At 43.5% G+C, this 72,089-nt stretch overlaps 1 long non-coding RNA gene across 3 annotated transcripts; it reads left to right on the top strand.

The window, feature by feature from the left end:
- Window positions 1–33,830: 33,830 nt before the first annotated feature.
- On the top strand, window positions 33,831–56,682 carry LOC125464482 (uncharacterized). 3 transcript variants are annotated; one of them, XR_009447328.1, is made up of 5 exons: window positions 33,831–34,033; window positions 42,664–42,753; window positions 47,585–47,673; window positions 47,743–47,940; window positions 56,404–56,682. It is a non-coding gene; the product is annotated as an uncharacterized LOC125464482 (long non-coding RNA). The 3 variants fall into 3 exon arrangements; XR_009447327.1 differs by lacking the exon at window positions 47,743–47,940; XR_009447326.1 differs by lacking the exon at window positions 56,404–56,682 and having other exon boundaries at window positions 47,743–48,882.
- Window positions 56,683–72,089: the final 15,407 nt, after the last annotated feature.

The following is a 72,089-nucleotide window of genomic DNA, read 5'->3' as shown; positions in this document are numbered from 1 at the left end:
ACTTTCAATCCATGTTGGTCTCTTGTTGCTTAAAAATATTCAGAAAAGGACCAAAAGACTGTATGTTCCATCAAGCCTGAATATTGGTGAGAAAATTGGGAATACAGAATTGGATGGCCAGTGAGGAGCTCCTCATCGAGAGCATTTTCCAATCAAGTGTTTAATGACTCACTAGTGAGAGGTGAGAGACCTATCAGCATGCATTAACATTCTCTTTGTTACTGTATCTTTGATTTGATTTGATTTGATTTATGACTAGGACATGAACTGAGATACACTAAGAAGTTTCGTTTTGCGTGCTATCCACACAAATCACACCATGCATAAGTATATGAAGGTGAGAGAGCAGAATGCAGAATATAGTGCTACAGTTATTGAGAAGGTGCAGAGAGAGATCAGCTTTAATATTTAATAACAGATTTAATATCTTACCTCATTGATGTGCAGTTTCCCATTTTCCCAGCAGCCAGATAGAAACTAGATGTGACAATTCTCGACATAAAAGTAGCAGCAGCAACCTGATGACTTCAGTTCGCCACTTCTTCCTCCAGACATCCATCAGTCACCAACATTGCAGATGCATGCTGCGTGTAAAGTGACTGTAGGGTTCCGGTACTTGAACAGGTGCATGACTGGGCTTTAAAGCTTTTATTTTACACTTGTATGACAAGTTGCACATATTGGATTTGAAAGACTTGCCTACGAGTATCCAATTCAGAAAGACAATGGAGCCAGATTCAAGATGCAGAAATGAACCATGTTTCACTAGCTGCTTGGTCACAGCAGCAGACAGGAAGAAAGGAATATGGATTAGTAATACCAGCGAGGACTGGGTTTCTCACTTTCTGTGTTTTCTTCAGAGCATCTTGCAAATAGTACCTGGTGAAAAAGCACATTGGAAAAATGAATATTTACTGGGAACTGACAGATATCTATAGATTCCATTATTGCTGGGGATACAGATCAACCATTAAACATTAACTGTAACATATTGAAAATCTGCAGCTTAAGGATTCTGAGGACTTTTTCATTTTGTACCCTTTATTCTTTCTGTCCTTCTCCTTTTTAAACTCGTAAGGACACAATGTAGAGAATTCTGGGAAGATCTAGCAGTGGCCAACACTTTTGCTTATTGAGTGGAAGAATGCAGGGCGCCATAAGAACGTGGTACATTGGGTTTGGGGTGAGTTCGGGAAGCTAGTGTGAGAAAACACGCTCAGGCTCATGGAAAGAAAGTCTCTGTAAAACTCACCCAAATTGGCACTTGGGCGATTTTTGGTAAGACTCAGTCTGGCTAGCACAAAGACCACTTTCACAGTGAGCAAAAATAGAACCTCCATTCACCCTCGTATTTCTAAAGGCACCGAGGCTAATTGAAGCTATACACTACTAAACTGCCAAAGATCATCTCAACAGAGGTTAAACATGCTTCTTTCTCAGGGAGGGAGAGAGTTACTCGTGAGAGTTCGGTTTGTTTGGGAAATAGCTTCACTGACTGAATATTGCGCTGTGCTTCAGCCAGTTGAGAAAATAGACTTTTTTGTGCACTTTTGCAGGCTGCTGGCTCTAGTCTGAGATTTCCCAAATGGTACAAAGTTTGAAGTGTTTCTTTCAAATTGTCTTCTGTTCCTTTAATGACAAAATAGATTCACGTGGCAGCAAAAGGTTGTTTGATATTATTTAAACATATTCATTATTTTAAAACATTGGCAGTGTATTATAACTTTTGGCAACAGACTAAACCCGTGACCCATCTCAACTCTTTGACCTGGATAATATGGATGAATGTGCAAAGCAAAGAGGCAGTAGGCATCTACTCCAGACTGAGTGAATAATTAGCTTCAGCACTCTCCATATTTCGTATTTTACACAGGGATTTAACACTCTAGAGATGTAACTCATTGTGCGAAAGAAATATTTGGAATATTAGAGCATGCCTTTGGGAGAAGTGTTTTACTTCTACACAAACTTATGTTAAAGAATAATAAATCCCTCATGAAGATCATGATAGCAATAAAATATGGGCTTTAATTTTTCAATTTCCATCAACTGCTCTACACACGTGAGATATTTTCTGGACTGAAATGGTTTTAAGAAAGGATTCAGAGTAAGCTTGCCAATTGGCTTATCAGCAGGAGACAGGGTGATGGTGGAGGGCTGTTTTTCACACTGGAGGCCTGTTACCAGGGATCGGTGCTGGGTCCACCTTTTTTTTGTTATTTATATAAATAATTTAGATGAGAATATAAAAGGCATTGTTAGTAAGTTTGTGGATGTCCTCAAGATTGTTGGTATCGTGGGCAATGAAGAAGGTTACCTATGATTACAAAGAGATCTTGATTAATTGGGTCAAAAGGCTGACCAGTGGTAATTGGAATTTAATTTGGATAAATGTGAGGTATTGCATTTTGGCTAAACAAACAAGGGCAGGACTTATACAATCAGAGGTAGGGCCTTGGGTAGAGTTGTAGAACAGAGAGATCTACGTGTTCAGGTAAATAATTTTTTGAAGTTTGCATGACATATACATAGAGTGGTTAAGAAGGCATTTAGCACGCTTACCTTCATTGTTCAGACTTTTGAGTGCAGGAGTTGGGATGTTCTGGTCGCCCTGGTATAGGAAGGGTATTATTAAGTTGGAGGGGGTCCAGAAGAGATTGACCAGGATGTTGCTGGAAATGGAGGGTTCAAATTATAAGGAGAGACTGGAAAGGTTGGGACTTTTTTCACTGGGCCGTTGCAGGTCGAGGGGTGACCTTATAGAGGTTTATAAAATCATGAGGTGTATAGATAAGGTGAACGGCAGGAATCTTTTCTCTAGGGTGGGGGATTTGAAGACTAGGGGGCATATTTTTAAGGTGAGAGGAGAGAGATTTAAAAGAAACATGAGGGACAATTGTTTCCACAGAGAGTAGTTTGTGTGTGTAATGAATGTCTAGCAGAAGCGGTGGATGTAGGTACAGTTACAATGTTTAAAAGACATTTGGATAAGTATATGAATGGGAAAGGCTTGGAGGGATATGGGGCCAGTGCAGTCACGTGGGAATAATTTGGTTTGGGATTATGGTCAGCATGGGCTGGTTGGACAGAGATTCTGTTCTGTGCTGTATAACTGCTTGATTGCATGACAAGCATTGACCTCAAATGCTGCAGAGATTACCTGATCACAGATTGAGGCAAGTTCAGGAAACCCCAGTGGGATAAATTGAACTGTGTGAACTGAAGTAATCATTTAATCTAATGCAAATACTAAAATGAGTCAACTGAGTCAGGTGTCAAGAAACTTGCATCTCCTATTTTAATTGACACTTGCATGACCAGTTGCACATAGTGGATATGGAAAGCAACTATCCAACTCAGAAAGACAATGGAGCGAGACTCAGAAATGTAGGAATGAACCATGTTTCGCTCGCTGCTTGGTCAGAGCAGCAGGCAGAAAGGAAGGAATATGGGTTAGTAGCAGCAAGGACTGGGTTTCTCACTTGCCATGTTTCCTTCTCAGCATCTTGAAAATGACGCCTGGTGATAAAGCAAACTGGAGAAACAAGTATTCACCGAGACCTGGAAGATATCTGCAGATTCTATTACTGCTGAGGATACAGGTCAACCATTATACAATAATAGTCTCTTGTTGAAAATTTCAAAGGACGCTAAGGACTTTTATATTGCGTATTTTTTAAATTCCTGTCTGTATTGGACACTTTCTCCTTTTTAAGCTCCTAAGGACCTCAATTTTGGATATTCAGTACCAGCATATTGGCTCCACAGGCATCATGAGCATGGGCCCTGGCACTAGACACTTGCCAATCTCTCCATTATCATGGCAGTGCAGTTCTTCACTTCAAAGCTGCAACTTGGGCAATTATTATTGCCATGCTGCTGTAAGGAGACTTTACCTACAAAGGCAAACACTAGCTCATGTACTGTAGCAGGCTGCATCTCAGAGCTGTTCACTTGCTCTCTCAGCATTCACTCACTTACCTGGATGCTCATTGTATCTCTGCCTTGCTTTTTTGTGGCATGGCCCCTGAGCTAGATTACTGCTGGACTGCCTTGCCATTTAGTGGTGTACAGGCAAAAAGCCAGGAAGCTTGTCCTGGTTGTCAGCAGGCCCTCAGTCAAGTCAGAGGAGATAGCTTCTAATCAGAAGTTCACAGCAGAGTAAGTCAAGGGATGTTGACATGGTCAGCCAGAGCTTGGGGCAACCAGGGTCAGGATTCTCTCCTGGTAGGGAGCGAGGAATTGAATATTGGGCAGTTCATCACCTGTCTCCACTCCTCCTGCAGTACTGTGTGGGCTGTTTTCTCCTGGAATGAGAGAAAAAGGAGGGATCTATGGGGCTGAATGTGGGTCGATGGTTATTAGTGTTGGAACTAGCGTGGTAACCAGACTGAGGGAATAGGCAGCAGGGAGGGTATGCATAGTTCCTGCTTGGGGGGGATCGAATTTGGGGGGTGATAGTGAATGAGAAAAGATGTTGCCGACAATAGAGAGAGTGGTGGAGAATCAGCCTTGGTGGCAGCTGAGTGCAGTAGCGGAAGTGGAGTTACTCTGAGATCGCAGAGGAGAGATCACTGTCATTGTCCTGTGGTGCTGGATGGTCCTCCTGGTGGTTGAAACTACATTGAGGCCTGTGGCAACTTCCGACCAGGCTGGAAAGGTCTGGTGTCGGGGTCTCCTTTGCTGGTCCTGGGGAAGAGGGTATCCTTCCTCTGCACCAGCCCTTCCGCCAGCACTTCCAGGTACCCAGTCACAAAGCAGGGAAAACTCAATTTTACCTGAATAGCTCCATTCAGGACCGGTCCAAAGGAAGTGTGCAGGGCAGTTCCAGGCTGGCAGTGTCTGTCTGGGTGGAAAAAAGGCCTTTACTAAACAGCACGAGGGATGCCGATCAATTGAGGGATATCCCGGCACTTGGGAGTTCTTGCAGCAAGTGGGAGAACAGGTGAAGAGGGGCGCCACAGGAGCAGAGGAAGTAAGTAACCAGGGTAAGTCATTATCCAACGTAAGTCACCAGGGCAGCACGGTGGCTCAGTGGTTAGCACTGCTGCATCACAGCGCCAGGAACCCGGGTTTGCTTCCAACCTCAGGCGACTGTCTGTGTGGAGTTTGCACATTCTCTCTGTGTCTGCGTAGGTTTCCTCTGGGTGCTCCTGTTTCCTCCCACAGTCCAAGGATGTTAGGTATAGTGCCCAGGGATGTGTAGATTAAGGTGATGCGTTTGGGTGGGGTGCTCAAGGTGGCCTTGTTGGGCCAAAGGGTCTGTTTCTACACTGTTGGAATTCTGTGTCTATTATCAGGGTAAGAAGTTACAGGGCATTTTTTTGTATAATAGCATGGGAAAACCATTTGGCCTCACAGAGAGAAATCCTCCATGAAATTGACACTTGGCCAAAATATTGTAATGTTCAACTCATAGATTAATTAATTTCATTACACTTTGGAATTTTGCTGACGCTTCTCTAAACTATTTTTCTATTTACAGCTAACCACTGTTGCTGGCCTATCTCATCATTAATCAGGCTCACTGAGCTGAATTGGAGCTCACTGAAGTCACTGATACAATGTGATAAATGCTTTTGTTTCATACTGGTTCAGCTCAGCACCATGCTGTGCAACACACATTTGTTTCCTTATCTATACCACCTGAATTTGTCCAAATAATTTCAAGCTTAGTTGGACTGAGAATGATTTAAAATTAACCTTCAATTTAGTAGCTTGACTTGTGCTTGAAGAAACAAGGAAGATGTTAATAGACTAAACATTGTTTCTCCTGTGAACTTATTGCGGGGTGTGCACTGTACGTTCTTTTCAGAGTGACTATGAGTTGGAATAACTATGTGACTCTGGATCAATGATCTAGAGGTCTGGGCTTATGATCTGAAGGCAGGAGTTCAAATTACGAAACGGCCTTTGAGGAATTTACATTCAATTCATTAAATAAGTCTGGAATAAAAAGCTTGTGGCAGTACAGTTGACTGTGAAATGGCAAGGTTGTCAGAAAAGCCTGACGTTTCAGGCCTAGACTGCTGCTTGGCCTGCAGTTCCCATTATCTCCGTCACAAAAGCCTGTCTGGTTCACTGGTATTCTTCTGGGAAGGAAATGAGTTGTTGTTCTGACCAATAATACAGCGATCTTGGTTGACTCTTAACTAACTTCTGAAATGGTCCAGTGAGTGTGTTGGATTCAGTCAGCTGCCCAACACTGTATCATCACGGCAATTAGGGATGACAATATATATTGGCCTTGGCAATGATGCCCACAATTGGTGAATAATTAAAATAGTTGAGTAAAGGTAAGATTTCCAGTGAGAATTTAATGAAGGATCCATTGTAGTGTCACTTGCCTGGCCACGGACCATTGGAATTAAAATACAGATTGAATGATACAATTACTTTTGCTGGTAATTCCACCACTGAAACTGAAGATTGTCAATTTAAGCACAGAAACTTAAAGCACAGAAAAAGGCCATTTGGCTCATCTTGCCAGTTCTGGCACTATAAGAAAGCTATCTAATGAGTCCCCCTCCATTGCTCTCACCCCTCAATCTAGCAGGTTTTCCCGTCTAAGGCATTCGTTTATGAATGTTATTGTTGATTCTGCTTGATGTTTCAGTACAAGTGCTGACAGAGTGCTGGATTGTCAAATGATTCATCTTCAGATGAGATGTTTAACGGGGGTCTCAATTGCTTGTTCAGGTTGACACTGGGGAGGTAATGACCTAGTGGCTTTATCACTGGACTGTTAATTCAGAGACCCGGATGATATTCCGGGGAACTGGGTTTGAATCCAGTCACGGAAAATGGTGGAATTTGAATTCAATAAAAATATCTGGAATGAAGATTCTAATGATTACCATGAATTCATTGTCAATTGTTGGAAAAAAAACCCATCTGGTTTGCTAATTTCCTTTTGGGAAGGAAACTGCTATACTTACATCATCTGGCCTATATGTGACTCCAGACCCACAGCTTGTGGTAGACTCTGAACTGCCCTCTGGGCAATTAGGAATGGACAATAAATGCTGCCCAGTCAGCAACGTCCACATCCTGTTAATGAATAAAGGAAAAAAATACAAATAAAGATCCCTGATTTAACAAGTTGTAGAGCTGGATGAATACAGCAGGCCAAGCAGCATCAAAGGAGCAGGAAGGCTGACGTTTCAGGCCTAGACCCTTCTTCAGAAATGCTGCCCTGCCTGCTGTGTTCATCCAGCTCTACACCTTGGTATCTTAGATTCTCCAGCATTTGCAGTTCCCACTATCTCTGAAATAAAAATGCCCAACTATTTGAATGAAAGCTAGAAGAGTTTGTCCATTGTCTTGATCAATGTTCCTCAGGCAACCAGCACAATGTAAAACAAAAAATAATGTTATGTAGCAATTTCTGCAGTGCCATAAATAGGACCTTGTGTACTTACCCACATAGCAACAGTGTAGAAACATAATCTTCTGGTTGTAAAGTAGTGCAGGACATGATAAGAAGATGTAGCCACGCAAGCAATTTTTTTTTGTTATATTTATGGTGCAAACCTCCAAGGAAATAAAAATCAACTTAGTTCCTTAAGTAATACAATGATCTTCCAAATGGCTAAACCACAAATCTAATTCACTTTCAAAAGGGAACATGTGGATAACCCACTCACGCTATTTATTCTACTTCAGGATAACTCAGTCAAGCAGATTAATGATGCCAGCATCCATTTCAATCATTCATACCAATCATTTTAACACTTAATATGCACTCTGAACAGGAAAGTAGAATCCAACTGAATATTGAGAACTACATCATTTAAATTATGGTCTCCTCCTGTCTCAGAATGATTACATTAGCCAGACAGAAACTAATCCTGAATTCAGCTGGAAAAATAATCATCTGCTTTATGTTTGGGCTGAGGGAGCAGATGCAGTGACACTGTAAATTTTTGGGATCTAAAATAGATCCAGCCCGATTCTGCACCCGGTTTCTTCCCCCGAGATGGGTTATGGAGCAGCAGAGTTAACTGCCTGCACAAGCCGATGAAATTACCATGACTTGACTAAGTGTCAATCTTGGTGTGTTTCATGGAGGACTTCTCTCTGTGAGCCCAGCAGGTTTTCTTGTGCCATTCTCTGCAACTCACTTCTTTATCAGTGCACCCCACCTCTGTGGCTCATCCTGCCTTCCCTTTGCCAGCAGCAGAAGTGTTCATCACTGCTGGGGCCTCTGGGAATTCCCAGCATTGGTGCCATCTCTAAAACCCAGTCATGCACCAGGGCAGGAGCTTTCATTTACCATGCACACAGGGAAAGGGGCATTTTCATAAGGCCCCTCACCAACTTCTACAGATGCACCATTGAACGCGTACTGTCCAGGTGCACAACAGCCCGGTATGGCAGCTGCTCTGCCCAGGATAGTAGGAGCCTCAGATGGTGGTGTGCATAGCCCAGACCATATGGAAGCCAACCTTCCATCCGTGGACTCTATTTACATGCCACAGAAAGCATGCGAACTTCATCAAAGACCCATCACACTCAAGTAAAACCCTCCTACAACCTCTTCCATCAGGCTGAAGATACAGAAGCCTGATGATACGCATGAGTTGGCTCGGGAGCAGCTCCTTTCTGGCCATTATCACACTGTTGAATGGACTTTAGCCTCAAATAATGTAACCTGTATGCCATGATATTTTGATCTGTACATCCTTTGCTTCTAGTGATCTGCCTGTATCACACATACACAGATTTTTTCACCGTATTTTGGTACATGTGACAATCAATGAATAGACCAATGATAAAGAAACACCTCTGAGGGCATTCTGGTGGCACAGCCGATACTGCAGTGCTGATACAAGCATGCGTTTGTAATCATAATTCTATTTAAAAACCAAGCTACATAGGTTCCCTGTCCTCAGCATCAGCCCCACTTTAGAAACCTGTCTAAGGAGTGTTACTCTTTCCCCAATGTCTAATGCAGCCTAACATCATCTTATTTTTCCATGTGAATCCATTGCACCCTCGAAAGCCTTAAAATGGTGGAAAACCTGCACTTCTGCTCAGCAGTAGCAAAAATGCGGAATAAGCAAACGAAGAAAAGCTTCATTTGCTACTGGATACACCTGGGGGCGGCTTGTCTTTCAAGCAGCAACGCAATTACAACGTAATTGTTCATTGCACCCAGCTTACATCTGCTGGAACTGGGAGCCAATTAAGTTCTATCTAGCTTGTTGCTTCTCATACTGCAGCACTTTATCATTGCAAAAGGTGATGTTTCTTCTGCTCAATATCCTCACCATCCTCCTCAGAAGACTGCTGCCTCTCTCCCACCTCTTTAGAGTCTAACACATCCCTACTTACTTGCTCCACTTGTGTCGACCACAGCAGGTTGGGATTACATGGCAGCTCTGAATCAAATCCCCTCAAAACTGACCTCACCTTCAGCTTCTCTTCTTCATCCTCTTCATCCTCTGCTCAGAGCTTCGTTCTGATCAATCTCTGTTGTAGGTCTGTGTCATTCTGTAGTCCACATGGGCTCAGAACCTGTAGCCCGCATATCAATTCCACCTCATGCTTGGCTATCTCACCAGATCACCTGCACCTCTGTGGGACGGCCAGCACTTTCCTTAGCACCACTCCCAGGTGCACTATGGAGGTGATACTTCAAATAGTGACTCCAGTTGTTCCAGATTTGCTCCAACCACGTTTTGGGACAAACTGCAATTGAGATAAATGGATGGGACTGGGTTTAGATGCTGAAATGGATGGGACTGGGTTTAGATACAGAAATAGAAGGGACTGTGTCTAGATAGTGAAATAGATGGGACTGTGGTTAGATACTGGAATGGATGGGACCAGGTTTAGATACTGGAATGGATGGGACCAGATTTAGATGCTGAAATGGATGGGACTGGGTTTAGATAGTGAACTAGATGGGACTATGGTTAGATAGTGAAATGGATGGGACTGTGATTAGATATTGAAATGGATGGGACTGTGGTTAAAAACTGAAATGGATGGGACTGTGGTTAGATAGTGAACTAGATGGGACTATGGTTAGATAGTGAAATGGATGGGACTGGGTTTAGATACAGAAATAGATGGGACTGTGGTTAGATTGTGAAATAGATGGGACTGGGTTTAGATACAGAAATAGATGGGACTGTGGTTAGATTGTGAAATGGATGGGACTGTGGTTAGATAGTGAAATGGATGGGACTGTGGTTAGATAGTGAAATGGGTGGGACTATGGTTAGATAGTGAAATGGATGGGACTGGGTTTAGATACAGAAATAGATGGGACTGTGGTTAGATTGTGAACTAGATGGGACTGGGGTTAGATACAGAAATAGATGGGACTGTGGTTAGATTGTGAAATGGATGGGACTGTGGTTAGATAGTGAAATGGATGGGACTGTGGTTAGATAGTGAAATGGGTGGGACTGGGCTTAGATACTGAATTGGGTGGGACTGGGCTTAGATACTGAAATGGATGGGACTGTGATTAGATACTGAAATGGATGGCACTGTGGTTAGATAGTGAAATGGGTCGGACTGGGCTTAGATACTGAAATGGGTGGGGCTGACGTTAGATAGTGAAATGGATGGGACTGTGGTCAGGTACTGAAATGGATGGGACTGGGGTTAGATACTGAACTGGATGAGATTGGGATTGGATACAGAAATGGGTCCGATTGAGAGTAATTTCAACATTGCAGGAGAGCTGTGAAGTCATGAACTGATTACATTAGCTGTGAAGTTTGCCACTGGAAGCGAACATAGGGCAGTTTACAGTTGCCAACTCCATTATGGTGCCTGTTTGACATCCCATTGGTAGGTTGTAAAGCCTCGGCCTGTTCTGCCTGTTTTTGCTAAATGTTGGGACACTGATTAGCATATTGCAGAGGCTGAATGTCTATATCAGACAGATAATGTAGAATCTTGGACATTGTGGCTTCTGACACTGCAACTAGTGTGCCTCTTGGGGGTATGCGCATGTGGACATTATGGCCCGTCACCCACCTACCTAACTTACCTATGCTGATTTTAATGCCCTCAAAACAGCGCAGATTTTATCCCAATGTCTTAAGGCTGACAATCCTCATAAGGGGAAGGCAGTTTCCTATTGAGGAGCTGGTGGCAGTGTCATACTGTGAACAACTGGTCTAAATGTTCAACTCATTAAGCCCCTCTGCGAGGCTCACATTCTGTCCAGGACTGGTACACCTTTTCATGGGAGAACATCATCCTTTGAATGTTAGACATTCAGAAGTGTCAGAGGCAATGCTTTTTCCCAAAAGCTGCACACTTTCTGTGTATAGCTTTAAAGTGGATGCATATGCAAACATCCTAAGGGAGAACACCCATTATAAACATAATGCTGTGTCCAACATGTGCCGTGAGAACTTTGGAAGCCTTTTGTTTTGAAGGGAGTCGCATGTTAATTATTGCAGAAGCAGAGTTTGTAAAAGTGCATGATTGGAGAAGATAGAGTAAATGTGTATTCACAGCAATTGAATGGCTGTTGGAGCTCTGTGCAGCTGTGGTTAGAAAGCCTGGGCTTACTTTGGCTTTTGTCAAGCGGGATTAAAGATCCTGCTGGTGCTAGCATGGAGCTGCTCCAACTTTACAGCATTCGTTTCCAGTTCCAACTCTCTCACCCTGCTCAGGGATCCAGCCCACAACTGCGCTTACCCCAGACTCAACAGACACTTTCTGGAGGTGGTAAATAGCTCACCATTTACTCTACCTGCAAGCATTCACATGAAAAGGCAGTCATGTTGTCTTGCTTCGTCAGATTAATGCAGGAATGACAAGCTTCTGATAAGTGCAACAATTCATGCTACAGGAGAATTGGTGGATGCTGATTGGTTGGCAAGCCAACACTGATTGGCCAAGGTGTTGCCACAGTGGAAATAACAGGCAGCTGTAGATTCCACAAGCGATACTAACAATCAACAGAATCAGTCAGACTCATTATGTGGCTCATTTACATTTACTACAAGCAACGTGCATTCATACACAGGGACCCATTCTCTGCAAATACAAAGAATCGGTTCAAACCTGGTGCCCAGTTTGAATTACCTGGGAACTTGCCTATAGTTCGTGGTCAGTGCCTGGATCATGCTGCCCAGAGAGGTGGTAGATGCCAACTTTTAAGAGTTATTTAGACAGACATATGAACAGGCAGGGAATACAGGGACCGTGTGCAGGCAGATGGGATTAGTTTAAAATGGCATCATGGTTGGCACAGATATGGTGGGCGGAAGGGCCTGATCCTGTAATGTGCTGTTCTATGTTCTCATGCTCCCTGTTGCCTTCTCTGGCTCTAGCCAGAATTGGAGTACCTTAAAGGGAAGTGAGGGTTGGATAGCTTTGGTGGTTGATGGGGGTGGGGAGTAGGGAGGTGTTTATGATGGGCCTAGTGGATCCACATATGATTTCCCCACACCACCCTCCCCAACGCACCCCTTGCCTGACACTAGCTGGTATAGCTGAAGTTGCAAGGCAGCCAGCATGATATGAGCCTTTCCCTCCCAGAGGCAGAATACCAGTGGGATCAGGGTGAGCTCCTTAATTGGCCTTGAATTGGGCAATATCCCAACATGCACTGTAAATGCAAACCTACAATATCGGGTAGCAAGCATTAGGAATAGTGTTGCATTACCAGTTGCGCTGTTAGCTTATAAACTGTCACCAATGGAAGCTTTTGCACAATGATGAACTACAGGTATTATCTCAACAAAGGAAATATCTAATAATACAGTTGGTGTTTCCTCTCACACAGCTCATTATATCAGAAATGTAGATAGAACATCAGTTCAAGTGGTGAATGCATGTGTTGTAACCAATCAATACTACATGCATTAATCAATGGCTGGAGGTGTGAAGCCAATATCACACTTGAGGCATTTAGATGGCAATGTAATTGTGCGAATGTATGATCTGAATCCAGAAGTTGGCCACTGCCATAACACTCTATACACATAATAGCGTCAACAATTGGTTATTGTTCCTGTTGATGTTCAATTGGTGTTAATATCACCAATTACCGCCATAACGACTATCAGTTTAACCCCTTGGCTGTTTCTCTCCACCCAGAAGAAGCAAGTGTCCTACAATATGTTGAGTCAGATTAATATTTGAATCTACTGAAAGGAAGGGTTTTACTGCATTGATTTATACATGTCAATAATTCATGATATATTTGTTCTGAACCTTGAATTGAATGTAATCATGTTGCAAACATTTCTATTGCAGTTTTAGGTCGGGCCCAAGTGGAATCTAAGTCGTGCCTGTCATCGCTGCACTGCTACAAGTGATAATCTGCTCCTTAACTCGGGGTGTCTGGGTCCAGACTCCTTCTCCTACCATTTTCCTGAAATTTTCTCTATTCTGTCCTTGAACTTGTCTCCCTTTTCTACTTTTCTTCCTCTCATTCTTCTCTTTCTCTCTGTCTTTCTTTTTACCTTCCCTCTTTCTCTCTTTCATTCTTGAAATTCTAATTTCCATTGCTCCAATTTTAAAATCTTCACTGCTCTTCTGTTCATTGTACCATCCTTTGTCTCTGCCTGCAAACCATTGGTCACTTGCTGTAAAATTACATTTTTTCCAGCTTTTGGGCAATGTTCCAGTCCTGAGTACCTCAATAAATCCTTTAACTGTTTGAAGGAAAAAACTTATAACTCCCCCTAATTCTGCTAGAAATGCTGTAGCATCAAAGGTAGATATTTCTGTACTATAATAAGGCAAACTCAAAGAAAGCCTTTTACAGGTTTTTTTGCTAAAGATTGGTTTCACAGTGACTTTCCAGAGTCAAGACTTATAGTCTAAGGATACGGGGTATGAGGACTGAGATGAGAAGAGATTACCTTGCTCAGAGAGTGGTGAACCTATGGAATTCTCTGCCACAGGCAGAGATCGATATGGTTCTCTGGTATACAGGGATCAAAGGACAGGATGATCAGCCATGATCATATTAAAGGGCAGAACAGGTTCAAAGGACTGAATTTGGAACTGGAGGAACACAGCAGTCCAGGCAGCATCAGTAGAGCAGGAAATTTGATGTTTTGGGACTCTTCTTCAGATGCTGCCTGGCATGCTGTGTTCTTCTAGCTCCACACTGTGTTATCTCTGACTCCAGCATCTGTAGTTCTTGCTATCTCTCAAAGGAATGAATGACCCACTATTGTTCCTAGGTTCTATATTTCAACGACTATTTACCCACTCTCATTCTTTTGTTTGGTATATAAAGAGACAAAGAAAAAAGAACTTAAATTGAATATCAACAGTTAAAGCCAGAGTTTATAAAAATAACAGAAGGAGAAAATTGGAAGCTCTGGATCTGAATGCAAGTAATGTTCAAATCAAAATAGATGAATGGGTAACAAAAATAGAAATAAACAAACATGGTCTGATTGTTATCGCAGACACATGAGTGCAGGATGATATAGATTGCGACCTGCTTGTTGATGGGCACAGGATACCTCAAAAAGCCAGGAGCTAGGATAAAGTGGTTCTGTGAATTAATGATGGCCTTAATGCAATAGAAAGGGATGATCTATTTTCAGGATTATGGGTGTCACTGGTTGGGCAACATTTATTGCCCTTCTTAGCTGCCTTCGAACCAGGCTTGCTAGGCCACTTCAGAGGGTGGTTGTGAGTCAACCACATTGATGTGGGTTTGGAGTCACATGTAAGCCAGACCAGGTGAGGATGGCAGATTTCTTTCCCCAAAGAGCTATTCATGAACCAGATGGGATTTTCCAACAATTTTTCCAGCAATTTTTTCAGAAACAACAGCGGATTCTTACTCCCAGCATTTTTGTTATTGGATTACATATTCCTCCATGGCGGGTTTCAAACCTGGGTTCTCAGAACACCAGCTTAGTTTCTGGATTAATAGTCTGATGATAATACCGCTCAGCCCTGCCTCCCCTCTTTATCATGAGAGATGAGAAAGGCAAGGAGTCACTTTTTGGTGTAATGTACTGGTACCTTAACTGTAATCATGTTGTAGGATGGAGTTTAATGGAAGAAGTAATAGCAGCTTGTCAGAAGGTAATGCAATGTTCATTGGGGGACATTGATCTTCATATAGACTAGAAAAATCAAAGGTAGCCAAATGAGATGTTTATAGAATACCTTCAGGATTGTTTCTTAGAATAGCCCATTCCGGCACCAACCAGACACCAGGGTATACTAGATAACAAAGTGTGGGGCTGGATGAACACAGCAGGCCAAGCAGCATCTCAGGAGCACAAAAGCTGACATTTCGGGCCTCCTCTCTGATGAAGGGTCTAGGCCCGAAACGCCAGCTTTTGTGCTCCTGAGATGCTGCTTGACCTGCTGTGTTCATCCAGCTCCACACTTTGTTATCTTGGATTCTCCAGCATCTGCAGTTCCCATTATCTCTGATACCAGGGTATACAAGATCAGATATTGTGCAGTGAGATAGGATGAAGTAAATATTTTGTAGTGAAGGCACTTTGAGGCACCGATGACCACAAATTGATTGAACTTTATATTCAGTTTGAGGGAGAGATGAGTGGCTCCAGATTAATATTTTAAATTTAAATAGCAGGATATGAAAGCAAAGCTAGCTAAAGTGAATTGGTGAATTATAATAACGGATGGGTCAATGAAAATGCATGGGCAGATATTTCAGGGGACATTTCAGAATGCATAGAATGGATACAGTCCGTTAAGAAAGAAAAATTATGAGGGAAGGATCCATCTTCCATGGTTGACTCAAAAAGTTCAAGATAGTGGCAAGCCTGAAGAAAAAACATGTGAAGGAGGGTGCAGAGCAGAACATTGGACAAAATATATAAAATAGCAAAGTTTGAAGACAAGATTGATATGGAGGAGAAAATTAGAGTATGAAAGAAAGCTAGCTAGAAATGTACAACAGAGATTAAGGGCTTCTATACATATTTTAAAAAAGAAGAGCTAACATTGGAAAATAAGGAGATGGCAGAAGAATTGGACAGGTAATTTGTATCAATCTTCACTATAAAGTAACAGTCACATCAGGGAATTCAACATAATCAGCATCGTTTTGTGAAAGGAAAGTTTAATCAACTTATTGGAGCTCTTTAGAAAAGTAACATGTGCTGTTGATAAAGGGAAAATGATGGATGTAGCACCATTAAATGTATTAAAGGTTATTGTGAAAACTAAGCTTCATCATGCAGGATCTAACATTTTGCCATAGGTAGATGATTGACAAGCTAACAGAAAACAGACTGTAGGCATGAACAGGTCATTTTCTAGTTGGCAAGATGTAATGAGTATTGTCCCACAGGACTGGGGAACTGTGTTGATGCCTCAATCATTTACAATGTAAACAACACAAAATACCTGGAAATAGCAACTAAAGGTGTGGTTGTTAAATTTGCTGAAGACACAAACATAGGTTGGAGAGTGAGTTATGAAGGTGACATAGGAGGCTACAAAGTGAGGTAGAGCAAAGGTCTAGAAAGTAGAGTACAATATTGGAAAATGTGAAACTGTCTATTTCAACAAGAAGAATTTAAGAGAATATTATTGAAGTGGAGAGAGATTGCAGGGTTCCAACATGCAGAGGGGTCTTGGTGTCCGGGTGCATTGTAAGAGTTTTTCTTTCAAATCACCCAACTTGTCCATATTTTGGCACATCTCCACCTTATATCACAAAGTAGAACATGAATCCAAATGTTCTAGCTCAGAGGAGCAGACATAGCAAGTGATTAGGAAAGCTGATGGAATTTATTGCAAGGGAAATTGAATACATAAGCAATGGTTCAGTTACTCCAAGCAAGGCTTCCAGCACATCTGAATACTATGTTCTGTACTGGCCTCCTTATTTAAGAAAGGGTATAAATGTGCTGGAAACAATTCAGTGCTTTGCTACACTGGTAAAGTGAGTTATCTTGTCTCAAAAGGTTTGACAAGCTAAGCTTGTAACCACTGGATTTTAAAAGTGTACGGGTTAACTTGATTAAAGCATGTAAGATTCTGAGAGGTTTTAACAAGGTGCAGGTGGAAAAGGTGTTTCCTCTTGCGGAAGATTCTAAAACTACAGGGTACTGTTTAAAAATAGGGGGTTGGCCATTTAAGACAGAGATAAGGAGATATTTTCTTCTCATTTTGGGTTGTGAAACTATAGAACTCTCTTCTCCAGAAAGTGGAGGAAGCAGCATCTTTGAATATTTTAAGACAGAGGTGGATTGATTCTTGCTAAGTGAGGTGGGGGGGAGGTGCTGTGAGAGTTTATTCGGGTTAGGTGGGAATGTGGAGCAATCAGATCTTATTGAAAAGAGGAGCATATTCAAGTGGCTGAGTGACCGACTGCTACTCCAAATTTCTACATTCACATGATTCCAAAGACAAATAAAATGTGTTCACTGTAGACCTAAGCATTTATGTTTGAGCAATAAAACAACATGTTGAGCGGAGAAAAAGGACAAAGTACTTGTATTTTGCTGAACCTATGTACTTCATCATGTACTGGTGATTGGCTTAATAGATTTCGTTTAAGATTTAGATTTTATTGTCATGGGATGTTCAAGTACATATGTACAGGAATACAGAGAAAAGTGTATAATAACACCAAACATGGTGCCATCTTAGGTACTGAGGTACCCAAGTACAAAAAACTCAGATACAAGATAGTAAGAGGAGCAGAGTTAAAAGTTAAGTAGCACCTTCATAGAATAAAAAATAAATACAGTCCATCTATAACCTAATTTCTTTTTGTTGGGAAATATTTGCTTGCTTCTGTTTAAATTAGGTGTTTGAATTAATCTTTAACCTGTACTATTCTAAGAATGACAACATTTTAACTTTTAACTTTGTATCTTTATTTTTCTACTTCATACTAAGAAGGACTGTAATGTTTAACTTTTAACTTTGTTTCTTTATTTTTCTACTTTGCACCTAAGATTTTGTAACTAAGATGGCACTGGGAAAGACAACTTTGTACACTTTTCACTGGGCTCTTGTACTTCTGTGCTTGAGCACACATGACCATAACTAATTCTAAGGTGAGTGGGTTTAGCTTGATTCTAAACTAAGCCCAATCTTTCAAACTATGTCACCACCCAGGTTAATGTACTTTTTTAAAAAAGACTAATTCCAGATGAATGTTTGCAAACTAAGCTGTCGCTCAAAAGCACTTATTTGGGGTTTATAATCCCATAAAGGCACAGTTCAAAGTGGCTATCCAAGGAGGCCTTGCACTTGCTTTAAAAGTATCTGTTTCAATTTTTTGGACACATTTACGGCAGGAACTTGTCCTTGTTGATAGTTTTCCTATCAAATGCCATAAAGTGACATGAGTATTTTAACAGCTGTTTTCTTTTTCCATGAAATTCATCCCCAAGGAAGGCTATAAAATCAGGTGGCAATAAACGTAAAGCTGTTTAATATAGATTGAGGCATGGAATGTCAGAGCTCATAGTTACTTTCAGTGGTGAAACACATAGATTCCTGTTTTCAATCATTATGCAGCCTAATTATAAAATCCCTGACCTTGATTACAAGGCTGTAAACTACAATGTGTTGTCTGTCTTTTACAAAGGAAGAAAGGAGAAAGCTTTGGGTTTATCTAGGGCCTCTCATGGTTTCAACATCCCAAGGTGCCCTACAGCCTAATGAAGTGTAGAGACTGTTATAATAAGCAATGACCTTTTCTCCCTGAATCCTCTCTCACCCCACCGCAAAACAGGTCAAATGTCAGACTGAAACGAAACCGTGTAGAAGGAGCATACTCGATATTTTACCAAAAGTTTTTTCAATGACAGATGTCCTACAATAAAAACAGAAAGTGCTGCAGAAAGTAGCAAGCAGCTGTGGAGGGGAAGCAGAGTTAACGTTCCAGGTCTGGTGACTCTTCATCAGAACTCAGGGAGAGTCAGAAGTATTTCCTATCTTGTTTACACAGTGCAAACAAATCAGGCCCTTCTGTTTTAGGCAAGCTCTGGTGCTACTTAACGGAAGGTGCCCAGTTAAAATGGGGAGCGGAATGGGGTGGTAAGTCAGGCATGTCAAAGCTTACTCAACTATTGCCCCATTTCCACTAGTGATTCCAAAATCACTTCTGCTGAGAATGATTCTGGCTCTTTTGGCATAGTACATGTGCCTCTGATCTGAGTCAAATTGTAATTCAGCAACCTTTTTCTAGATCCTAACAGGTCATTAAACAACCTACTTTGGTGCAAAGCTGAGACTTTACTTGGAGGAGCCACCTTTAGCTGAAACATTAAACCAAGGGATTGTCTGCCCAATCGGCCAAATATTCATGATCACTGTTATGTGGAGATTTACTAGATTGATTCCAGAGGTGGGGGTCTTATTATTAATTCATTCACAGGACATGAGCATTAATTTTCCATTTCTAATTGCTGAGAGGGCAGTTGTGAGTCAACAACTTGGGCAGCAGACGGCACAGTGGTTAGCACTGCTGCCTCACAGTGCCAGGGACCTGGGTTCAATTCCATCCTCAGTCAACTGTCTGTGTGGAGTTTGCACATTCTCCCCACATCTGCATGGGTTTCTGCTGGGTGGTCCAGTTTCCTCCACAGTCCAAAGATGTGCAGGTTAGGTGAACTGACCATGCTAAATTGCCTGTACTGTCCAGGGATGTGCGGATTAGTTGGGTTAGCCATGGGAAATGCAGAGTTACAGGGACAGGGGAATGGATCTGGGTGAGATGCTGTTTCAGAGGTCAATGTGGACTTGATGAGCCAAATGCTTCCATTTTGTAGGGATTCTATGATTCTACATTGTTGTGGGTCTGCGGTTTGTATCATGAAGAGAGGTTGAGCAGTTTAGGTCTATATTCTCTAGAGTTTAGAAGAATGAGAGGAGATCTAAGTGAGGTATATAAGATGCAGAAGGGGATTGACCAAGTAGATGTAGAGAAGTTTACTTCAGGGGCAATCTAGAATGAGAGACATTGTTTTAGGGTAAGGGATGTCAGGTTTAACAGAGAGGAGGGGAAATTGCTACTCTACATTGGTCATGAATCTACGGAATTCACAGTGCTTTGGACACTGGGTCATTTGGTCAATTTAAGGAGGAGATAGAGAGAGGGATTTTTAATTAAAAATGGGTTGAAGGGCTATTGGGAGTGTACAGCAGACTGGAGTTGAGACCGAGATGAGTTCAGCAATGTTCAAAATTAATTTGACGATGTTCTAGGCAGCACGGTGGCTCAGTGGTTAACACTGCAGCCTCACAGCGCCACAGACCCGGGTTCGATTCCAGCTTCAGGCAACTGTCTGTGCGGAGTTTGCACATTCTCCCATGTCTGCGTGGGTTTCCTCCGGGTGTTCCAGTTTCCTCCCACAGTCCAAAGATATGCAGGCTAGGTGGATTGGCCATGCTAAATTGCCTGTAGTGTTCAGGGGTGTGTGGGTTATAGAGGGCTGGGTCTGGGTGAGATGCTTCAAGGGCGGTGTGGACTTGTTGGGCTGAAGGGCCTGTTTCCACACTGTAGAGAATCTAATAAAAAAAATCTAATTAAAAGAAAGAATGGCAGAACAGGATGAAGAGGTTGAGTTGCCTACTCCAAGAGCATGGGTTCAGTTCCCACACCAGCTGAGATCGCCATGTAGGGGTCTCCTTCTCAATCTCTCCCCATGCCTGAGGGTTGGCGAACCTCAGGTTAAACCATCACCCATTGTCTCTCTCTAATGAGACAGCACCCCTATGGTCTGGTAGGACTATGGCTTTACCTTTCTCTTTTTGAGCATGCGCAATGCTTTATTAGCTGGACAGCATTCATTTCTCAACCAGGATCACCAACAATAAAAATGAGCTCAACCATTCATTGATTTGGATTTTGTGCTTGCTCATATCAACTGCTACATTTAATTTCACAACAGCTGGTGTTTAACAACATGCACTGCTGAGCTCACTTGTTAATGGGACACGACAAGATCAAGTGAGGTCGAGGAACAAAGGGATCTCTCAGTACATGCACAACAATCGCCAAAAATTGAACCATAGCCATAAACAGAGTAACCAAGAATTAAGGGTCTGTTTCTGAAAGGATGGAATTGTAAAGGAACAAAGCTATGCTAAGCCTATAATGAAGCCTGGTTAAACCATACCTAGAATATGTGTGCAGTTCCAGTTGCCATATTATAAAAAAGATATTGTGAGTCTGAAGTGAATACAGACAAACTTTGCAAAGATGATATTATATTGGCAAAGTGTGGGTCCATATAAGACGAAACAGCCTCTTTCTTTTTAAAACAGAAAGTTGAAGCAAAACCGAATAAAGAGCATTGAGTACTGCAAGATTTTGATAGAGTGTGTTATGATGCTATGGCTTTAAGAAGTTATTTTGTCTTTGTTTTAAAAGAGAGATTTTAAGACAGAGGTGACAAGCTATCTATTTGGTTTCCAGTAAAGCAAGCAGCTCAGGAGTCCTTGGGTTTTTTTAAAAGTTGGAACAATAGAAGCAGCTTGGATAGGTGTGGCCAGCTCTCACAGACCAGGATTTCTAGTTTTTTTTTAGCTTTTAGTCTCAGGAGAAGCTGCTGGAGTTTTGAAGAAGTAGAAACTGTCTGTACACTGTCTCAGTTGCAACTGGTAGCTGCAGTGAAATAAATCCATTTTTCTGAATTTGCCTTTTTGCCAAGAGGTGTGTTTATGGGATGTAACTATATTAGAGCTGTTAATTAGTAATAGTTACTGTACCTACTGTCTCTATTATTCTGTTAAGTTTTCCTGTAGAGTTAAGTTAATCTAAATTCCTCTTTCTTTTGTGATGTTTAAACTATAGTGTTGAATAAATTGTGTTTTGCTAAACATCAAGTAGTGTGACCAGTCACATTGCACCTGGAACATAGCAGTTTATGTTTGCCTTTAAAGTAAGAAAAGGTTAGGCTAGGCTAGCTTCTTGAAATCTTTTGAGGGTATTCTGGTCTGCTCCATAACAAATGGTTCCTGAGAAAATGTTTCCTGTTGTGGGGAAGAGTCATTAAAGTAAGATGAAAACAAGAAACACAAAGACAAATCCAGAAGGAACAATCTCACCCAAAGAATAGTGAAAATTTGGACCAGAGGGAGTGGGTGAAGTGAATAGTAGAGATGCTTTTGAGTGGGAGCTAGACAAGGGAGAATGGGTGAGAGCATTATGCTGATGGAATTAGAATCATAAAATCCCGACAGACCCTTCAGCTGAACAAGTCTACACCAACCCTTGGAGCTTCTGATCTAGACCCATCCCCCTAAAACCCACCTAATCTACCATCCCTGGACCCTATGGGCAATTTAGCATGACCAGTTCACCTAGCCTGCACATCTTTGGACTGTGTGTGGAAACCGGGCCACCCGGAGGAAACCCACGCAGACACGGGGAGAACATGCAAACCCCGCAGAGACAGTCGCCCGAGGGTTGAATCGGACCCGGGTCCCTGGCTCTTTGAGGCTGCAGAGCTAATGGCTGAGCCACTGTGCTGCCCTTAAAGGCAACAGCTCAGCTGCGGGATGAATCATTTCAAACAAAACCGCTCCCATCGCAAACTATGGTGCAGCAACGAAAATTCCCCGTAACATATTTCATTTGCATGCAGATGGTGAAGGAAAAAGCAGAAGCTGACACACAAGCCTCCAATCAGGATGCAAAGTGTGAATTACACGGGGAGAGATGGCAGGGGGCCTGAGTAGGATTGGATAGCCTGGTAAGCTGGTAACGTACGCAGAGAAGCTTTAACTCTCAACAGTTATCCAACAGTAGCATGTGACAATTGATCAACACATCCCTTTGGCATGGGGCCCCGTCTGTTTTGATGGTCAGGCTTCAGACCCACGTTGTCAGCGAGTTGCAGTCCTGGAAGGCTTGCTGGCTGCAAGCCACCCTGATTCAGGCAGGTCCCCTAAACTACTTAATGCAACAACTCCATTGACAATGGCAGGGAAGTGGAATTGGGCTGATAAATCCCGCATTTCGATGTTAACCCCACTGCTGCCCAGTGAAGGGTGTTAACATCAGTCCTGGTGAGTCTTGCAAAACAGAGCCACTGCAGTTAAATAAGTTAAATAAACTAACTGCAGTGTGGGACCATGTGAGTACTGTAATCCTCTCGATCCAACCAGGAACGTTTGATCAAAATACCTCAAAGGCTCTTGATATGAAAACGGCTGTTTTGAAATTTCCTCAGGCATCCCGCGTTTTAAATTCTGCTCATGCATCTTCCACTGGTATTTTTAGCATAATAATTATTTCTCTTTAAACAGTTTACCTGTGATTAGAAAATGTCTTTAAAAAGTCACTGTTTAGCTTATTCATTTCCAGATATACAGCCAGGTTTCTAGTTCAGAGACAAGAGAGGGACAACGGGAGGGTTTATAGAGTAAACTAGAATCCTTTTCTTTAATTAATCCTATATTATATTAGGAAGAGTCTGTTAGTTGGTAATAAGGGTTTTGGAGTCATTGAGATCTACAGTACAGATAAAGACCCTTCAGCCCATCATGTCTGTGTTGACAAAAAGCAACTATCTAATGATTCGAATGCCATTTCCATCACTAGTCCCTTAGCCTTGTATGCCTCATAAACTTCCAAATAATTATTAAAGACACAAAGGTTTCTATCACCACCAACTTCACAGGCAGTGAGTTCCTGGTTCCCACCACCCTCTGAATAAAGATGTTTCCCCTTTAAACCTCCTGGCCTTGCCTTAAGTCTACGCTCACTGGTCATTGATCCAACTATCAAGGGGGCGAGTTTCTTCCTGTCTACCCTGTCTAATGTTCTCATAACTTTATACGTCTCAACCATGTTCCTGCTCAGTCTTCTCTAATCCAAGGGAAACAAGCTCGGTCCACCAAATCTCTCTTTATAACTGAAACCTCCAGCTCAGCGTGATAGCAAGGAAGGGTAATGTTTGTCCCAATCCCTTAACCACAGTCTCTTAAAGATTGAATTCAGAGGCATCCCCTGAATAATGAATTCTCTGTGCTTAATAATGGATTAACATTTCAACGATAGTTTATGAGCATTGGCACATGTCACTTGTGAGGGTCCATTTCAGACTGGAATCCGAAATGGTCCTATGTTGGCTCCATTATTCAAAACAAGTGAATGTGCAATGAGCAAAAAAAACACAACCTAAGAAAATTATATATGGCAACAGCCCATGAGGAACTTGGTGGTATATGTAGGATATACAGCTTACTCTTCCTAATTCCACGTCACCTCATTTGAATCAACTGACAATTCAAATTTGTTGACCACTGAATGCTCGCTTTATTGTGTTATCTCTGCTATTAGTCCAGATTGCTAAATAATTAATTTTGTCACAATGTAAGACGATGTAAGAAGCAGCCTGTCTAACTGAATGAGATAGCAGGAACTGCAGATGCTGGAGAATCTGAGATAACAAGGTTTTGAGCTGGATGAATACAGCAGGACAAGCAGCATCAGAGGAGCAGGAAGGCTGATGTTTCGGGCCTAGACCCTTCTTCAGAAATGATTTCTGAAGAAGGGTCTAGGCCTTAAACGTCAGCTTTCCTGCTCCACTGATGCTGCTTGTCCTGCTGTGTTCATTCAGCTCTGCACCTTGTCTAAATGAATGAATTTGTTTTAATAGCAACCTATTGATCTGATCAAAATAACTGATTATGATCTACCCCTTCTTTCTTTTGCCATTTATGTTTGATAAGAAAGGATATTGGAGTTTCAAAGTCTTCCTTCCTCAGACTGAAGTAATTTATCCGGACATTTTGCCGTCCCACTGCTTTTTCAAGGAACCTGTTCAGGAACATCTTACAAAATGTCATTAAGAATGAATTGTTGTGAATGATGAAGGAGAAAAGTTAATGGCTTCAGGGCAGACAGATAGATTTTTATCTCTCTATTTGAAATCTCCAGTTAAATCAAAACATGAAAGAGCTCCAGGACTGCAGAGAAGTCAGCATTTTAAGATGTGAAGCCCCAACAGACATCCATGACTCCTCTAGCATGTTAAAACAAAAGCGATCCCTGCTTATAATATTGTTCACACAAATCTCTGTAAGCAGTTAACACATCTCCATAGTTGGTCCCTCCTACACTCTTAGTCAAACTTAAATTAGATAATGCCTCAAAGAATGGCATTGCTGAAATAACTGCTCTGTGTTAAAGCTGGTGTACCTGGCTCTCGGTTTTTTCAAGCTGTACAATGGGATGTTTGCTGCACATATGCCTTGTTTTGAAAATGTAAACGTATATAAGAGATTGAAGTTCCTGGGTCAGTATTTGGTGGGAGGTGAGGTCTCTAACTGCTGACTGCCACCAGTTGAGAATCTGAGAGTTGACCTCATATTGTTTTCACTGAGCTATGGTCACATGACTACAGAAAAAGGGAAGATTTCATACTGGCACACAAAAAATTTAATGTAATATCAGGGAGGTTTTAGATCAAGGCAGGAACTTCATTCCTCAGTGTGGCGGTCTCCCAGTCTGGTGTGGCAGTCTCTCAGTGCAGTGTGCTGGTCTCTCGGTGCGGTGTGGCAATCTCTCGGTGCGGTGTGGCGATCTCTCGGTGCGGTGTGGTGGTCTCTTGGTGCGGTGTGGTGGTCTCTTGGTGCGGTGTGGTGGTCTCTCGGTGCGGTGTGGTGGTCTCTCGGTGAGGTGTGGCAGTCTCTCGGTGGGATGTGGCGGTCTCTTGGTGCGGTGTGGCAGTCTCTCGGTGCAGTGTGGTGGTCTCTCGGTGCGGTGTGGTGGTCTCTCGGTGCGGTGTGGTGGTCTCTCGGTGCGTTGTGGGTTTCTCTCAATATGGTGTGGTGACATCTCGGTGCGATGTGGCGGTCTCGGGACGATGTGGCGGTCTCTCGGTGCAGTGTGGTGGTCTCTCGGTGCGATGTGGGTTTCTCTCAATATGGTGTGGTGTTCTCTTGGTGCGGTGAGGTGACCTCTTGGTGCAGTGTGATGGTCTCACGGTGTGGTGTGGTGACCTCTCGGTGAGGTGTGATGTTATGTTGGTGCGGTGTGGTGGTGGTCTCTCGGTGTGGTGTGGTGACCTCACTGTGCTGGTGGTGACCTCTCAGTGCCGTGCGGTGGTCTCTCGCTGCACGGTGGTGGTATCCTGGTGTGGTGTGGCAGTCTTTGGTGCAGTGTGGTGGTCTCTCGGTGTGGTGTGGTGTTATCTCGGAGCGGGTTGTGGTCTGTCAATGCATTGTGGTGGTCTCTTGGTGCGATATGGCAGTCTCTCGGTTTAGTGTGGCAGTCTCTCATTGCAGTGTGGTGACCTCTGAGTGAGGTGTGGTGGTCTCTCGGTGAGGTGTGGCGGTCTCTTGGTGGGATATGGCGGTCTCTTGGTGCGGTGTGGTGGTCTCTCGGTGAGGTGTGGCGGTCTCTTGGTGGGATATGGCGGTCTCTTGGTGCGGTGTGGCAGTCTCTCGGTGCAGTGTGGTGGTCTCTCAGTGCAGTGTGATGGTCTCTCGGTGCAGTGTGGTGGTCTCTCGGTGTGGCGTGGTGTTATCTCAGAGCGGGTTGTGGTCTGTCAATATGGTGTGGTGATCTCTCAGTGTGGTGTGTGGACCTCGCAATGCATTGTGGTGGTCTCTCGGTGCGATATGGCAGTCTCTCGGTTTAGTGTGGCAGTCTCTCATTGCAGTGTGGCGACCTCTGAGTGAGGTGTGGTGGACTCTCAGTGCGGTGTGGTGACCTCTCGGTGTGGTGTGGTGGTCTCTCGCTGCGCAGTAGTGGTCTCTTGGTGTGGTGTGACAATCTCTTAGTGCAGTATGGTGGTCTCTCGGTGAGGTGTGGTGTTACATCGGTGCAGTGTGGTGGTGTCTTAGTGCTGTGTGGTGGTGTCTTGGTGCTGTGAGGTGGTGTTTTGGTGCTGTGTGGTGGTCTCTCAGTGCGATGTGGTGGTCTCTTGGTGCGGTGTGTTGGTTTCTCAGTGCGGTGTGATGATCTGTCAGTGTGGTGGTCTCTCGGTGCAGTGTGGCGGTCTCTCATTGCAGTGTGGTGACCTCTGAGTGAGGTGTGGTGGTCTGTCAGTCCGGTGTGGTAACCCCTTGGTGCGGTGTGGTGGTCTATCGGTGTGGTGTCGTGTTCTCTCAGTGAAGTTTGGTGGTGTCTTGGTGCAGTGTGGTGGTCCCTCGCTGCGCAGTGGTGGTCTCTGGGTGCGCGGTGGTGGTCTCTTGATGTGTCGTGGCAGTCTCTTGGTGCGATGTGGCCGTCTCTCAGTGCGATGTGGCAGTCTCGCAGTGCGATGTGCTGGTCTCTCGGTGCGATGTGGCGTTCTCTGGTGCGGTGTGGTGGCCTCTCGGTGCAGTGTGGTGGTCTCACAGTGGAATGTGGTGTTACGTCGGTGCGGTGTGGTGACGTTTGGTGCGGTGTGATGGTCTCTCAGTGCAGTGTGGTGGTCTCTCGGTGAGGTGTGGTGTTATCTTGTTGCGGGTGGTGATGTCTTGGTGCTGTGTGGTGGTCTCTTGGTGCAGTGTGCTGGTGTCTTGGTGCGGTGTGGTGGTCTCTTGGCCCAGCCTGGTGGAAGATAAGGTGATGTTTTTCAAAATAGCATTATGAGCCACTGCGACACTGGAGGGGGCCGAGGACGGACATGTTGGAGGGATACTGGGATGAGGAGTTGAGATGGGAAGTGACTGGAAGGTTAGGCTGGTCATTACGAGCCAGGTGGAGATACTCAGGAAAACAGTCACTTAGTCAACGTTTGGTCTCACCAAGGTAGGGAAGACCACATCGAGAGCATCAGATGCAATGGAAGATGTGATGGGTGGTGGGGTCTAATTGGAATTGGTGGAAGTGTCTGACAATGGTATGTTGAATGCAGAGGTTGTTGAGGTGGAAGGTGAGGACAAGGGGGATCATATCTTTATTAAGTTTGGTGGCAGGGTGATGGTTAGGAGGTGTGGAGCTGGGAATGGAGGAGGCATGGTGGACAGCTCTCTGGATGACAGAGAGGGGAAAAGAGCATTGAAATAGGAGGACATCCGGGATGCTTGGGAGTGAAACGTCTCCTCGTCAGAGGTGGAGGAATCGGGAAAACGGGATGGAGCTTTTGCAGGATACAGGGTGGGAGGAGGTGTAGACTGGGTAGCTATGGCAGTCTAAGATAATAAAATGTGAGGCTGGATGAACACAGCAGGCCAAGCAGCATCTCAGGAGCACAAAAGCTGACGTTTCGGGCCTAGACCCTTCATCAGAGAGGGGGATGGGGGGAGGGAACTGGAATAAATAGGGAGAGAGGGGGAGGCGGACCGAAGATGGAGAGCAAAGAAGATAGGTGGAGAGGGTGTAAGTGGGGAGGTAGGGAGGGGATAGGTCAGTCCAGGGAAGACGGACAGGTCAAGGAGGTGGGATGAGGTTAGTAGGTAGCTGGGGGTGCGGCTTGGGGTGGGAGGAAGGGATGGGTGAGAGGAAGAACCGGTTAGGGAGGCAGAGACAGGTTGGACTGGTTTTGGGATGCAGTGGGTGGGGGGGAAGAGCTGGGCTGGTTGTGTGGTGCAGTGGGGGGAGGGGATGAACTGGGCTGGTTTAGGGATGCAGTGGGGGAAGGGGAGATTTTGAAACTGGTGAAGTCCACATTGATACCATATGGCTGCAGGGTTCCCAGGCGGAATATGAGTTGCTGTTCCTGCAACCTTCGGGTGGCATCATTGTGGCAGTGCAGGAGGCCCATGATGGACATGTCATCAAGAGAATGGGAGGGGGAGTGGAAATGGTTTGCGACTGGGAGGTGCAGTTGTTTGTTGCGAACTGAGCGGAGGTGTTCTGCAAAGCGGTCCCCAAGCCTCCGCTTGGTTTCCCCAATGTAGAGAAAGCCGCACCGGGTACAGTGGATGCAGTATACCACATTGGCAGATGTGCAGGTGAACCTCTGCTTAATGTGGAATGTCATCTTGGGGCCTGGGATGGGGGTAGGTTGGTTTATAGTAAATGTCAGTCTATAAACTGTTGCCAGAAATGGAAACGGAAAGGTCAAGAAAGGGAAGGGAGGTGTCTGAGATAGACCAAGTGAATGTGAGGGTGGGGTGGAAGTTGTTAGTGAAGTTGATGAACTGCTCCAGTTCAGCCTGGGTGCAGGATGTAGCACCAATGCAGTTGTCGAAGTCATGGCGAAAGTGTTGGGGAACAGTGCCAGTGTCCGTACTGAAGAGGGACAGTTCAACATAACTGACAAACAGGCAGGCATTGCTGGGGCCCATGAGGGTGCCCATGACAAGCCCCTTGGATTTAGAGAAAGTGGGAAGAATTGAAGGAAAATTAATTGAGGGTGAGGAATAGTTCAGCGGGGCGCGGATGGGTATTGTTGGTGGGGGACTGGATGAGTCTGTTGGAGAGGAACAAACTGAGGGCCTGTAGGCCGTCCTAGTGGGGTATGGATGTGTATAGGGGTTGCACACCCATGGTAAAGATGAAGCACTGGGGGCCAGGGAACTGGAAGTCCCAGATGTAGGAGGGGAAGGCCTGGACCAAGGGGGAGAGAATGGAGTCAAGGTAGGAAAAGATGAGTTCAGTGGGGCAGGAGTAGGCTGAAACAATGTGGATCTTGGGGAGCAGGTAGAACCAGGCAGTGTGGGGTTGGGGGTCTATAGGGCTGGAGGGGATGTCACCAGAAGCGATGACGTCATGGACAGTGTGGGAGACGGTGGCTGGATGGGCCAAGGTGGGGTCATGATCAAGGGGAAGGTAGGACGTGGTGTCGAAAAGTTGACGTTCGGCCTCTGCAACATAGAAGTCCGTCCCCCCAGACTACCACCACGCCATCTATGTAGGTGGGTTTGATAGTGAAACGGGGATTGGTGAGGTGAGAGTGGAGCGCTGCATGTTTGGAGTGGGAGAGATTAGAGTGGGTGAGGTGGAGGGGAGGGAGGAATCAAGGAGGTCGATGTCATGTTGGCAGTTAACAATGAAGAGGTCCAGGCCAGGCAAGAGGCCGGCATGGGGTGTCAAAGTGAGGGGCGTACGTTGGAGGCAGGAGAAGGGATCCCTGGAGGGTGATTGGGAACCTTCATTGAATAAGAAGGCATGGAAGTGGTGGAAGAAGTGTGGGGGTGTGGGGAAGGGGCACGAATGTGAGCCTTTTACTGAGGACAGGCAGTTCAGCCTCATGGAGTTTCAGGTCAGGGGGATCATGAATATGTGGCAAGATTTATGGGTGGGGTTTTGGGATGGCATGGTAGCTCAGTGGTTAGCACTACAGCCTCACAGCATCAGGGACCTGGTTCGATTCAAGCCTCGGGTGACTGTCTGTGCAGAGTTTGCACGTTCTCCCTGTGTCTACGTGGGTTTCCTCCCACAGTCCAAAGATGTGCAGACTAGGTGGATTGGCCATGCTAAATTGCCTGTAGTGTTCAGGATTGTGTGGGTTATAGGGGAATGGGCCTGGGTGGGATGCTGCTAGGGTCAGTGTGGACTTGTTAGGCCGAAGGGCCTGTTTCCACATTGTAGGGATTCTATGGAAAATGCAAGCTTTTGGAGCCTCACTTGTGTTTTCAAATAAACCTGTTCAGGTCCAATTTATGTGTTTTTTGATCTTGTCGGCCCCAGTCCAACAGCAGCACCTCTGTATCGAGGATAGATGGGGGCCCTGGATTAATCTCTGTAAAGGACAACGCCTTTGACAGTGAAGCACCCCCTCAGTTCTGCGGTGCAAGGGCAGCTTAAGTTTTGTCCTTCATGGCTTTGGAATGAGGATTGAACCAAATCCTTCTGGCTCAGAGATGAGACCAGCAATCCACAGCAGTATAATGTTCTACCACATTGACAGAATCTAATTGCAGTTTCGGGCTTGCTTTAACTGTCTTGAAGTAGCTTCAGAGGAGCGAAGGCTGCTGTTTGTATCATATGTTGATGTATCGCAGAAACATAGTAAGTCACTTCTGTTTGAAAAAACTGTTATTAGGTTGACAAATACAGTAGCCATTTTTCATACAAAGTGATCAACTAAGTAGCACTTTTATGACAGATCTGTTTTTGGTATTGTAGATTAAAAGAACAATATTCACTGGGAAACCAGGAGATATATCTGCTCTTTTTAACATTTAATTAAACCACCAAAACTGGCAGGCAGGCTAGCAATTCAATTTGAGCCCGATTGTAACTGCGTGGGTTTTGAATGGGTTAATAATTTCTCTCCAATGTCTCATTGGAAGAATGGCACCTGTGCCGATGCAGCCTCACTGTTGCACTTGTGTTAGCGCAGTTTATTAACAAAACACTGGGCACAGACCTCAAATCTATCACTCTCTGACCAAAGGTCAAGAGTGTTACTGATCAAGACGAGCTGACATACAACTCATTTCACCTAACAACCTTGCAGCTTCTTTGTTATTCTCACGAATATCAAGCTCCTTGTTAACCTCACCATCAGTCATTACATTGGTTGAAAAGTTGCCACTTCAGTTCTGTGATATAGGATACAAGTGCCTAAATATTTTAATCTTTGTGACTCTTTTCCCTACGGGAAGGGTAAGAGTAGATCCAATCAGGTAAAATTGCCAGAGTCCCAGAGCGCTATAATGCTTGCCTTTCAAACAGAAAGATGACAGGTGGTGAGTTTAACTTGAGGATCACTGTGCTTCTGGTGAGGGGTGATGTTAAGAAGACAGAACCTTCATGGTGACCCCAGCTGACCCAGGAATTGAACCTGCACAGTGCGTGTCACTATACATTTGTAAATCAGACTGAGGTAACTGACCTTCCCCCTCTCCCACCCAACTCCAATTCATGAACCGCTTGGAGAATGTTGTGCATCAATGAACGATGTTAAAATGTTGCTCAATAAAGTTACCCTTTATTGTGGCTCTTAACATATGGGTTTTTCCAGTAATAGTAAAATTAACAATTCACCCTCCCAGGCTGATCATTAGCAACTCCTTTGTATGTCCGACTGTCTTTCTCTCTCTTCAGGCTCTATCCTATGTTTACTCCCTACCGCACTCACCTCCCTATTTTCTGCGTATAAACTGAAGTTCTCCCAGCCACCATCAGTTCTGAGGGACCGTCACTGGGCCTGAAACATTAATTCTGTTCTCTCCTCCACAGATGCTGCAAGGCCTGCTGAGCTTTTCCAGCAAATTTGTTTTTGTTCCTGATTTACAGCATCCGCAGTTCTTTTGGTTTTTATTTAGTAGTAAAATGTGTTGAGTTTACACTAGCGTCAGCCACAATGAGCACATCAGGAAGAACCGAACTTTCAACTTTACCATTTGAGTATAGGGAATTGTATGTAATAGTCAGTGGGTGCTAAACACCTGACAATAGGATGCCTGTAGCGAGGATATTTCTTCAAATGGATCTGTTACAAAAACAATCATGTAACGTCCTGAGATAATGGGAACTGCAGATGCTGGAGATTCCAAGATAATAAAATGTGAGGCTGGATGAACACAGCAGGCCAAGCAGCATCTCAGGAGCACAAAAGCTGACGTTTCGGGCCTAGACCCTTCATCTGATGAAGGGTCTAGGCCCGAAACGTCAGCTTTTGTGCTCCTGAGATGCTGCTTGGCCTGCTGTGTTCATCCAGCCTCACATTTTATTATCATGTAACGTCCTGTTCCACTTTAAAGACAGGAATGAAGTTTATCAAAGATATTTGGATTGGAACTAAATAGAGCAACTGACTTCAAGACTCCATCCTTCTCAGCCCTGTTGCTGAGAGCAGTATTGGGGGTAATATAGTGTGAAATTAGCATCAACCTTGGAAATAGGTCAGTGAAATTTATCACGGAGGAAGATCTCTGTAGAAAGCTATTCATTTTCAGTCTCTGTCAGCATCAGCAGATGAATTAAACTAATGGATTTCATATTCACCTATAAGCTTCTTTCTGCTGCAACTACTCTTGTCCAGCTCTTCACAATTTTTATGTATACATCAGTCAACTAATTAAAGGATAATTTCTTCAAAATCATTGTGAAAATTGACACAGGTGACACAAATGTGCAAGGCTATTTTAAGGCGTTTCTGCCCTGAAAGATCTTTTGTTTTAAATTTTCTTGTGAACAATTTGCTCCATTTTAATCAAATATCAGGTTGGTAGGGCCACGGGGGAATTGGGGAGTGGAATTGACTGAGTTCCTCTTGGAGAAAGCGGGCACATCACAAAGGGCCTCCTTCTCTGATTCTGTTCCTTTGTGGCGATCTCTTCCAGTAACTCAGCCAAGCTTCAAACATGATTAGCTCGGTAGGAAACATTACCTTATTTATTGACTGATGCAGGCTTTGTCAGGCTCAGAGAGGTCACTACAGAGTATGGTGAGCAGCTCGTTGAGCTAAAAGTTCCTGGTAGTGAGGAACAGACTCCAGATACTGCACGTTTACACCATCCTGGGATGAGAATGGATGTGTCACTTTCACAAGACATCAAAATAAGAACTTAACCTTTAATAAGTGCCAACATTTCCACGGCTGCCCTTAAGCCCTGTTTGATCTCAGACTGGAACCTCATAACACGTAGCCCCAGTCCCAAAAGAACCTGCTTTTATATATGACCTTTCATGACCTTGGACACCTTACAGATAATTTGATGCTTTTGAAGCACCTTAATGTAAGAAGCCATGAATCTGTGTACAGTCTGATCCCACAATCAGTAACACATTAATAGCTTGTTAATGAAAACAGAAATTGCTGTAAATGTTTAGCATGCTCGGCAGCATCTGTGGAGAGAAAGCAAAGTTAATGATTTGGGTCCAGTGACTCTTCTTCAGAACAATGATTTTGGCTGTAAGATGAATATTTGCAATGACACAACAAAGAACTCCACAGTTGTTCTTTGAGTAGATTCACAGGGTCTTTTACACTCACTTAAAGGGAAGATGGGGCCTCAGTTTCAATTTTTACCCAGAAGACATTGCATCTACCAATGTGACACTCCCTCTGCACTGCTCCAGTGTATCAGCCTGGACTTTGTGCTTAGGATTTCAAAGAGGGGTTTACACTCATATCTCTGATGCAGAAGCAGCTAGGAGTGCTATCAGAGCTACAGTTGTTATGTATAGATTAACCCAGCAAGAGCCTTTGCAATGACACCATTTGGAAATGTGAGCTCCTAGTGACACACAATTCCTAGCACAACTGTGCTTTCAAAATCTCGAACGTTGAATGCTGAGGTGAGTAACTTTCAGGTATTGCTGACTCACAATAATAGTTTCATTGAATGGCTTTGGAGTTTTATGCATATTGCCTTCCCTTGACATTTTTACTCACCCATTTTAAAATGTGTCAAGATATTTTTACAGGGCTGTCACAGGTCATTCAATGGCCTCATCAGTGAGGATGTTTTGTTTGTGTAATGTGCCCAGGGAGCCTGTACTGAAAAGAGGAAGCAATTATTTATATAACATGTCTGGGGACAAATAAATCCTTCAGCATGCTTTAGGATCATGTTATCAAGTATCTTATTCCAATGTGTGTTTAGTTTAAAGCACATTAAATCCATCTGGTGCGCCGTTAATTCTGATTCATGTTCCCTACTTGCGATCACTTGAGACAGGATTCACCGTAAAGATTCCTGAAGGTTATACATTTCAAGACTTAAATTCCCTGTACACATTAAAATATTTCTCTTATTGTTGCTCCCATTCAAATAAAATCTCAATATTTTGAGATAGCTAACTCAAATTTCTCACTTAAAACAAATCAAAGAACTGCACATGCTAAAAGTCAGAAACAAAAATCAAAGGTTGCTGGAGGAATGCTGGAGAAAAAGTAGAGTTAATGTTTCGGGCCCAGTGATCAGTCTGAAGAAGGACCTCCTTCTCTCCACAGATGTTGTCAGACCTGCTGAGTTTTCCCAGCAATTTCTGTTTTTGTGTCAGATTTCTCATAATTGCTTTAACTAGAAAGTTGAACACCTCAGAATGCTCAGAAGCTGCTGCGCCATTGAGTGGTTGAAACAGATTGTATCAATGCATTTAAGGGTTAATGGGAATATGGCAATATGGGGTGGGTTAGAGTTGTAATCCTGCAGGATTATCCTGGAGTCTCCAGATTTTTTTATTCTTGCGTGGTATTTGGACATTGCCAACTATTTGTTGCCTATCTCTAATTGCCCTGGGAGTAAGTATCTTGAATAGTCAAGAGGCAACTATATTGCTAAGAGCAGTTAGGAGCTAATAACATTGCTGTGGGCATGGAGGCTAGACTGCATGAGGATGGCTGATGCCCTTTCCTAAAGATGTTGGGGCAGCACGGTGGCTCAGTGGTTAGCTTTGCTGCCGCACAGTGCCAGGGTTCAATTCCTCCATCAGGTGACTGTCTGTGTGGGGTTTACACGTTCTCCCTGTGTCTGCATGGGTTTCCTCTCACAGTCCAAAGATGTGCAGGTTAGCTGGATTGGCTATGCTAAATTGCTCATAGAGTCCAGTGTGTATAGATTAGCCATGGAAAATATGGATTAGCCATGGGAAATGTAGGGTTACAGGGATGGGATACCCTTTGAAGGGTCAGTGCAGACTCAATGGCATGACTGGCCTGTTTTCATCCTGTAGGGATTCTGTGATTTCAAAGAACATTAGAGAGCCAAATGGGATTTTACAATGTTGTCCGTGTCACCATTACAGAGCCTTGCTTTATATTCCACATTTATGAATTGAATTTAAATTTCATGAGTTGCTGTGCTGAACCAGAGCATGAGGCTGGCCCTTTGCATTACCAATTCAGTGACATTACACAATGATATCTTCTCTCCACTGAGAATCTACACACAGTAAGATCCCAAATCAGCATGTAAGAGAACCAAACAACTTTTATGTTTCTGGTGATGTTCTACATCAAGGAGAAACTGTTGACCAGGCTATCAGGAGAATTCTCCCTATTCTACAAAAAAATGGTTCCACAAGATCTTGGATGTGTCAAGTCCAGACCTTGGGTGATGTTCTCCAATTTACTACAGACACTCCAAATCGTTAAGGGTCAAGGGCAAGAATGAATGAACTGCCTGTCTTAGGTTTTTCAGCCAGATGTTCAGTTAGTCCCATTAAGGTTAACTCAGAAAGGAGCCCTTGTAGACAACTTACCTTCAGGCCCAAATGAACCTGCATTTTAAAAGAAGCCAATTTAAACAGACTTCCTTAAATTTACAAATAGAGTGAGTTTATTAATCATTAAATGCAAGAAAAAATAGTAATACAGCACAATTACACAGCTGTGGACGTGTTGGGCCAAATGGCCTGTTTCCACACTGTAAGGATTTATGAATCCAAAAAGATAAAAGTAACAAAGATACACTGATTGGTTTCTTAATACAAACCGAAAGAGCTGTGAATGATGTAAATCAGGAAAAAAAGCAAGGAGGCTGGTTGTTCTGATGAAGGGTCTAGGCCAGAAATGTCAGCTTGTGTGCTCCTAAGATGCTGCTTGGCCAGCTGTGTTCATCCAGCTCCACACTTTGTTATCTTGGATTCTCCAGCAACTGCAGTTCCCATTATCTCTAATATGTTTTGGATTTCTAGTTTGTTCATCAAAAGGGAGGTAATCTGGAACAGATAGATGAGTCTTTTATTTAGTGTCTCATCTGATCAAGAGTGTACAAGCTAGAGCTGGTTGAAGAACCAGGCTCAATAACAACTGGGTATTTTGTGAAGAATTCTCTCAGTCGGCTCGGTGTGGATTGATAATTGTGGATCCGAAGCATGGAGATTTGAGCCAAGGTTATAGCAGGCGATCAAGAGAACCTCCCCAAAGGAATTTGCTGCACACATCATTAGAGTTGGCATAGAGAAAATGTAGCAGGATGTTGCCTAAACTGGGACGTTTTAGTTTGGAGGAAAGATCGGGTTGGCTAAAAACAGAAATTGCTGGAAAAGCTCAGCAGATCTGGCAGCATCTGTAAAGAAAAAAATCAGAGTTAATATTTCAGGTCCAGTGACCATGTCTCAGAATCGATGGTATCTGGGAAAATGTCAGCTTATATGCAGCAAATAGTGAGTGGGATGTGGTAGGGAGTAAATTATAGCGTAGAGTCCAAAGAGAGAAGGGCAGTTGGATAGACTAGAGTTGTTTCCTTCAGAACAGAGGAGGCTAAGGGGAGATCCATTCAAAATTGAAAAACTATGAGAAACTTACATAGAGAAAATAGGAAAGCACTACCCTCCTTGCTTCATGGGGGCATCGATTGAGGATAAGATGTTGAATATCTAGAGAATATTTGAAAGGGAATTATTTCACCTAGAGGGTGTTGAGATCTGGAACTCACTTCCTGAAAGGGTGGTTGATGCAGAAGTCCTCATAATATATGAAACATACTTCCAAATATACACGTAATGCAGTAACTTAACAGGGCATACACCCACAGCTGGGAAGTAGGATTAAGCAAACAGCCTCCTGTTGGACAGCATGGAAGTGATGGGCTAAATGACCTCTTTCTGTGCTGTACAATTCTATGCTTCCATGTTTCTACACCCTGTGTGGGGTTTAAAGTCACACCGTTCTGATTCGTCAACAGGAGAGCGATCGCTATACTAAATCTGACAAGCACGGTGTCTTTTTCTTCAAGATTATGAGTGAAAATACAGGGTTTCTCAGAATATAATGTATAGCTAGCTGAAGCCAAAAAGGAATCCATTGTATTCACGACAAGTGGAAGTTGTTTCTCTTGTCTCTCTGGTCCTTTTTTAAAACAGAGAAGGAATGAACACAATGAGATGGGATCCACTTGCAGGGAAATTCTACCCGTGATTAAAACTGGATGTAATGCAATGGTCGTGACACCATTCTCAGTGAACTGTCTGTTGGCTGCAATGATGCCCAAGTTTTATTAAGGATGCTGAGTTAGCAATGGGAGGTGGATGGTTTTAAGTTTTGATGGTCTGCTGAGGTTTCCTTCGGAGGTTATGCAGCAGGGCTCCGTTTATGGAATTCAAACATGAATAGTGCACATTTGGGCAGCTGTCCTCCTTTGGAAGTCCTAATCATCGTAGTTAGCCAAGGAGCCGTAGGCATGCTGTCTATTCATTGCAATCCTGTCGACCATGTTCATTCTTCCTCCTTCCAGTTTCTAACGGTGGTCATATATCCAGGGCTTCTCCAACCAGGCACATACCTTCCTGGTGTCTCATCTTTCATTGCTGACAGCAGCAGACTCAAACACTTTTCTTAGTGGTTGCAGTTGCTCAACTCCCTGCTGTGGCTAAAGGTCTGTGGTTCATTGGTTCTCCACTCTGTGCTGTTGCTTCTAAGACCTGGAGCTTCACCATAGCCACACTTTACAAGCTGCAGTTCTTTTCCCATCCACTTTATTGAGATTCTCACTCTTGGAGGCATGTAGTGCAGTTACCAAACCAGGGGTTTTGCAAGTTGCTTTTACAAGATCCAGCTGAATGGAATGCCCTCCGTATTTCACTCAGATGATGAGCTACAGATTGGGAGATGGCTCCCCCATCTTGATTTCAGGGCGGCTCTCTCGTTTGTGGTCACTTCTGGCCCCAGAATTTGAATTGAGTCTACATTCACAATGCTTGCGGACTGAATTGTCATGCTGCTCTCACCATGTGTTGTTACTGTGTTTGGCCTGTTGTCGCTGATCACTCCGAACTCCAGAATCCCTAATGTTGGTGATTAAATTTCCTGTGCTAGCTTGGCCAGCTTCTGGGTCAGAGACTCCACTTGGAGACTTTGAGTTAAATGTGAATTTCACAAACACGGTATCAATTGTGTTTGTTTACATGCATATCGTAACTGCATTAAAAGCAGTTGAATTCATTGGGAGAATATTGGTGCACATGATAGCGGTGGGTCTTGTAGCACAAATAAAGGGGTTGTATGGTGCAAGTTGTGTCCCTCTGTATGGAACAGATGCATGGGTTCATTTTCCTGGAGGTGTTTCATGTCATGTCTAGTCAGCTTAATACAACTGCTGTTATAAGGACAAGATTCTTGGGATCTTGCATGGTTCTGGTCTGTGGAAAGGGAAAGTTGTCCATGTTTATAGTTCTGGCAAAGATCTGTTTTGTTAAAGGAGGAGGAATAAGTGCTTATGCTGTACTGGGTCTTGTACATAAACCCATGTGTAAGAGAGAGCTGCTCCTTTGTAGGTGAATGCTTACCAGAGTACCAGACAACCCTAGACTGATAGTTCTAAGCTGTACTGAGAGAGCTTACTGTGTTGGATAGAATTGATGAAATGGGACCCCAAAGGCAGGATTTTCCACAAGGGCTTCTGAACCTCGCCAAAAGGAGTCAGAAGCAGAACTGTGCCAGGAACAGTTTGTCAATGAGATTATCCCCACAGCTACCAATTAATACTACTAATGGCCAGAGGGTTAAGGATGGCTGCATCTGCTCTCTCAGCTGGAGGTCCAACAGGAGGCCTGCTAGCAGTGAGAAAACAGGAGGCTGCTGTATTAGATAAACAACCGAGAGGCTATCTTCACTTTGAGGCTGCCGTTTTCCAACCTCTTCATAGAACATAGAACATAGAACAGTACAGCACAGAACAGGCCCTTCAGCCCACAATGTTGTGCCGACCATTGATCCTCATGGATGCACCCTCAAATTTCTGTGACCATATGCATGTCCAGCAGTCTCTTAAATGACCCCAATGACCTTGCTTCCACAACTGCTGCTGGCAACGCATTCCATGCTCTCACAACTCTCTGCGTAAAGAACCTGCCTCTGACATCCCCTCTATACTTTCCACCAACCAGCTTAAAACTATGACCCCTCGTGCTAGCCATTTCTGCCCTGGGAAATAGTCTCTGGCTATCGACTCTATCTATGCCTCTCATTATCTTGTATACCTCAATTAGGTCCCCTCTCCTCCTCCTTTTCTCCAATGAAAAGAGACCGAGCTCAGTCAACCTCTCTTCATAAGATAAGCCCTCCAGTCCAGGCAGCATCCTGGTAAACCTCCTCTGAACCCTCTCCAAAGCATCCACATCTTTCCTATAATAGGGCGCCCAGAACTGGACGCAGTATTCCAAGTGCGGTCTAACCAAAGTTTTATAGAGCTGCAACAAGATCTCACGACTCTTAAACTCAATCCCCCTGTTAATGAAAGCCAAAACACCATATGCTTTCTTAACAACCCTGTCCACTTGGGTGGCCATTTTAAGGGATCTATGTATCTGCACACCAAGATCCCTCTGTTCCTCCACGCTGCCAAGAATCCTATCCTTAATCCTGTACTCAGCTTTCAAATTCGACCTTCCAAAATGCATCACCTCGCATTTATCCAGGTTGAACTCCATCTGCCACCTCTCAGCCCATCTCTGCATCCTGTCAATGTCCCGCTGCAGCCTACAACAGCCCTCTACACTGTCAACGACACCTCCGACCTTTGTGTCGTCTGCAAACTTGCTGACCCATCCTTCAATTCCCTCGTCCAAGTCATTAATAAAAATTACAAACAGTAGAGGCCCAAGGACAGAGCCCTGTGGAACCCCACTCACCACTGACTTCCAGGCAGAATATTTTCCTTCTACTACCACTCGCTGTCTTCTGTTGGCCAGCCAATTCTGTATCCAAGCAGCTAAGTTCCCCTGTATCCCATTCCTCCTGACCTTCTGAATGAGCCTTCCATGGGGAACCTTATCAAATGCCTTACTGAAGTCCATATACACCACATCCACAGCTTGACCCTCATCAACCTTACTAGTCACATCCTCAAAAAACTCGATAAGGTTTGTAAGGCATGACCTACCCGTCACAAAGCCGTGTTGACTGTATTTGATCAAGCCATGCTCTTCCAGATGGTCATAAATCTTATCCCTCAGAATCCTTTCTAACACCTTGCAGACGACAGACGTGAGACTTACCGGTCTATAATTGCCGGGGATTTCCCTATTTCCTTTCTTGAAGAGAGGAATTACATTTGCCTCTCTCCAGTCCTCAGGTACGACTCCAGTGGAGAGCGAGGATGCAAAGATCTTCGCAAGTGGCGAAGCAATTGCATTTCTCGCTTCCCAAAGCAGCCGAGGACAAATCTGATCCGGGCCTGGCGACTTGTCAATCTTAATGTTTGACAAAATTTTCAGTACATCAGCTTCCTCTATCTCTATCCATTCCAGCATGCACACCTGCTCTTCAAAGGTTTCATTCACTACACAGGTCGTTTCTTTCGTAAAGACAGAAGCAAAAAACTCATTTAGGGCTTCCCCTACCTCCTCAGGCTCCACACACAAGTTCCCTATGCTATCCCTGATCGGCCCTACTCTTTCTTTGACCATTCTCTTATTCCTCACGTAAGTGTAAAATGCCTTTGTGTTTTCCCGGATTCCTTCTGCCAAGCCTTTCTCGTGCCCCCTCCTGGCTCTCCTCAGACCATTTTTGAGCTCCTTCCTTGCCTGCATGTAATCCTCTCTAGCTGAACTTGACCCTAGCTTCCTCCACCTTCATGTTTATATTAAACGTATGTAGACTTACTATTCTGGAGCTGGGGATGAGGAAGTGCAGGCATAGGATGGTCTCTGGCTGCAGCTGAAGCCAGTCAGCCAAGGATGCCTCAACTGACCTTCTACTACCTTAATGGCCCCTGTCCCTACCTACCACTGACAGGTTAGCAGCTGTCACTAAATCCTGGGATGTAGAACTGTCTTATGAAGAGAGATTGGGGACACTGAGTCAATCTTCTCTAGAGCTTAGAAGAACAATAAGTGATCTTATTGAAGCATACAAATTTCTTTCGATTTGGCAGGATAATTGCGGGAGGCATTTTGACCTTTGCTTGGAGAGGTTGATGGGGAAGGGGTTGTTTCTAGAACCAGGAGATAGATGATAAAATTTAACATAGACTCCATTGTATTGGTGTAGCCTTTGGGCACCTGAGGAACAGGGTGTTCAAAGTTCAGAGATCGTAAACCCAGCACCACCTAGTCACCGCCCTCCTGTATGGATCAGAAACATGGACCTTGTATAGAAGACACCTCAAATCCCTAAAGAGGTATGACTCAAAATCCTGTAAATCCAGTGCCAGGATAGGTGTACCAATGTGAGTGCCCTCTCCCTGGCCAGTACCCCCTGTATTGAGGTATTGATCAGGCACAACCAGCTGCAATGAACTAGCCACGTTGTCTGCATGCCCAACACACAACTCCCTCAACAAATGCTCAGCTCCAAGCTCTGAAATGGTAAGCAGTCACTAAGAGGACACAGGAAATGTTGCAAGGACACCCGGAAAACATTCCTAACCAAATGCAACATCTCCATTGATGTGGGAATTGCTTGCCCTAGAGAACACAAACTGAGGAAGAACCATCCGTGAGGACGCCAACCACCTCAAACATCACCAAATGGAGCGTATGGGAGGCCAAGCACAACTGGCAGAAAGAGTGCCCAGAATCCAGAATGTCCTACTTTATCACAACCCGCCCCATCTGTAGCAGAATCTGTGGCTCCAGGATTGGACTATTCAGGTACCACAGCACCCCTAATCCCCCAGGAGTGGGTCTAAGTCATCCTCAACTCTGAGGGACTGTCAGAGAAAGACAAGGCAGCTATGTAGGTCAGGGATCAGAAAGCATTTCTTCACTTGGGAGAGGTGAGTCTTTAGAATTCTTTACCCCAGAGCTCTGTGGCGGATCATCATACTCATTGAATATGTTCAAGACAGAGATCAACACATTACTAGACATTAAAGGTATCAAAGGATATAGTGATAGTGTTGAAAATGACATAGAAGTAGAAATACAGCCATGAGCTAGTTTAATGGAATGTTAGACTCAAGGAATTAAATGGCATGTTCCTGTAGTGATATCCTGAGTTCCTAATCCTACCTCTTTCTTTTCTTCTTTTGTTCTTTCAGCAATCTCCGCATTTCAAATTAATTCATTGTCTGTGAAGTCCTTATGTAAATAGAAATCTGACTTCTCCAAATGTCTCAAGGAAATTCAAGGTACTAATTATGCAAAATGTTTAATGCATCAATCAGAATATGATAATATGTCAAAATATGTCTTTGATTTAAAGGTAACCTTTGCAATCATTGTAATTTGGTTTTGATTTCAATCTCAGAAAGAGTACAATTTTGTATAATATCTTGTTCTATTGAGTAGTCACACTGAATAGGTCAAGACCTATGTTGAAGGACAAGTTGAAAACAGTTGAGTTACACTGCTCTTCTAAAGGCCTTACTCGTTTGTGGTACCAATATGTTCAACATTAACCCTGTCAATAATTCGAATGAGTTTCACAAAGTCAAAGTTAGTTACGCACATGATCAAGCACCTTCCATCTCTTTTGAAGAATGCTATAGAGATTAGTCTTTAGTTTTGATCCTCCAGTTCTCCTCCATCCACTTTCAAAAGGGTGGACTCATGTTATGACCCAGTTCCACTGCTGCCAGTTGCACGCCAACATCTCATCAACAACCACGCGCCGCCACCTTCTCCAGGGCAATTAGAGATGAGCAATGCCACCGTAGCCATTTTCCTCCTCCCTTCTCGGCATCTCCCTCATCCTCGTTTATCACCTCAGCTCAGAAAATCTTTTTAGGCCTCAAAATTGCTCTGTGAAATGTCAAGCACAAGTGCTTAACGTATTTGTTACTGCGGCTAAGGTACACAGTGATGTTAAATATCTTAACTCTTCTACTTCTGAAGGAATTTTACTTGAAGACATTAAACAATTGTATCTGCAGTGTCACTTAGTGAGTGGTGAGGCTGTTAAATTTATGACCACAAAGACAGGTTGAGATGAACAGTTTAGAAATGTTTTAGGAGGACAGTATGGGGCAGCTGCTGTGTCATGGTAACTTCAATGAACTAATAATCCAGAACCCTGGGTAAACACTGTGGGGATATAGGGTTGAAACCTGCTACAGCAGATGGTGAAATTTGAATTCAATAAAAATATGGAATTAAAAGCTAGCATAAAGGGGACTATGTAAATGTCTCAAGATTATGGATTTAAATCACACTTCTTGATATCAGCATGTGGCCTAGGCCAGCATTTCAGTACAGTGCAGTACTAATGGAATGCAGCATTGTTTAATTTTCTGAATCTGAAGATATGGAATGGAGGTCATTCTGTTGCCCTTGGATTGATATAGATCATCCTAGAGTACTTCTTAAAGTTCTCCCCATATCCTACTCAACACTTAGCCATCCATTAATGGCCCAACTCAGATTAATTAGCCATTTATCTGACTACACTTTTGCTGAAAAAGATGTTTACATTGTAAAACATAATTTGTTGGCTGTGAAACACTCCAGGCCATTCTGAGGGTGTAAAGGTGCTATATCAAAAGTTCCAATGATAGGTCATTGTCATGAAAGGCTGGATTTTCAGAGTGGGATGACTGACCAGGGGCCTGACACATCAATGAACTGTTTCATTTGCACAGTGCTACCTTTAAATGTAACTGGACTGATTGAGGAGGAGGTGAGCTTAGCATTCGGTTAGAGATGTCAATTACCTCTAGGAGATAGGAGCTTTCTGTCTGGTACCAGTAGTCAAGTTAGGGAGCAGTCAGATTGGGGACTGCTTCCACCCTGCTGAGGTGAGAAGGCAACATGAGAAAGGGTAAAGCTAATAAAGATGGCACAAAGTGGCAATTGGCACCGATGCAAGGCGCAGCCTGATGTACGTTGACCCCTTAAATTTTAGAAAAAGAAACACATATGAGAAGCTTGTATAAGCTAATGGTTCTGAAGGAGTTAATATTGAAGCTGCATTATGTTTCATACAATCCAATGATGTCATACAGTCTTTCATAGAATCTCTACTGTGTGGAGGCCAGGCTCTTGGCCCATCGAGTCAGACAGACCCTCCAAAGAGCATCCCACCCAGACCCTACATTTCCCATGGCTAATCCACCTAGCCTGCACATCCCTGGACACTATGGGCGATTTAGCATGGCCAAGTCACCTAACCTGTGCATCCTTGGACTGTGGGAGAAATCCAGAGCAGACACAGGGAGAACATGAAATCTCCACACAGACTGTCACCAGAGGATGGAATCAAACCCAGGTCCCTGCTGCTGTGAGGCAGCAGTGCTAACCCTGAGCCACAGGTAGAGATGAAGCAATGTAGCATAGGTCCCAATGGAGACAGACACGTCATCATCTCTAGCTCCTCCTGATAGTGCTTATAATTATGCTTAACTAGTCAATGAAGCTTGTACCTATTTCTATCAGGCAATGAACTACATTTTCTTGTTAAAATAAATGCCTCTTCTTGTTCAGACTCAACATTGGATTATCCTCTGCCAGTTTTAACCAAGCATGCTCTAGCCTAAGCATGGAAACTGCATTGGTGGCAGTTAACTATCCCAACACAAAGTGCTAGATATTGGTACCGCCTTAACATTTACCTGATATAAACTGTCTTTTACCCATGTTGACCAGACTTTGCTTCCCCAGAAAACAAACTGAAAATTTTATTCTGAATTGTCGTTTCTGAATCCTTTAACAATCTCTCAAAAGAGCTTCAAGGACCATTAGTTGGTGGCCCATGAATCGCGTCTATTCCCCTCCCCACCCGCAGGCCCATTGAACATTGCAAACCTTCGTCAGACCCTCCAGTAAAGCAACTTTTAAAACATTTCCTGTGTTCGATCCTGCCCCTGTGAGTAAATAAAACGCAAACCCCTAGACGCAGCCTGACCTCTCAGGTATTCCCAGCATTTTCTGGTTCTCTTTGGAACAGTCACATGCTGCGTTGGCCAGTATCAGTGTGAGCTACCAAAAATCCTTGCTTCTCACCCAGCGAACATCTCCTGAGGCATGTGTTCGCTGTTCAGTCAATGCTCCTAGCAACGTGTTTTTATTGTGATTATTTCAATAAAAACAGAGCTATAAAAATCTGCTGGTGGGTCTTTTTAATCTGGTCAGGTTATGTGTGTTTTCATCTCTCCGCCTCATATGTTGACACTAAAAATGATAAAGGATTGCATTACCCAATGCAGCTAAAAGTACATCAATTGGATCCTTTAAACAAGGCCGTAAGCAGTGACACCAGTCAGGGTTACAAGAGGTCATCCTGCCTAAGTCATTAAATGGAGCTTTAAGTCTTTTAATAAATGCAAAATCTCAGGGGCACTTTACTTTTAAAAAGATCAGTGCAGTAGCCATCGCATTGGATAATAGACCATGACGACCTCTTCAAATCAAGTCATTTTGGGAGGGTTAAGTATTTTCTGACTGCTGCTGTAAACCTCATTGTAAAGTAATTCTTTTTAAAAGTAATTTCAGGAAAACACTACCCAACAGGAGCATTGAATTGGTGAAAGAATGGTGAAGAAGATACTTAATTAGACACAGCCTTTTATTATAATGGACTGAAATTTTCCACGGCCAAATATTAAATACTGTGTGTTTAACGTCATGGTAAAAGTACTCCGTGTTAATAATAAGGCTGAAATTCATGTGTAATTTACATCGAAAAATTCATTTGTAGATTAAGTAATCAGTTTAGGTATGCAACATTCAAGCAGCTGAACGCTCCAAGATTTAGATATTTCAGCTTTTGATAGAAAGGGGTGTAAAAGAGATGAGGAAGTTGCATTATTGGTAAAGGAGTATCTCACAGCTGTATTGAGGGAGGATGCATCAGAGGAGTCATGCGACAAAGCTGTATGGGCAGACCTCAGGAATAGCAAAGGTGAAATCACAATGCTAGGGGTATACTACAGGCCTCCCAACAGCCAGCAGGAGATAGAGGAGAAAATATTTAGACAGATTTTGGAAAGGTGTAAAAACAGCAGGGTTTTTGTAGTGGGTGATTTTAACTTAAGCTGTACTGACTGGGATTCACTTTGTGCTCGGGACTTGAATGGAGCAGACTTTGTAAGGACCATTCAGGAGGGTTTGTTGACACAGTATGTAGTCAGTTCAACTGAGGAAGGGGTTATACTGGACCTAAATTTTGGAAATGAACCCAGCCAGGTAAGCGAAATTTCAGTAGAGGAGCATTTCGGGAGTAGTGACTATAATAGCTTGAGTTTTAAGTTACTTGTGGATAGGGATAATAGCAGACCTCGGGTGAAGGTGTTAAATTGAGGGAAGGTGAACCACAACAATATTGGGCTGGAACTGGAGAATGTTTATTGGAGGCAGCTGTTTGAGGGTAAATCCACATCGGACTTGTGGGAGTACTTCAAACAGCAGTTGATAAGAGTTCAGGAGTGGCACGTTCCTTCAAGAATGAAGGATAGGTGTGACAAATTTGGATGACCAGGGATGTTTTGACCTTGGTCAGAAAGAAAAAGGAAACACACATAAGGTCTTGGAGGATGAGAACTGAAGCACATAAGGAAAGCAGGAAAGAACTTCAGCAAAGAATTAGAGGGGCTAAAACAGGTCATGAAAGGTCATCAGCCAACAGGATTAAGGAGAATTCCAAGGCTTTCTATACAGATATAAAAAGCAAGAGGGTGGCCAAGGAAAGAGTTGGCCCACTCAAGGACAAAGGAGGGAATCCATCTGTGGAGCCAGATAGATCCCAAATGAATACTTTCTGTCAGTATTCACCAAAGAGAAGGAATTGGTAGCGGCCTAGCATTTTGATCTCAGGGAAGGGTGATCTCATCCCTGATCTCAGGGAAGGGAGTGTCGAATTTCTGAGCAAAGTCGCTATTAGACAAGAAGAGGTGTTCTGCATCTTAAAAAGTATTCAGGTAGATAAGTCCCTGGGTCCTGAAGGGATCTATCCTAGAATATTGAGGGAGGCAAGAGAATGAATTACTGGAGCATTGACAGACATCTTTGTATTCTCTTTGGCCACAGGTGAGGCCCCAGAAGACTGGAGAATAGCTAATGTTGTCCCAAGAAGGGGAGCAGGGAGTTACAGACCTGTGAGCCTGTACATACTATAAGTAAGTAATAAAAGGCTGTTAATTACCAGTATGATGACAGACCCCAACCCCCTCCATTTCTCTCTACAGCCTCAATACTACCACACAACATGCTGGAATCTGGAGTGGACCCATTGCTCAGTGAGACTCACCAGTCATTCTCATCGATGGCAAGAACATTCAATGCAGTCAACAGTGCAAGACCAATCTGTGAGAAAGACCCAAAGGAAAATCAGGCCTCAGTATGGTCACACAGCAGCCACTAAAGTAGAAAAGCATATTCATCAGGTATCAGGGAAAGAGTCAATTCAAACGAGGTGGTCCAAGCAGCCCAACATTTTGTGTCTTTCTCTGCTTGATAAGGAAGGTGCTGACTGTCTCAGGACAAACCAATATCTGAGCAGGGATCAGCATCAGGCTGTGGAATCCTCTATGTCGAAATGTTACAAGTCCAATGCTAGTTCCAGGTAGGGGGAAAGGATGAATTTAGTGTCTTAAGGCCTCCCTGAGCTTTAAAAATGGGTGTTCTGTGGGCCACGGGCCAATTTAATCTTCTATACCTACATGGGTAGAACACAGGTGAGATGTTAGAAGAGATTCTAATGCAGGGGATATCATGTGAGGAGAAAGCCTGGGCCAAATGCTTCTGATGATTGGTGTGAACAGGGTCCACAATGGATTCAGAAGTCATTTTGGCTCTGGTTTGACAAAAGCCATTCACTTATCACGTGTGCTGCAGAACCTACCAATGAAATGTGGAAAGAGATAAATTTGTGTCAAATATGCAGCTAAAATGTCCAAAAGTCTTGGCATCTAAAAATCGGTTTGCAGTGAATCCAAAACACATGACTCAGAAGAACGTTTTCTGTGAAGAGTTTGGCTGAAAGGCAGTGCCCTGGGGAATTCTTCTGTAAAATTAGAACTTTGTGGGTGAGAGATGTAAAGATTACAGGGGAGTCCCATTGAAAACTGTTTTCGCCAGGGGAATCCATTGGGAAAGAAATGCACTGAATGTCCCTTTAAAATAAACCACGACAGTGAGAGTTCTGCTGACAACGTTGGTTCAGGTTACTCAGAGGAGCCTCCGTACTTGACACAGACATCGACCAGTGAAGCTGAGCGAAAAAACACACACCTCATGTTTGCCAAAGCTCTAAATATTCATTTATACTATTGCTGCCATCTGCAGTTTGGCATGAGCACTACAAGTCAGTTTGACCTCGCATTTTGTTTCAGAGACAGTAGGAACTGCAGATGCTGGAGAATCTGAGATAACAAGATGTAGAGCTGGATGAACACAGCAGGCCAAGCAGCATCAGAGGAGCAGGAAGGCTGATGTTTCGGGCCTAGACCCTTCTTCAGAAATGATTTGGCTGATATCCCTCTAAACGCTTCCTATTCATGTAATGAATATTAAATGAATTTTAAATGTTGTAATTGTACCTGCTTCCACCAATTCCTCTGGTGTGTTTCATACACACACCACCCTCTACGTGAAAAAGTTATCCCTCATGGCCCTTTTAAATCTTTCACCTCTTGTTTTAAACCTATGCCCTGTAGTTTTGGACTCCTCTACTTTGGGAAAAAGATCTTCGCTATTCACCCTATCCATGCCCCATATGATTTGATAAACACCTATAAAGTCACCCTACATGTACGCTGTTACAACTTCTCAAGTCCTCCCTAAATGAACCTATGTAATTTTGTATTCACTTCCCCCTTCTGCATGGTTGGTACCTTGATGTTTATGCAGAGTAAATAAAGTACACAGAGAAGAAAAACACAACAGCCATCTGTAAACCAACAATACATTCTTGATGCAATGGGGTAATTGCATTATCACCTTCCTGCACACAAAATGCTAGAACAATTAATGTAAGATTTAAATAAAAACACAGAGCTGGGTTGATGTTTAATGAGTGGCCCCTTTGTCAAAACATATTGTTGAGAAGATCTGCACCACTGATTATACAGTGTAGAGCTGGAGGAACACAGCAGGCCAGGCAGCATCAGAGGGGCAGGAAAACTGACGTTTCGGGTCAAGACCCTTCTTCAGACCTGACGCAAAGCATCAACTTTCCTGCTTCTCTGATGCTGCCTGGTCTGCCGTGTTCCTCCAGCTCCACACTGTGTTATCTCTGACTCCAGCATCAGCAGTTCTTACTATCTCTACACCATTGATGTTGCCTTGCCAAGCTCAAGTAGACTTTACTAGTTTTATTTATTCAGTCATAGGACGTGGGCATCTCTGTGTGAGCCAGCTTTTATTGTCCATCACTAATTGCACTTGAGAATGTGGCGGTCAGCTGCCTCCTTGAACTGTTGTGGTCTGTTGGGTGTTGGTAGACATTGTTAGGGAGGCAATTCCAGGATTTTGACTCAGTAACAGTAAAAGAATGCTGATAGATTTCCAAGTCAGGATGGTGAGTGGATTGGAGGGGAGCTTGCTAGTGGTGGTGTTCCCATGTATCTGATTCCCTTGTTTTTCTAAATGGTAGTGTTCCTGGGTTTGGAAGGTGCCATCCAAGGCATTTTAGCATATGCTTTGATTTGCCTAGATCTGGAGGCTGTGTCTTCTATGTCTCCCACCTACTTCCCTCCTTTCCACCTCTTCCTGCTGTAGCTACTCACATGTCTTTAGTGCTGTTTAGTACTGAAGCATTCATTGCTCAAGATCAGTGCTGTTGAATGAGATGAAACATTTGTCTACCTGCCACAAGACGTTCAAAGCAATTACTCTCCTCAGAACTCTCTAACGGACCGACAGTACATGGAGGGGAGTAGAAATTCTTGGAGATATTCGGAAAGTTCCCTGAGGGAGACAGACATGTCAAAGAATCATAGGATCCCTACAAGTGAAAGCAACCAATCAGCCCATTGAATCCCCATCAACCGTCTGAAGAGTATCCCACCCAGACCCATCCATATCTCATCCCTGTAACCCTGCATTTCCCATGGCCAATCCACCTAACCTGCACATCTTTAGACTGTGGGAGGAAGCAGACACGGGGAGAATGTGCAAACTGCACACTGACAGTCACCCAAACCTGGAATTGAACCCAGGTTCCTGGTGCTGTGAGGTAGCAAAGCTAACCACTGAGTCACTGAGCCACCCCTGTCCTCTGAGTTCCTGACTTGTGTGACCAATACCAACAAGCTTCTTTCAGGAAGATCTAATCCTAACCCTGTTGTTAACCCTCACCCTAACACTGAGAGACTTCCCTGGCCACTTCATGAGATGAAGTCTTGGCATTGGAGGGAGAGTACAAACCTCAAACAACTCTACCTAAGAGCCACCTGCTTTATGGCAGAATCAGCAGATTGTGCTTTGGGCTTATCAGCCATTTCAGAAGCTTTCGAACCTGACTTAAAGCAATCTATACCCCCACTCCCAACGACTGCCTACAAAGAGATCTCCCTGATACCTTGATAACAAAGTGTGGAGCTGGATGAACACAGCAGACCAAGCAGTATCTTAGGAGCACAAAAGCTGACGTTTCGGGCCTAGACTGTTCATCAGAAAAGGGGGATGGGGAGAGGATTCTGAAATAAATAGGGAGAGAGGGGGAGGCGGACTGAAGATGGATAGAGGAGAAGATAGGTGGAGAGGAGAGTATGGGTGGGGAGGTAGGGAGGGGATAGGTCAGTCCGGGGAGGACGGACAGGTCAAGGGAGCGGGATGAGGTTAGTAGGTAGGAAATGGGGGTGTGGCTTGAGGTGGGAGGAGGTAATAGGTGAGGGGAAGAACAGGTTAGGGAGGCGGGGACAGGTTGGGCTGGATTTGGGATGCAGTGGGGGGAGGGGAGATTTTGAAGCTTGTGAAGTCCACATTGATACCATTAGGCTGCAAGGTGCTCAAGTGGAATACGAGTTGCTGTTCCTGCAACCTTCGGGTGGCATCATTATGGTACTGCAGGAGGCCCAGGATGGACATGTCGTCTAAGGAATGAGAGGGTGAGTTGAAATGGTTCGCGACTGGGAGGTGCAGTTGTGTACTGCGAACCGAGCGTAAGTGTTCTGCAAAGCGGTCCCCAAGCCTCCGCTTGATTTCTCCAATGTAGAGGAGGCCACAATGGGTACAGAAAATGCAGTGTACCACATTGGCGGATGTGCAGGTGAACATCTGCTTGATGTGGAATTACAACATTTAAAAGGCGTCTGGATAGGTACATGAGTAGGAAGCGTTTAGAGGGATATGGGCCAAATGTTGCTTCTCCAGAATCTGCAGTTCCCATTATCCCCTGATACCTTGTGTTGTTAATAACACTTCTTCCTTCCAATGCACTGTAGAGATCCACCCAATCATTAACTGATCTCTCATTTTAATTTGTAGGAGGTTCCAGGTAATTCCCAGCATTAGTCTCCCTCTTAATCCTTCTATTAAGATCAGGGCAAAATTCTGCAGATGCAGTAAATCTGAAATAGAAACAATTACTACCAATACTCAGCAGATCATGCAAGCCAAGAGAAACTGAGTTTATGTTCCAGGCTTGTGATCAGAAGAGAATAGACTTGTAGCAGGTCCTATGTATGACCACACTCGGGTGTCTGTTTGATTCTGTGGATGCTGCGAACTAGAAATATAGCTGATGGCATTGTGAGCCTCTCCACTGGCTCAGGCATGAGAAAACAGCTGGCTATAGCCATTACTGTGCTGCTATGTCGAGACTTCCATAATTCTTGGCCAGAGCATACATTGAGCTCAGGTAATGGATAATCCTCTTATCCTGGTCTTGCACTGAAAGTAGGAATTACTTTTCATTGACGGTACATTTTGATACTTCTTCAATCAGTTCACATTTTGCACTGCTGCCATTAGGTTTTCTGATGCACCTTTCTCTAAGAGGATGAGCCCCTGACTCTATTCAAAAACTGCGAAAATGAGGCGTGTTAACCTCTTTATCTCTGAGAATCTCTCGTGGTAGTTTGCCTGATCTGGCATCTTCACGTTTACCCTCATTAATTAAACTCTTCACAAATGTTTCAAGTGTTCTTCAGGTTTAGAGGAGATGTGAGGAAAAGTTTTTCACACAGAGGATGGTGCAAACCCAGAACTCACTAACTGTCAGGGTGGAAGAGGAAGAAACCCTCAAAACATTCAAGAAATATTTAGATGTGCAATTGTGATGCCAAGGCATGCAAGGCTATAGATCACAGCCTGGAAAATAGGATTAGATTTGTTAGGTGGTTGTTTTTGACTATTGCAGAGTTGATGGGCCAAAAGGCCTTTTCAATGCCTCTCTGCCTCTATGACCCAAAGGCTTTTCAGTTATGTGGAATAAAATGTGATTCCCAGAATCACAGAATTGTAACAGCAGAGAAGATGCTATTTTTCCCATCATGCCTGTGCGCATTCTACTAGTTAGTGCCAATCTCCTGCCTTTCCACCATATCTCTGTGTGCCGTGTCTATCCAAATAATCACACAACGCCCATGAATTTCCTCATTCTATTTCATCTAGTTCTCTAATTCCAGGTGCCACTGCCATACATTCACCCATCCTGCTCATTCATGGCTGGTACTCCCTCAGCAGAGAAAACGTCACTGTTCTTGCAAATTACCATTCCATTTTCAGCCACCTTCTGCTTCCCAAAGTCCCTGAGCTTAGTAATGATAGAAAACACTGAAAAATGAACTCAATAGCTCTGGCAGCAGCTGTGGAGAAAGAATCAGAGTTAATGTTTCAGGTCAAGGAAGCTTCACCAGTACTTGGCCTGATTGTGGCTCTATTCCAGACAGCAGCAAAGAACAGAGGAATAACTTTATTCCCCCTGAACGCTGTACAGAAAATACAATGTGCTCCGCAGATAAGACAAGTCTGACCATAACAATGGAGGCCTGAGGGGCACCAGACTGCCACTCTCAACATGAACCCCATCTGATAACTGTAGCCCTCAGGGTTAACACCAAGATTTCAGTGAAATGTATAAAGAACACTGTGACTTACACATCACACACTAGTTGGAAAACCAGAGAGGAATCTGCTGTGGCCGAATTAAAACAAAGGGAAGTTTATGATTAAAATGACAAACAGCCACATTTTCTGAAGTAGTTTCTGTCAAAAAAAATAGTTGCTGTCTTCAGCAGGGAGGATGAATCTGGATTGCATCAATCTCCTGTGAGCTACACTCATTTCCTTTCCCTCAGTCAGCCCTGTAGGAGAAGACCACTGTTGCTAATTAAAACAAACCTCTGCCTTTCAGAACATGTCACAAGGGACCCATTCACTCAGCTGCTTTTGAGAGAATTGAAGTGCCCCAGAAACACACGGACTTTAATTCTGCTGAGAGAGGTGTTACGTTCCAGGATTCGTTTCGAGCTGTAATCTCCTCAGAACGCATTACAAGGGAACAAATGTACAGAATTATCACAGGGAAACCATAAGGAATATCCCATTAGGAATCAGAATTCAAGAATGCCTTTAACATAAAGCATCTTTCATAATTGATGGTGCACCTGATAGCTTTATAATGAAATTTCTGTGTTATAGGAATACATCAGTGGAATTTGAGCTGCTTTTTGCAAAATATATTTGCTTAATTTCAAAGGTTTTATTTTCATTTTCTTCTCTCACCTTTCTAGAGAGAAGCCGGTCAGTAAACTGCAGAAAGGGAATGGGAATTAGCTGCACTAATCAGTGCTTTTTTATTGGGTGAATTTAAAGTTACAAAGGTATAATATTTTTAAAACTGCTAGTATTATAGTAGAGATGGAAAGATCATGAATTATAAGTTATTTATCACTGGACTATTGTGAGGTTCATAATCTGTTTTACAACACACTAGCCAGGTTTTGTTGGCTAATGTTAATTCAATTTTCAAGGCCACGTTTACTAGGTTCAAAGAGTAGCTCTTCAGACACCTTAATCAATAGGACAAAGGACAATTTAATAACGCTAATTTAAAAAGCTTCCCTGTCATAATATCAACAAAGACAAAGTTAATAAAAATGTCAAATTCATCTGGGTACCAACAAAAAATCAAATTTGGCAAAATGAGGGATACATTGTAATTTCTCCCAGGAATTTATTTTTACATAAAGATACAAAGAATCCAGGCTGATTGTGCCATCAATTCCCCATGTTGCAGTGCTGTGCTTCCCATCTGGAACAATTGCTCCATTTGATACTTTAAGAGGTTAAATCGATAGAATTGTATTCAACTGCTGATGCTTCCAGGTAAAGTATTGAGCTATTGGCTAACTGGCAAGGATTCACCTCATTTAGATTTACTAAGGAAGGTCACAAACAGTTGTAAAGCTGAAGTTTGACCTGTGCGTGTAAAACAAAAGGACATATGGCCAACGTTGAGAATGACAATTGAGAGGCAGCTGAACCTGACTCACAGATACTCAGTTAAACTGGTCTGACATCCAAACACATGAGCTCAGAGCAGTTTGCTCCTCAGAGGCACCGATCATTGTTGTCCCTATATTACCCATTATCTTTCTACGTCTGTGTACAGCTTGGAGTTTAACCCAAATTCATGCAGCTTTGAAATGGCAGAGTTGTATTCAATTATACTCACAGAGAACATGCCATCTCCAACCTGCTGTAAGAGATGGCCGCAACTGGCACACCCCATTGTGATTAGAAACTCTTAGGGTAAATTTGTAGCCACCAATCTTTGTAATGCTATTCCAGTGGGATTTTTTCTATTACTGGGGGTGTTATTGGCTGAGCCATCATTTATTGCCCAATTGTAGTTGCCCTTGAAAAGGAGGAATAAGTAGTGAAGGATCAAGTCTTAGAAGAGGCAAACTCTTGAGTATTAAGAAACAGTTTATTACAAAGTAGTAAGGTAGCAATTTATAATAGAGTTCCTGGGCGACTACCTTACCAACTAAGTAATCACATGTCTTACTGAAACTATAAAAGACAGTGGAGAGACCGCAGCTGGAACATTGCATGGTTTTAGTCCCCTTACCTGTGGAAGGTTACACCAGCATTGGAGGCACTCCAGGTAAGAAGGGGTTTTCTTATGAGTGGAGGTTGAATAAGTTTGGCTTGGCCTAATACAAGTTTAGAAGAATGAGAAACAAACTTATTGAAGGATATAATATTCCTCAAAGCTTTTGATAAGGTTGATATGGAGATGTTGTTTCCACTTATAGGAGTAAGGGGGGTCAATCAGTTAAGATTGAGATGAAAAGAGCTCTTTATCTCTCAGAGGGCAATAAATCTATGGAATTCTTTATCACTGAGGACTGTTTAAGTTGGGCTATTCAGTATATTCAAGATTAAGATGGACAGATTTTTAATCTGTACCAGAACCAGAGGATATGGAGATCAGACAGGAAAGTGCAGTTAAGGATTATCAGATGACCATGATCTCATTGAGTGGTAGAACAGACTCAGTAGGCTAAATGGCCTATTCTGCTCCCGTGTCTCATGACCTAAAGTGCTTTGATGGGCTGAATGGCCTATTCTGTATTGTGACCATTTAATGACATATCTGAAATATTAACGTGTGTCCCAATTTCCAACTCTAACGTGAGGTGACAGGTTGCCCCAGCATTTTCTGTTTCAAACATTCCACAGTTTAGCTTTTCAGGTCAATTACTTTATGTAACCCAAACTCACACCGCGCACCACCCCACCCCAACACCAACACCCGCAACACACACACTTTCCAGTTCCTGTATCCTTCTCAAACCTCCACCTCACCACTAACTGTTTGCTGGGGATTATTCCCTTGAGTTTCTAGCAGCCTCGCCTTGTAAATTCGCATTGAATTTCTGTTTCTGCCACAGGCCATGACGCCACTCCTGCCAGTTTGCACATGCACCGTGGGAGTGCAGCTCTGCCACGTATAGAAATGACCACTGGATTGGGCTAATGTACATTCAAATCGCTGTGGGCAATGGCAAGGTATTGAAGGTGGATGAGGGGAGATGGAAATTCCCAGCACCTCGCCCCACACAACCTAAACATGTCTTAAATTGTAAGAAACTTAGTGCAGCAAATAGAGCTGTGCAATGAATGTCATAGCTAGCGCCTTCCCATTTATTTTAAGAAATAAAGAAACAAAATGTGACTAAACATGATGTTTTGCCTGTTTTGTCTGTTTTGGTATACAGTCTGTTATCTGTAAAATCTCCAAGATTTGGGAGTTAGAATCTTCATCTTGCAATCTCATTTCCAGCATGCTAATCCTTTAACAGTTACATCAAACAGATTATCCATCAGACTGAATCTTATTAGGTAATGATAAAGCATACCAAATGCTCCTTGTTTATTATGTGTGTGAGGTGTGTGAGTGATATTCCCACTGTCTTGGAGTGTGAATGCATGCTGTTAAAGTAACAAATATGCTAATTACAGTTAATGAATGTTTAATGGTCATCACCAGCAAATGTGTCCCCGAGTATAATGAAAGTCAAATAAAGAGAGCTTCAATCAGCCAATAATGCTTTTTGGACACTAAGTCCTCTTATATAAGTGATCATGAATAAATCAGGAGTCTGCTATGCTTACATCCCCTGCTACTGCTCGGAAAAGCAGAAATGTAAAAACATCAGAGCTGAGAGCAGTAGACAACCCAGTCCCTCGAGCCTGCTCTGCCATTTAATATGGTCATGGCCGATCTCATCTCAGCCTCAAGTCTACTTTCCTGCTCCCTCCGTATAACCGTTCAACCCACCATGAATTAAAAATCTTTCCATCTCCCGCTTAAGTTCATTCATTATCCCAGCCCCCGCTACATTCTGAGGTAGTGAATTTCACAGATTTTGAGATAAGTAATTCTTCCACATTTGAGTTTCAAATCTCCTACCCTTTAGCCTAAATCTATGACCTTTCCTTCTAGATTGTCTCGCAAGGAGAAACATCCACCTTACTTTGTCTGCTTTGTCAATCCCCATTAGCATCTTTCGTACCTCAATAAGATCTCCTCTCATTCTTCAAAACTCTTGTGAGTATAGGCTTAGAGTGGTCAATCTCTCCTCATAAGGCAAGCTTTCATCTCTGGCATTGAGATAGTGAACCTTCTCAAAACTGCCTCCAGTGCAATTACATCCTTGATTATTCCTTAACTTAACTCTTGGTGTGGTGGCCTCATGGTTTGGCGTACCTAGATTTGTAGCAACAACTGATTGTGGTTTTCTGGCCTGAGGCAGGTTGCCAAGAGGAAGGGAGCAGAGCTCTCTTTTCAGACAAGAAGGACAGACTGGTATGTGAGTTAACCCTTCCATCCCCAGCCTTTGCTATGCCTCTTTTGCATAGCTCCTTGTAGCACAACACTGTGCAAATTTGGGAGAAGGTCCAAGTAACATATAGCCACCAGATAGCAGCTTATCACCTGTAAAATGATGTTTGGCATTTGAACAACTGAAGTAAACAAAGAATATATAAGTAAAAATAATGTAGTGATATAAAAAAAGATCATTTGTTCTTTTCCAAATAATCTCTGCTGACAAGGAATTCAGAACGAGAAGTTCCATCTTTAAGAGACCCAGGCCATTCAAGAGTGAAATCCAGTAGTAGCTCTTCACCCAAGAGTTTGTAGAAATCTGAAGTTCTCAGAGCTATAAGACTATGAATGAGGACAATTGAAGCATCGAAGATTGAAATCACTGAACATTGTTAGGTAAGTGTTACAAAGTCGATAGAACAAAGGTGTGTAAATGGGGTTGAGATACAGATTAGCCATATCAAACTGAGATGTGAAGCAGGGTTTAAGTGACAATCCAATTTTCCAATGTTCTTTTTTGTGAATGGGAAATGAATTTATAAGTGAAAAGCATCTGAGCTAATTCTTCATCTGTGAGAAATGTCCACAAATGTAGTTGCAGTTGGGAGAAACTCCATGCTGAATATAATGAAAGGTTTAATGTTGTAAATTTTCCTGGTTAATTCATTGTCTCCTGAGAGCACAGCATGAGAAAATAAAGCATGCAAGAATGCCAATAAATCACTCAAAACAAGAACGATACATCTCATCAGATTATGAAATGGTTTATTAGGAGTGAAGGAAGAAGCTGTTTATGCTTGCAGGAGAGAACAGCACTGGAGGTAATAGTTCTTAATTTCACTGACATACGTTCAGGCCATCAATTGAAGAGGGGAACCCCACATCGCTTTTGAGAGGGAGGCCTGGCTGGATTAAGTGCCTGACCGGCCAATATCAGGATTTAGGACGAGGGGGTGGATACACACCCACCAAGAGCTGCCAGGCAATCAGAGGCCAGGAGCTTGCAAAGACATAGGGTTACTGGGATCTACCAGGAATGTACCCAAGGAGAGATATAAGATCACTGACAAACCCAGGCCACAACAGAGGGAGAATAGGATGGGGCGTGGAGGGGTTCACAAACGGGAATTAGTGGGCAGCCCACTCCACCTAACGCCAGGTCCCTCAGTCAGGCACCAAATGCCCTTACAAAGTGAGATGGAAGCACCCAGCCCCAACCCCTTCCAACCTGATAGGGTTTGCTGAGTGACCTTCCGCAGGGGATGGAAAGTTGAACCGTTCACATGTAGTCTCCTTGCCGCCATGAAATGCGACTGAGTTCAGGGATAATCTGGTCTCGACTGGATCAATAATGAACCCAAGCGATGGCTTTGTTCGGGGTTTGTTAAGATTCACCCATGGGCAGCTTGCTGCCTCCAGCTTCACTCATCCTGTGTGCCCACTGACATCTGCAACCCACAGTTTGGGAAACCCTGGGTTAGAATGTGGATCTGTCCAATACAGGGAGTTATCGAGGCATATAGCACCCATACCTTTAAGGTGGAAGCTGCAAGAGGGAGACAGATACAGAAGGATATATTGGTGGGTTTAAATGAAATGGGAAAAGAGGAGCATAATCATTGGCATGGAAGGATTAGACTGTAAAGCCAGCTTCTTTGAAAGAATTTCCTGACTACAGCAGAATATAGATAGACTGGAGAGTTGGGCAGATAAATGGCAGATGGAGTTCAATCCGGGCAAATGTGAGGTGATGCATTTTGGAAGATCAAATTCAAGGGCAAACTATACAGTAAATGGAAAAGTCCTAGGGAAAATTGATGAACAGAGAGATCTGGGTGCTCAGGTCCATTGTTCCCTGAAGGTGACAACGCAGGTCAATAGGGTGGTCAAGAAGGCATATGGCACGCTTTCCTTCATTGGGCGGGGTATTGAGTACAAGAGTTGGCAGGTCATGTTGCAGTTGTATAGGACTTTGGTTCGGCCACATTTGGAGTACTGTGTACAGTTCTGGTCGCCACATTACCAAAAGGATGTGGACGCTTTGGAGAGGGTGCAGAGGAGTTTCACCAGGATGTTGCCTGGTATGGAGGGTGCTAGCTATGAAGAAAGGTTGAATAGATTAGGATTATTTTCATTAGAAAGACGGAGATTGAGGGGGGACCTGATTGAGGTCCACAAAATCATGAGGGGTATAGACAGGGTGGATAGCAAAAAGCTTTTTCCCAGAGTAGGGGACTCAATTACTGGGGGTCATGAGTTCAAAGTGAGAGGAGGAAAGTTTAAGGGAGATATGCGTGGAAAGTTCTTTACACAGAGGGTGGTGGGTGCGAGGGTGGTGGGTGCCTGGAGCGCATTGCCAGCGGAGGTGGTAGACACAGACACATTGGCATCTTTTAAGATATATTTGGACAGGTACGTGAATGGGCAGGGAGCAAATGGACACAGACCGTTAGAAAATGGATGACAGGTTAGACAGAGGATCTCGATCGGCGCAGGCTTGGAGGGCCGAAGGGCTTGTTCCTGTGCTGTAGGTTTCTTTGGTTCTTTGTTTCTTTGAAAAGTCTACAGTGGAAGCTCATTTTAAGGCATATTACATCAAAGAAGCAGTTTGTAGTGTGCCAGCCCCTTAAGGTGTAATGGTTCTCTGTGCAATGTTTCCCTAGAAAATTTAGAATGGGCCATTATAGAAAAGGTGTACAACAGGGAAGACAGTCAGAAAACACAGGTAGTCACATATTTTGGAGAAATGTTGCTTCTGCTTATTATTTCTAATGGAATTGTAGCCACAAGTGGAACCTACTTATAATTCACAATTGTTTCAAATTAGCTGGCTGATTCCGTTTTTTTGCACTTTGTTTATGGTTGGCATTTTAAAAGAACAGAACAGGGAAGTGGGATTAGTTTAGTCTACTGTACCAGGCAGCCAGCAAAGCGTTCAGGCTGAATGGCTTCCTTTTGGGCTGTATCTATAATTTTCTGCATTTGAATCGAAAGCATTGTTATACACAACAAAAGGACTTCAAACTGTCAGAAGCAGACTGTATTTGGAATGAGTCTGTAATTTAGTTCCAGCCAGGTCATGGATGCAGCGAGAGATTTCAATGGGACGTGTGAGTATGTAAGATCGCTCAGAGCACAACGATGAAAAAGTTATTTACAACCGAAATGGAGAACAGATATTTCAGCTTATTCATCACACGGACACACACACACACACACACACACACACACACACACACACACGCGCGCACACACACAAACACACACACAGACATGCACACATGCATGCACACAGACACACACACATGCGCGCGCGCACACACACACACACACGATTGCGCACACACACACACATGCACACATACACATGCACACATACACACACAATTGCGCACACATACACACACTCACAGACACACGTACACAAACACACGCGCACACACAAACACACACACACACGCACACACAAACACACATGCACACAAACGCACACACACACACACAATCACACACACACACACACACACACACACACACTCACTCACACACACACACACACACACACACACACACACAGAGTCACTGGTTACAAAGTGCTATTCACCTCCATTGTACCCTGAACAAGAAGCAATCTATAATTCCATGCCACTGACAACCTTCGGGAGACAAAGGTTTTGTTTACACACACTCCATCTGCCAAATTTATGCTGGATGGGATTAGATCTGCAGCCTCTGGCTTTTGTTGTCAAGTGCTACATGTTTCCTGATGCCCCATGTCACAGAGTGAGGTTGTGTGGAAGGCAGCAGTTAAATAAATGAATTGGCTTCAGTGATAAACCAGTGAGTGCAGACTACCTGAATACAATGTTGTCCCAATTTCAACCTTCTTCCTCTTTAACTAGCAGCCATCTTCTCTCCTCCCACGCCCGTCCATATCTCTGAATTGAACACTGGTCTCACTTCACTTCTGATCCATTTCACTTCCTCATTCATTTATCAGATCTTGAACAATCAGTCTGTAAATGGTCTACTGAAGGCGGTTCCTAAAAACTCCAGGAAGATGCCATTTGGTATGGCTGGCAGGTCATAGGTTGCTTCTCCAGGTCCCATAGAATATCAGCCACCCATTAGTCACCAGGCCTTGCACCCCACTCACCCATCTCACTATTCCCCCTGCCGTCCCCTCAGCTCTAACACCCAGACTTACCTGGGATCTTGGTCAGAATTGGTATCACCAGGACTAGCAATCCTCATTAGGGGCGTTCGACAGGCGCCTACGTTATTCATGAATGTTCTCAGCATTAATTCAGCCTCTGGGTCTCTGCACTGTTGGAATACTAACAAACTTAGGCTGTAGTCATTCTGTGTGGAGTTTGCATGTTCCCCCCGTGCCTGTGTTGGTATCCTCTGGGTGCTTTGGTTTTATCCCACAGTCCAACGATGCGTGGATTGACCGTTCTAAATGCAGGGTTATGGGGATAGGGTAGGAGACTGTGCCTGAGTGGGATGCTCTTTGGGGGATCAGTGCTGATTGGATGGGCTGAATGGCCTCCTTCTGCACTTCAGGAATTCTATGACTCTAAGATTACAATGTGTAAACATTCTCATCCAACACAATTACCTCAAGAAGGAAAGAAGTTATTGCTCACTTCAGAAACTCTGAACCTCAGTCAGGATACCTAAAAAGATTGTATGACAAACACATTGACAAGGAGCGGGCCATTCATCCCCTTTAGCCTGGTGTGCTATTCAGTAAGATCATGGATGAGCCTCAAATCCAGATGCCGGCCTGCCCCAATAACCTCTTTGCTTAACAAGAATTGATACATCTATTAGAAATATGGCTGTGTTTACCGTGAATGCCACCATCAGCTGGAGCATGCACAACAGTGCCCCTCGATGCAGCAGATGCCCACCAGTACTGCTGGTATAGTGACACAATAAACCTATGGAGGTTTGCTCTCTGCCTGAGCAGTCACTTTCTCTCCTGGCCCTTTCCCACACTGAGTCACACGAAGAGCTGGGCAGGAGTTTGAGAGGAAGCCTCTGAGGCAGCACATGGTTATCACTTTTAAAAACATTCAGCAGCGGAATCCATGTGGGCCCAGATTGAACCTGTGTATGTACATGTTGGCACTGACAGCTCTGCACCTGGTCTGGGATAACACCAGCAGCACATATGCAGGTGAATGCTGAAGCCTATCAGCAGTTGACATGCTCCACCCATCTGCCCAAGCACTAGCAGCCATTTTGATATTCACAGTCATCACCCCCTTAACAATATTCAAGGGCACTACTGCCACAACCTTCTAGGAAATGGGTTCCAAAGACGCATGACACTCGGTGTGAAAAAAAAATCTTATCTCTGTTTGAAGTGGGTGATCACCGATGGTAAAATAGTGACATCTCCAAGGCAATGAAAAAGGCTGGGTGCAGGGCAGCTGTGAACTGCTAATGCTTGACCAGGTGTTTAATGAGGGCACTGGTACCAGGAATTTCATGAGGGGTCCTGGCAATGACCAGGACATCTGCCTGCAGTGAGTGGGAGAATACAATAGGGGCAAGATGGGATGTGGTGCATTGAGGCAAGGTTTGGACCATAACATGAGCAAACTCATTAGGCCTTACAGAGAGAGACCCTTGGTGAAACTCACCAAAACTTACACTTGACCAATTTTGAATAAGATTCAGTCTTTTACTCTTCACTGCTGTCGATGATCTGAGTGCATATCACACTCAAAGTCATGGCAGTTTGGTAAGTTGTTCTGTTTTTTGAGTATCTGTTTGAATTTCAGCAGGTACAAGATCTGTTGTGGACCATCACAAGCAGGCAATATTTCAAAATGTAATTTAAATGAGGAAACCCTGCTTTTAAAAAGGCATTCCTTGAGGCATTTAGGAGCTGTTATGTTGTGCAGTTTGATTAATAGAGCTAAAAGCAGATTTAATCAAACAAAATAAACATTTCAATCACAACATCAATCCATGCCAGTCGTCTAATTTAAAAAGAGTGGAAATGGTTGCGAAAGAAATATGCAGATTCATTTGGTAGGTCTATTGGATTACAGTAGTCAGTTGGTCTAAAAATTGTTCTTAAAAATTGTATTTGATAGCTTTAAACATGGTCATTATTGACATTGTGCCCAGAAAGATCCAGCTACATTTTGGAGCTCCCTCAAATGCCTGCAAAAGGACATAATTGGCAGAAATTCCCAATGGTCATTAGTTCACCCTGGAGGCACAGTTAATTTTATAAGTGGGGCTGGCCTCTAGTGCAATGCTCTTAAAAAGTTTTTTTTAAACAAGATTGTGGGATCTTGTTTTGGGCTAAGAGAAATTTTTGCTCAAGTTTCTGCAATACTTTGCATGCATTACGCTGATTTTATGTGAATTGTTCTCTAAACATATGAACAAGGAACAAGAGAAGGCCTTTCAGCCCCTTGAGCTGGCTTCACCTTTTAATAAGATCATGGCTGATCTGATCATAACTACATATCTACAATCCTACCTATCCCCGATAAATCCCTTGCCCAACAAGAATCTCTGCCTTAAAATCTTCAACTCTTTGCTTTCACTTCCTTTTCAGGAAGAGACTTCTAAAGACACATGACCTTAAGTCAGGCACAAATTCTGCCTCATCTTTGTTTAAAATGGGCAAACTCTTTTTTTTTTAAATTAGTGACTCCTATTTCTAGATTCTCCTGTGAAAGGAAGCATCTTCCCTGTCCACACTCCTCGGAATCTGATCCGTTTCAGTCAAGTTACCTCTTACTTTTGTGGCTCCAGCAAATATAGCTTAAAAATATCCAACCGCTCCTTATTAGACACCCACTCATTCCAAGGATTAGTCTCTCAACTGCTTTCAGCACATCAATAGACAATTCTAGTCAACCTCTTCAGAGATGTTATTTTTCGCTTCTGAGATAGGCCTTCTGTCTCAGAGACAGCACCACAAGTACCCTCCAGCACCTTTATAATCTTCCTCAAACAAGGTAACCAATGCAATACACAGAAATCTAGATGTAGTCCTATCAGTGCCCTGTATAAATGAAGCACAAACTGCCCTTCTGTTAAGGCCAGAGCAGCTGAATGAAAATCCTACCTTATTTCTCTTAGATTTCCATGGATTCCATGGCAGTGCTACATTCCTTGTAGATGGGTATGGGCTTTAGGAAAGGACACTTGCTTTGTTTGATTTGGCAGCCACACCTCACTGTAGGAGTCACTCGAATATAACTACCAAATATTGCAGCATCACAACACCAGGCCAATTGGGTCAGCAAGCACAGGCTAGTATTTTACTCTGCATGAAAAGTCTAATCTCATCCGACTGTTTTAGGGGAAGTAGAAATCTGGAATTGTCAACCCAAAAGGCTAAAAATCCTGAGACAAGAGGAGCATTTAGAAATCGTTTGGTGTTTATAAGCTCAATATCAAGGGGTATAGAGCTCAGTAATTAATCAAACTGAGGGAGAGGTCGCTCAAAAACTTAAAGGACTTGAACAAACTTAAGAGAGTGTTTGGCTTCTATTGATCTCTCAACTTTTTTTTGCCAGAGAATCACTGAATTGTTGAGCACAGAAACAGGCCCTTTGAGGCTTACCTTACTTTTATTAGGACAGGAACTCAACTTCTGTCTCTTCAGTAGAGGTCTTTGAGTCCAGTCGCCTTTCGCACAGCTGAGCAAGGGTTAACTAAATATAGCCAAGAAATATCGTGAATCTTCATGCTTTGTGATCATTTTACTTTATGACTTCCAATGTAAGGAAGTCAGTTTATTAGCTTTTAAAGCTTTAGGGAAAATTATTGTGGAAAACTACAGAAAATTCTGCAAGCTTTACATCCTGGGATTTGGCAACAGCAGTAGTGAGATCATAACTCTGCCTTCGACTTAACGTTACCATTGTGGTAGCTGGTGAAATCTTTGAAAGTTTGCCATACAAAAACTTTTCAATACATGTAATACATATTCACAGAAGTTCCATCTAGAAACTAATTGTGCAATCCAGTTTTATGGTCACATATTTCAAATTTAATTGCATATTGTGAGCTCCCTTTGGAGAGCAACATAAGATCCCAGCCAGGCAGTGGATTATGTAGACAATCTTCGCGTGAGACAGATGTTGGTAGCAGTCAATGGTCTTTTGTGGTGCATGGGCTGTTCAATTTCTTCAAAGAACTGATTAAACAAAAAAAAATTAATGGTTTTTGGAGAAGTTCCACCTTAGAGTAAGTTAATTGTGGGCTCACTACATGACTTATGCAGAATATGTAAAATGTTGTCCTTTAAATGTCAAAAACTAGTATTCATATATGACTTTTAATATACAATATGTCCCAAGCCATTTCTAAGTCAAAGAAGAATAACAAGCCAAAGAAATGCCTCCCTAATAGCATTGTATGTCTACCTGAAGCAAATCGTCTGCAGCTCACCATCACCTTCTCAAAGACAACTTGGGATGGGCAATAAATGCTTGCCCAGCCAATGATACCCACATCCTGTGAATTAATGAGTATAAAAGGAGACAGAAAGGAGGTGTCTAAGGCAGACTTTCCATCACCATTAAGAAGGAAGATCAAATTTGTTCCTATGAGCAGAGTAAGGGAGCATGCCAAGACTAGCACTAAGCATGCCTTTGAATGAGGTATTGCCTTGGCAAAGTTATTTCACAAGAAATTGGAGCATCTACCATCACTATCCATAGCTCCAGGCTATGACATGCATGTCAAAGCGCATGATTTCTTTATAACTTGGATTCCTTGGGGACCCAGTTGGCTAAGTTGGCTGGATGGGCTGGTGTGGGTCAGATTGGTACCAGGAACACTCAGTTCAACCCCTCATTTGACCAGGACGGATTCATGACCTCTTACCCTACTCATGATGGAGGTTGTGGCATTGTATGTTGGAACTGGTTTCGGAGAGAGAACCTGAGGAGAATCTTACAGGGCAACCTGCTTGGTTAAATAGCAAAGCAATTGACTGTAGACAAAGATAAATATTACAACAACCAACAGATCTCCAGCCCTGCCGCACCCTATTAAGAACAATGGTGTTGATCAGACAACTACTAGGATGAGGAGAATCTGAGAGCATCCACATCATCTGCCATGCTGGGTTTGATAACTGAGAATGGATTGAAAATAATATGACTGACTCTGTCTCTGGCCGTAGTGTTGCGTAGATCATTTTACTTGGCTGTTACACAAAGACCTTAGCTATGATTAATGCTAGCAGTAAGCCAATGTGATTCATTTCAAGCGCTATATAAGAAGGGGGGAGAAAAAGGAATATGGGAGTAAGCTGGCTAAGTTATATAAAAGAAGATTGAAAGAGTTTTTTTGGATCTATAAGAGGTAAGAAAAAGGCAAGAGTGGACCTTGGAGCACTGGAAGATGAGAGTAGGGAAGTAGTAATGGGAAACAAAGAAATGACAGAGGAACTTAACCAGCACTCTGCGGCAGTTATCACAGTGGAAGACACCGGCAGCAGACCAGAACTTCAAAAGAGTCGGGGAGCAGAGGTGACTGTAGTCACCATTGCTAAAGAGAAGATACTGGGAAAGCTGAAAGGTCTGAAAGTGAATACATCACCTGGACCAGGTGGACAACCCTTGAGATTTCTGAAGGAGAAAGCTATGGAAATTGTGAAGACATTGATGGTGATCCTTTAGGATTCACTTGAGTCAGAAGAATTGAATTGAATCGGTTTGTGTTATTGCCACATGTACTCAAATAAGTACAGTGAAAAGTTTACTGTTGCCTCATTACAGTGCTATCTTAGGCACAAAGGTACCTACATATAGATACTTAAGATCAAGTTCTTAGAGAACAATAAAAAATTAGAAACATAAAGAAATAAACAGTCCAGCTTTTAGGTCATAAAAATAAATTAGAAAAATAAAGAGGCAAAAAGTTCAGAATAGCAGTCTTTCCAACCCAGTCCATGCTGGCTCTTGACCTCAAGGGAAACCTCCACAGACTGCCTCATTGCTGCCAGCCACGCACCCACCAGCATAGGAGCTGCCCTACTTTCAGCACCATCTTTTCACCACTAGGACTACTTCGCTAACGCCGCTGACCCCACACTCGCCCCAGAACCAAGAGTACCTGGCTCCGCTGCTAGGCCAGGCCGTAGCTGGGCCACCAGTCCTGCTCCGGTTGCAGATACTGCTTTGCCAGAGCTGGCAACCTGAAAGGCCTGCTGCCCATCCTAATTGCTGGAGGAGTTTTGCTGCTGCCAGCTCCAGGGACCTGGAAAATGGCTATTATAACACCGCTGTTTAACAAGGAAGGGAGGCAGAAGGCAGGAACTTATAGAGTTGATAGCCTGACCTTGGTCATTGGTAAGATTTTGGAGTCCATGATTAAAGATGAGGTTGCGCATGTGAAAATAAAGTTGAGTCAGCACAGATTTGTCAAGGGAAGGTCATGCCTCACAAATCTATTAGAATTCTTTGAAGAGGTAAAGAGCAAGTTAGACAAAAGTCAGACATGATCTATTTGGATTTCCTGAAGGCCTTTGGCAAGATGCCATAAAGGAGGCTGTTAAATAAGATGAAAGTACATGCTGTTAGTGGCCAGGTAATGGCAAGGATGGAGTGTAGGGTGGGTGGGGAGTGGGGGGGATCTGATTGAAACTTACAGAATACTGAGGGATGTGTGGAAGATGTTTCCACCAGCAGAAGACATTAGGACCCAAGGACACAACCTCAGAGTGAAAGGACAACCGTTCAGAACTGAGATGAGGAGGAATTTCTTCAGCTGGAGGCTGGTGAATCTGTGGAACTCATTGCCCTGGAAGACTGGTGGTCAAGCCATTGACTGCATTTAAAACAGACATGGACAGGTTTTTGATTGGTAAGGGAATCAAGGGTTACAGGGAGAATGCAGGAGAATGGGGTTGAGAAGCAAAACAACAATGATCAAATGGCAAAGCAAACTTGATTAATCGAATTGCCCAATTATGCTCCTATAGCTTATGGCCTGAGGCAGAGACAGGCTATGGGCCTGACAATGAAGGGTAAGCAACAAATGCTGGCCTTTCCAGTGGTACATACATCCCACTAAAGAATGAAAAAGCTCCAATGTTAGGCAAGGCGCTCCAGTATATCAATGACACCAGAATCCACTGTTACATTGTTATATTTGCTTGTAGGAGTTTTCAGTGCAAAACATTGGGTGTCACATTTCCTACCTGAGAAGTTTGAATATACACACTTCAAAGTTACTTCACTGGGCACAAAGCTATTTGAGCGTTCTGGGGTTGTGGATGAATATGATAATGGCTAAAAAGGTGGAATTGTCGCATTTTCAGTGAAAGGTGTTTCGAGTGACATTGGTGGCACCTGGTCTCCCATGAATTAGAATGACTTTTCTCATACAACGTCAGTTCTGCACCTCATTCATTATACGGTTGGGCTGTAGGAGCCTTTCTTGTGGAATTGCATGGCAGGAGAAGAGAAGGTGCACCAGGACCTTCCAGCATTCATATTATTTGCCACAGCTGCACTATAATTCAGACGCTACAAGCCAGGAGCTGAACTTCATACTGATGGCGCTTGACCACGTTATCACCAAAGACACGGCCCAGAGGAGCGGAAACTCGCTCCCTGCCTTGTGGACAGGATCTTGAGGTGTCGGTGGACAGGCTTATGATGAGGTCAGCTATCACAGGAAGCCACACTCCCAGATCAAACCAGCTTGGATCCAAACAACAGTCAGGATCAATGCTGTGCTTGAGCTGAAGTGGGATGCCCAGCAATGCAAGAAGAGGGTCAATGTGCTCTAGTGCTCCTAAACGAGGCTAAATGTCCAACCTTCTCTCTTCTACCTCACACCCACAGCCCACCACTAACTCTACCACTGCACATGCCTCTCACTTATAGCTCATGAATTATGGCTCTCGCTATTGCGCACATCATGCCCACTGAATGGCTCTCAGCCTTCTAACGTTTGTGGATGGCACAGAGTTGGAAGAATTGTAAACTGTGAGGAGAGTTTGGAACTCCAGAAGGATACAGACAAGTCGGTGGACTGGGGAAAATAGCTGCTACATGAGGTTCAATGCAGAGCAGTGTGTGTGATGTACTGTGGTAGGAAAAATATTGGAGAGAGGTCAGAAGACGTCCACAAGAATGGGTCTACAAGAATGAGCAGCTTTTGTTATGAGGATGGCTTGAAAAGGTTGGGACCGTTCTCCTTGGAGGAAAGAAGTCTAAGAGGAGATCAGATGGAGGTTTTCAAAATCACGAGCAGGCTGGCTAGGGTAGAATGAAAGAAAGAGTTCCTGCTCGTGGAAGGCACAAGAATGAAAGGGCACAGATTTAAAGTAATCTGCAAAAGGAAAAAGAGTGAAGTGAGGAAAATCTTTCCGCGCTGTGATTATTTAGAATGTAGAATGAACGGCCTGGTAGTGTGCTGGGGGCAGGATTAATTGAGGCCATCTAGAGGGCATCAGATGATTATTTGGATAAAAAGAACGTGGAAAGTTATGGGGAAAATGCAGGACTTTGGCACTAGGTAATAATGCTCACTTAACAAGGGGTGTTAAGGAATGATGGGTTGAATAACATCTATTCTGTGACTTACCTATAATCCCTGGGCTGATGGCAGTTGACCTGCAAGACTGACCACGGCCTCACGTCCAAAATGCAAGGAAATTGCAATTTCACAGACTCTGAGACGACCAAGCACCTGATTGATCATTATCAACCTCCTGGATTGGAGTCGGATGAGCCCCTTGACTGTCTGGGGTGTTAACTTGTGGCTGACCAGTGTCCAGCTTCACCCCACTAAAGACTGCACCCCTTTGATTTTCACAAATGGCCCTTTGCCTGAAGCACATACAGAGTGTTTACCATGTACACTGCTAGCACATGCTGCAGTATGACTGTGATCTAGCAGAGCACCACACAGTGACATGTCCACCCCCTTGGCTGTTCAGTGTTCCCCACAGTGACGAACCACTCGCCTCTCGTTGTGCGCTAAATGACAATGCAAGCCACAGAGGCTGGCAGCTCATAACAGTGAACTGAAAACCCTTGGATTCAATAACCACATGATCACACAGAAGCTGGCAACCCACAAGTCAGTGCTGAAGTCAGTGAATGTGTGCTAAGAAAGCAGTGTGAAAGGTCGGCAGCTTCCAAGTGAGCACAAAGTCAGTGAAAGCTAGGAAAGGGACACACCCGTGTGTAAATGCATGATCTATGTATCTTTGCCCACAAAGTGACCTGGCAGAAAACCGTGCAAGTCATAGATGGTACTGAGCTCCATAGTAAAACATTAAAGGGGGCAGAAGCAATGTGTGAATTGGTGTGAGAGCAGGCATGAGGATGCGGAGAGGCTGGTGATTTGCTGATGCTTACTGGCGTGGGTGGTCAAGGCGGGAGACTGGTACCACAGAGGTGCAGGATTGTTGTTGTGAAGACATTGACCACAACCAGAATTGGGTGAGCTGCAGCTGCCTGGGACACAGTCTAATTTACATGCTGCGGAGTTTTCACCTTCTAGTCCCCCAGGAAGGAGAGGAGAATTAGAAGTGCAATGTAAATAGGTTGAGTTAGGTCTTTAATGAGATATAAGGCTGTCACTGTTCAAAGGTGAGACTCTGAAGTCAGCATTTAAGGCTTGCAGGGAAAACTAGGAAAATATTTCTCGACAGCAAGGTTTTGATTTTTCACTCTCACTATATTTTCCTCGCCTTCTCAACATTGTTCACATCACAGCTGGGAGGGGCAACATTCTGTCCTTAAGACTTTAGCATCAATATCCAAGTTCCGTTCAAATGGTGTAGGTTTTCCAAACTTTCTGATCACAGCAGCAGTGGATGAGTTCATTAGGGATAATCTGGGGGTTTAGTTCTGTCTGCACCGTGATCTCATTAATATCTCTGCTTTGGGCCTCTTGCTTTTGTTCTGTGAATCTTTCTGGTAATGATTCAGCTCTAATCCTCCTGCACAGATAACACATTTGAAGAACTCCATTTGTCTCTTTTTGGTATTACTTAAGATATCTCTTGTTTTTTCAGTCTCATCCAACACTTCTCTCCACTCCAACCACCCGCAGGATCCTTCAGAAGCATCACATTTCAAAGCTGTTGACTTTCCTTTCCTGCTCCGTCCCAATCATCCAAGCTGCTGTTACATATAAATTACCAAAACTACCTTTAATTTGGCTACTTATTAAGAAATCTCACTGAAACAATTACTTAAACTTTATTGCATGTAGCAACCAAAATAAGACCCT

This window comes from Stegostoma tigrinum, chromosome 27, assembly GCF_030684315.1.
Source record: "Stegostoma tigrinum isolate sSteTig4 chromosome 27, sSteTig4.hap1, whole genome shotgun sequence".
Taxonomy (NCBI): domain Eukaryota; kingdom Metazoa; phylum Chordata; class Chondrichthyes; order Orectolobiformes; family Stegostomatidae; genus Stegostoma; species Stegostoma tigrinum.
Note: the sequence above shows the minus strand (reverse complement) of the source record. Positions and strands in the feature narration are given on the sequence as shown.